This window comes from Dermacentor albipictus, chromosome 10 (assembly GCF_038994185.2).
Source record: "Dermacentor albipictus isolate Rhodes 1998 colony chromosome 10, USDA_Dalb.pri_finalv2, whole genome shotgun sequence".
Classification (NCBI taxonomy): domain Eukaryota; kingdom Metazoa; phylum Arthropoda; class Arachnida; order Ixodida; family Ixodidae; genus Dermacentor; species Dermacentor albipictus.
The window spans coordinates 33,613,512-33,685,600 of NC_091830.1; the positions used below are offsets into that span (position 1 = coordinate 33,613,512).

Genomic DNA, 72,089 nt, shown 5'->3' on the forward strand with positions numbered 1-72,089 from the left:
GCTATACTTCAATAATCCACGCGACAGTTCCAGACTGGGTTTTCCGTGTCCGTGTGCTCTCTTACGCCATCGTCGTCCTCGTCAAATTGCCGTTATCGCATAGTATAGTCGTCAGGTCGCATAATCATCCTACTCTTCGAGCTCGCCATGTCGCGAAGAAAAAGAACCTTGTGCACAGACGCCATTGGGATTCAGAATCACGTCCCTGCAGCAGTGCACAGTTGGACGCGCTCGGCACTGCACCTGTTGCCCAGCGTTGGGGCCCGGCGATTTGTGCGAAGTTCCCGCACGGACTCTGAGAGTGGCGTCGTCTGCGCGTGCATCTCGGAGGCCACAACCCGCGCCACTGTATCGTACCAGGAACGATGTCGTGCGCATTTCGAGGAAGTTATTTAAAAACAATGCCGGGCGTTCTGCTGTGTGAACTTGCTGCTGGCGCACTGTGAGTTCAGATCCGCAAGAATTGCTATAGTATGTTGACTTATTTATCTTCTGAGAAAGGGGGCACGTGGGGTTAGAGGAGTTTGCAGAGTTACCAAATAGACATGGCGGTTATAAGCATCGTGATAACGGTTGAGACAGACGGCACGATTTCATAGGCTGCGTGACCTCTAAACGGTTGTGTTTGCAAAGAAAAAGAAAAAAAGGAAGGATGGTGCTGCTGCACCGCACAAAACGGGAACACGCCACCCGATACTGTTTTTGCATTAGCCGTCAATTAGAGACAATGACAGTAGAGAACGAATGTTACCTATCGGCAGATAAAAGAAAATAACAACTTGAGGCTCATTGCGTGGACTCACTCGTTAACGATTAGGAGCTTGCACGCTCATCAACAACTGAGCAGGAAAAGCTACGCGCAACTGTAATCGTATCGACACATTCTAAATGAGCCATATAACCTCGTTGGCAACTGGTCATGAACCGCACCGAGGCATTAGAAGCGGCGTTGCCCCCGGGGACGTATAGCGAAGTAGGTTATCAGGTTGTCGGAGTTATCGAGATACATATGAAAGCGCGCCGGCCGGCCACGCCGCGTCACAATGGACTCGCGCATAGTTTATTTTTCTCCACGGTCGAACAGAGAGAGAGGCGACCGGCGAAGAAACGAGTCGCCGCCGCCCGCAAGTGTTGCAGCTCTGTAATAAAGGTCGCGGAGCGTGAAACAAAATGGATCCGATGATCGCCGCGCAAAATAACCCTTGGCCTCCGTGCGCCCTCCTCCTCCTTCCCTCCACCGTCGGCCGCGTAACAAAACAACGATAGCGCAACGGGATCGTGACTCATAAAAACCGCGATATAGGCTCGCGCTAGCGCGCGCATGCATGCAAGGCCCGCATCCACGAACAATGGGTCCAGCGCTGAGAGGACATCACAAAGGACTCCGAGAGAGAAAAAAAAAATGTTGCGGGCAGCTCCCTCTCTCGAGAGAGACGCACGTGGGAGCGAGGGGGAAAGGGTATAGGTATGGCGATGGCGCCTAGGAAATAAAGGAAATAGAGCCCTGTGCATGCTCTGCGGCCGACAAAAGATGTGTTCAGCCTGGCGCGAAGGGCAACAACAGAGGAAGCAACGGGTAGCCACAAATCACGGCCGCTCGAAATCACCGCCCCCCCTCCCCCCCCTCGAGCCAACCCACCCACTCCCCCCTCCGTATCTCCTACACGGCCCGCAGGCCAGCTTCTGGATGAGAAACTAGCCTTGTGTATCAAAGCAATGACAGCGCCGCGCTCGCGGCGGTGTGCGCCTAAACTGCATCGCGGCCGGAGCCCTGCAGCCTTTCGTTCCAGGCTCCCAATCTGAATAATAACAGTCATCAGGCGCATTACGGCATTACGTCTCAAAACAGAAGCGGGCGTAACGCGACTCCGTCGCTGGTTCGGGTCAGCAGCGCCGGAGGGTTTCACGAGCGCTCGCTGCTCGTGCAGCTTGTGCGTGGCGCTACCCCGTTCCTGGACTGGAAGTGCGCCTGCGCTGTATAGTTTCTGTTGCGGAGAAAAGAAATTTGCACAGTTTTTTCTCGATAATTCCGAGATGAGCAGTGCGGAAAGCGGTGACCGCAGAAAGTTGCTTAGTTGAGCTTTTACTAAAAAAAGGTAATGAAAAATGGCTATAGCGCAGAAACCGTCTGAGGTGAGTTGTCAAAGCTATGTCTTCATGGTTGACCTGCAAGGGGACAGTTATTGGTTAGCTTTTTTGGTGAAATATGTGAGGCGTGTGGGCCACGCACTTACGTTGTGCTGCCTCCAGTGCAGGCCCGCGTTACAAACCACATTAAAAGCCTTCGGAAGACACGTATCATGATCCGCGCACCAAGACCCCACCTGTGATTAGACTGCCTCAGGGATCGGGGCCAGTCTACTCGGCCAGACAACGGCTCGCGCAATGTTACCAAAACAGCCGAAGGAAGCTTGGCTTTCAAACCTGGCGTCACACTTGATCAGAGTGAAACCAACCGACGCTTTTTGTGAATCCCGGTGTGGGGCTGCACGTGCCACGCATGCATACAGAAGGCAAGAAGGAAGGACAGAACTATGCGGGGGCATTGCTCAACACGACTGAAGCCAAACGAGTCGGCCTGACACGTGACCGACACGTCGAAGCGCGCGGTAGGTTCCACCGTGGCTCTGCAGGTAGAGCCACAGTTGAACAGTCGAACAATGTTGATGTGATAACTTTGTTTGGAATCCGGCGATTGGGAGGCCCGGGCCTGGGGCCGCCTAGCTGGCCACTGGGAGCTGCTGCTCCCGTGCGGCTTCCTTGGCTCGCTGGACGGCCCAAAGTTGGTCTTGGAGTTCTGAGCTGAGCAGCACGGCCGACCACCACGCCCGTAGATTTTCTGGGGAGACTGCCATTTTATTCTGGTATATTTCACATCCCCACAAGTACGCATCGATTAAAAACTGCCCGGAACGAAACATTATCGGCCAGCACGCTGAGTCTCACGGGTGACGTGTTGGGCCAACGTTTCGAGGTTAAAAGCGAAGGGTACGGCTTAGCGGGTAGTTGGCTTGTCAAGGCTGGCTGCGTGACGTAATTCCCTCTCCTCGTTTATTTCCTCCCTCCATGGTAAAACGCCTGGTAACTCTCACTACTGACGCATCGGCCGAAAGCATCTTGACGAGGAACGCGAGCGTAGGTGCCAGTGCTGGGCCACAAGCTAAAAGCGACGTCTCTTCCAGTGCGATTCCTTTCCGCGCCTCGTCAATAGTCAGAGCGACGCTCCGCCCGCGCTATCTACTATGTCAGCCAGCTGTGAACGGTCGATGATAAGAGCGGCATGAGATAGAGCGGAAGGACATCGCTACGCAACCTCCCATTTACAGCGATAGCTATACGTGCCGAGTTGAACATCGTATAGCAAGTGCGGGGAGAGAGAGAAAGAAACAGAAGACAGGAAAGGCAGGGAGGTTAACCCGACGGACGTCCGGTTTGCTACCCTCACTGGGGGAAGGAGGTATGGGTATAAAGAGAGAGAGAGGGACGGAGAGAGAGAGAGAGAGAGAGAGAGAGAGAGAGAGAGAGAGAGAGAGAGCACAGTTTCGCGCTCAGTGGAAGGTTCTCACCGAGTCTACACACGGTTCCCAAGACCTGTCGACTTGAGGTATTTCAAGAGCGCTTTCGTGGCTTTCTGCGCGAAGAGCGGTTAATATCATCATTAAGGTAGCGAAATGCTGGAGGCCCCTTCGCGCAGTCACTTCATGTTGCCTCAAGTGCTCGCTGTGCCGTCACGTGGACGCAATCGTAATGACCACTGTGGTCGTTGTCATTATCTCCGCTCAACGGCGGTCCGCGCTTAGACAAGTTCTTCACCCGCTCTACTCGTACAACAAAAAACAAATATAAGAACAAGAAGCGCCACTCTCTAGGTCTCATTTCCTCCTCGGACAATAATCGTCGCGTACGCGCAGGTATTGTGGGCAGTTTCTTTCTTGTGCGCTCGATGCCTTCAGACCACGAACAGCGTGCGGGTATCAGCATGACGTAGCGTCCCTGACAGGAAAGTATGGGGTCGCGTAGCTCCATAGAATGGAAGCGCACAGAAAATAATGACTATTATTTCCTTGCGGATTTCAATTCATTTCATTTCATTTCATTTATTGAAGCCTTAAAGTCCCGGAGGCATTACATAAGGCGGGGGCAAATAAAGTGTGAGGAACTCTTCATCACGCTAAGGGGGGAAAGAGGAAGAAAAGATAGACGAAGAATAGAAAAGGAACCAACGCTCAGGAGGGAACCGAGCAAGCGGTACTATCATCAAAATCACTGTAAAGAAACCATAAGATACAACAAAATACATACTACATCAATACTATTAAAACATACTATGCGTGAGAAGGAATCACTATCAATTGATTACTTAAAAGGGGTCAAGTAGCAAATGCATTTCTGACAAACCATTCTAGGTGTAGTGAATGTTTAGTTTCTCACGGAAAGTCGTGAGAAACTGGGTTGGTCGGATAACTGGGATGGAACTAATAAATGGGATGGTCGGCGGATGGGATAACTAAGCCCCAAAACAGTGCAACAAAATTTCTGAAAACGTACAACTCTGAGCGATGTTAGGATGGATAGTTGGGCGTGTTGGTTAAGCATGATCTGAAGTGAAGGCGCTAAAATGACGGAGGACAAAGAAGAAACAAAAAAAAGGCGCCCTGTGTGTGTGTGTTTCTTCTTTGTCCTCCGTCATTTTAGCGCCTTCACTTCAGATCTGAGCGAGGTGCCCAGAGTTGTGATCCCCGTCCGAGAGCTCGAATGCGTCCTCTTCGCGAAACCCCCCCAAAAAACTGTTGGTGGTGGTGGGGGGGGGGAGGGGGAGGGAAACTCGCGCGACTCGGAAATCGAGACAGACAGCTGGAGAGATATACGGAACTGGCTATACCCACCCGATTCTCTCTCCCTCTCCACTCCCCCTCCACCCACCGACTGGGGACCGCCGAATACCCCCCCTCCTCTGCCCCTCCCCCTTACTCTGTACATGTACTACCGGGCAGGCCAGCATCTTTTCTGCACGCACCGCTGATTCCAACGTCGACGGACTGGTCGAGAAGAAAATAATTGCGCATAATACGGGAGCGACACACGCGCACACACGCCCGGGCCGTGTGCGCCACACATAGACATCTGCGCGCGTGCGCGTGCGCGCATAACGCGGCGGGCTAATGTCGTGCGCCGCACGTTGTTTCGCCCCGGCTCGGGGCGTACCGTTATTACTCGAACGTAATGCTGCGTCCTCGGGCGGTCGCTCCAGCGGCGGCCTATATGTACAGTTATTAAACAACTGGCCCATCAGAAAGGCACGTAGGCCTCGTAACCCCCGTGTTTATAAATGTGATATATATATATATATATATACATATATATATATATATATATATATATATATGTATATATATATATATATATATATATATATATATATATATATATATATATATATATATATATATATATATATATAACTCTTACAGGGGTCACTCATTCGCTCTTTTTTATATAAATTCTAGTAATACAATATTGTAATTTTGTTATACCAACCAATAGTATTGTATCATTGGTGATTTCTGCAGTAGTTAAGGAAGCCTTTTTCCTTTTTCTTTCTTTCTTTTAATGCACCATATAACATGACCTGTGTGTTTCTTTCTGTAAAATCATGCCCACCTGCTTTGGTCTCAACTGAGACTGGCAGTATTGCACATAAATAAATAAATAAATAAATAAATAAATATATATATATATATATATATATATATATATATATATATATATATATGTGTGTGTGTGAATATACACAATATGCAAATTTACTGTATCCCTTGAAAAACATCGTCCACCGACAGGAGCTGTTGGGTAAATAAACCAAAGATAACAGCGAAGTTGTGCTTCTCGTCTTTCTAGATATGTTTGGCCCATTGAAAAATACAGTTATATATATATATATATAACAACTAGCAGGGTTCAGGGGAGGCATTGAGTAAAGGGGGCACTATATACCATATTGGTTTTTCATGCATGCAAAATAAAAAAAAGTACAATTAACGTTATAAAGCTAGTACACGTATCAACTAATGAATAATAATCGCTATACTAAGTGCAATTTATAAAGCCCACGTATTCAAAGAACAAAAACAAGGATAGCATACAAATAATACCGACGCGTATTTGAAAAGGAAACAGAACGAAAATAAGAATATACAGAGCCCTTATAGATATACAGAGTCCTTATAGTGCGACGTCATAAAGATGCGGCTTCGCTGCAGTCACGTGTCGTGTGGCGAAAAAAAAATAAACAGAAGCCCGCAATTTCTCTGTAGACAAGATTACCACAAATCACCGAGATTTCAAAGGTTACTTGGCAAACATTAGCGAAGCAGTAGAGTAGCGTAAACTTAGTACGCTTGCTATGTCTGTAGTATATGCCTGCTTGTTTACTAGCCCGCAGTTCGTGAAGAGGAACTCATATGCCCGTATGAGTGTTTATACGTTTTTTTTGTGTAGACCACGCAGAAAACTTTAGACTCCCCTGCAGCAAATAGGCTAACTGTAGTGCTTAAGCTGGAATACACGAAACAGCAGCCATTACTCGCAGGGGAAACCAAAATGGCAACCACGTGATTAACAGAAGTTAACAAAAAAGCTCTTGAATTATTTATTTAAGGGCACGTGATGCAAAGTACGAATCGTAGCCGGTGCGTTTTGAATTACTTCTAAGGGTAGCATGGGCTTCTAGATGTGCGTCGTGAAACTTGCGGTAAAGGTGCTTTATTGTTCCACTTACTTTTGTAAGAAAACGTCGATTTAAGCACTGAACCGCAAAAAGTAACTAAAACGCCCGCGTCTTTCGTCGCATACTTTGGGAAAGAATATCTCGAAAATGGTGCCACCCTGAAAATTCTTTCCAATTCGATACACTTTGCGGTCTAACCGGCCAGAATTCGTAAACGCAATTGCAATACGTGCCGTAAGGCAATTAATTTTTAAAAAGTTGTGTAATAATTTTTTGGTAATTACTCAATTCTACATTTTCATTCTTCGTGCAAGTTATGTCTGGTTCTTTGAGTATTCAAGCTTAGTAACTAGAATTATGCTACAGGCTATTTTCAAAGTATGTATAGCCGAAAAATAAAAAAGCCGGTATATTGAGGTTAAGAGCCACACATTTTTTTATAAATCGGACACTTCTGCAGGGCCAGTGTGGGCAAGTTCACCTTTCGAATTTATATCAACGGCGCAATAAAGTTTTTGTGTTGTTAGAGCGGTGGTTACGTTTGTCTCTTTCCTTAATTCTCATTTTCAGCAGTTATTTCGTCTCGATATGCAAAGCTAACTAGGCCCATATCCCACCTTGCAGCAGCATTCAGGCTTTATTGTGGCAATACTCTTACAGATACTTATTTGGAGACCCTATATGGGAGTTTTACGGACACTTTACTGCACTGTCTATAGAAGGTCTACAGAAAGCATATGGCCTTCCATCCTTACGAACATTACCCTTATGATATTCAGCTGTGTATGTACAGAGGGTTTGCTGAAGGCAAGAACAGGTCAGCAGGAAGAAAAAGTATATTGTATGGGATCACTTTTGCAAGAGCCCCTTTGTCTGCAAACTTATGGTAAAAAGCTCATTTGGAGACATACGAAAAAATATAGATATATAAGATAAGTATGAACTCTTTATTGACTTACGGCTACGACAGCCTGCATACGCTTTCTGTAGGCAAAATAATACTGCAACAAGGCAAAGCAGTCTGCTTGAAGCCTCTAAGCAATCTGCAGACATTGTGAATGGCTCTTTATGAGGACAGGTTAGTTCTCGTAGCGAACAATCGCGCTTCATTATAACGAATACATATATGGTACATGGTAGCAATAACGTTCATTTGCCTTTCTTGACTACCGTTTCCTTAGTATACGCCTAGCTGATATACATGCCCCCTAATTTTATGTCCCCTTTTGCTAAACTCAAAACTAGAGAGGTTTAGAAACTAGAGAGATTTAGAGGACCGGACGCGGAACGGGGGGGGGGGGGGTAGGAAAGAACGCAAAATGTGTGCAAGAGAACGCAAAGAGTGTACAAAACAAGTTAAGTAGGGTTTGGCCTTTCGCTTACGGTAAGATGCTCGGGTATGCTATATTTTCGAACTCCCTCCTGCGTATCCAAAGTTATCGTACGCTGACCGTCATCCACTCCAAAGAGCCCAAAGCGAACTCAGACTATGCGCATGCGCAGCATAGCTGCACTTTATTGTTTCGTTTGGTTACGAATTAAGCCGATTGGGTGCACCGCTTGTGCAACCCTATTGGATGGTTTCAGATTAGGCTTGGATTGCGATTTGGATTAGACGAAAGAGGCTTGCGCACCGCTTGGGTGCGCAAGCCACTTTTGTTCCAGAAGAAATTTTTCAGTGAGACTTTGGGCTCTTGGGTACGAAAGCCACCTGCATCTAAGACTGTATGTTATATTTCGCTCGTTAGCATATTGCAAGAAGATTCCGTTGTAAATTTCATAACTGGACACGTGCGTCCAACGAGTGGAATCACCTTTCCTAAGTGTACCACTACTGAAAATCACGACGCGTATTTTTGTTATCATTATTATTATTCCTCTTATTATTACTATTTGTTTTGAAAACATATATACACTGAGACAGGAAAGAGAGAGCGAGGAGCAGGCTGACCACTGCCACCGGAAGGGGAACAACGCCTGTCCACTCTTCAGAAAGGAGGAGACAGAAAAGTAGAAATGGAAGATATGAAGAAAGGGAGGGAAGAAGAAAGAAAGAGCAAGATGACAACCCTCAAAGAATAAAGGAGAACCCACATGGTACAGGTCGCACATAGTAGGGCCGGACACCGCATATGCGCAAGTATTAGCTACATTGTACGGTAAGAAAACAACTTTTAAAAAAAAACTTATACTACTGTGTTTTGACATAGTCAAATATTGAGTGGTTATTAAATTTGCGCATGTCCTTATCGTTAAGTTGGTGTTCTTTTCTAGAAGAATTTTATTTTACCTGTAGGGCGACACCTTCTTCCATATTATAGTAAGTTTTCTTATAGCTATCTTGTGTAATTACTGCCCTTCTTAGTGTATATTGATCTTGAGTGTATCATAAATAAATACGTATATAAATAAGTGAACCCTTGAGAGATTATGCGTAAGTGGGTTTGGGGATCGGGGGGTATCGACGCACAAGGGTGCCCAGTTATGGCGGATGCTTAAGCACGAGAGAACGCGGCATTCCCTGCCCGGGCCGCCGTCCCATTTGGGAAGATTTACCCCTAGCCCGGCGCCGCGCTCCGCTTGGCTCTTGATGGAGCGCTCGTACGCGCCTTCGTGTTTATTGATTTAATCGGCCGACGCGCTTTGGTCCCGAGCGCCGTCGTGCAGCGCCGTCTGGCGGCGGGCTGGCGCACTTGTGTCGGGGCGACGCCGGAGCGGCTACCGTTGAGCCGGCGATGATTCCGCACCGCGATAGACGGCAATGACGATCCGTCCCGTGGAGACGGGAGACTCAAAACGTGACCTCCATCTGCAGCCTTTTGTTTCGACGACGATTGGTAACGTTTGGTTATATATAGTTTTGCGGACGGAAATAATGCAGGCATCGACGTGTCGTCCAGTCGTTCCTCCGGAGAGATTGCTGTTGATGATGTGTGTCAACGCTGCGTTCCTGTGGAAAGAAAGAAATGAGTGCGCGTTCATTAGCTTGGACAAGTCACGATAACAGTCGCTGATTAAGCGCTGTCGTTTTACCATTTCGCTTACCGCTGTGGAAAGCTGTGCGTTGTTGATAAGAAAGGCAGAGCTGGGTTTAACACGACCTTTACAGTGAAGCCGTTCGTTGCGAACCCTTCATCAGGCGTCACCAGAGGGCTTCCCGGATGCTCTAATTGTGCGAGCAAAGCGAATGCTTCCGTTAGATTTACGAAAACGGTTTTAGGTGAAAACATTAAAATACAAGAAGTTAACATGCAGGTCTAAGCGCACGACACTTATGTGGCTTTGCACACAATTCGTGACGCAGTGCACATCTGGAATATAGCTTGTGAACATACTGTGCCTATTCTGTGAAATTATCGAAAGCTGATGGTCATTTCCTTTGGCTTGAGTCGGCGAGCATTTTAAAGCACCATGTGAGGATGGACGGGGAAATTTCCCGGATGTTTGAATTAATGTGCTTTTGAGGTTTTTGTATACTAGGAAAACGTGTGCGAGGTTTAGGTGACCGCGAGGACTAGGTGCAATGGACAACGTCCTGCAAGGTTTAGGCGATTGGGCAGGCGGCAAACTGTTACACAAAAATTTCGGCGGTGGGCGTGCGCCTGATGTGATACGCCCCCTCCTCACGGTACGCCCATGACAACTACTAATACCCTCCTGTTGCTGCTGCTACTGCTACTACTACTACTACTCTACCATAACAGAAGAGAAATTACTAGTATTCTAACTACTACTGCTGCTGCTACTGCAGCTGCTACTACTACTTCTACTACAATGACGGCATGAACAATGGTTTGCTTTCACAACTTGCGGCCTGAATGTGCGCAATTCCAAACAGAGCGAGCAAAATGCAGATTTGCACCGCAGTAGCAACCGAAACAGGAGAGTCGGAACGTTTCTTTTCTTCTTCTTTTTTCTGTTGTTTCCCCGGGGCCGCTTTCCATCGGACGTCGAAAGGCTCGAGAACCACGAGTAAACAGCCGAGGTTTGGCTCGAGGGCGTAGAAACCGTATACACAAGTGCTCGGCGCAAACAATATCCCTTTGCCCTTTTATCTCTGCAACTCACGTTCGAGCCCGTACAGCTTCTGTCGAGTCGACAGCCACGCGCCCTTTGGAAAAGAACTCGCCCTCTTCGTCGAGTGCCCGGCACTGCCACGGTCGCCTGGTGGACCCGTGTCAAGGAACGATAATGGGCGAGCGGATAGTGTCGTAAGGTGCTCAAAGGCGGGACAATCGGCGATACGTGGACCTTTTGCGCGCTCGCTACTGCCTTGCCACGAAGTCTTGAACGTCACCTCTGCTGCGAAAGTCGGCTTTTAGCTTTATGACCGTAAGCTTTTCGGGGGTGTTCTAAGAGTGTAATCTTACAATGGGACGGAATAGGAATATTCGACAAAATGCAGGCTTCGAACATAGAATTCTGTGCCGAATATATTTATGCTTTTCGACATAGTTCAGATCAGTTCAATTGCACCTTCATCATATCTTTCACTTTCCTAAGAGAGAGAGAGGGAGAGAGAAAGAAACGTTTATTATTCGAAGCAGTGACCCGAGCGAGGCCCAGTATCACCCTAAGGTGGGAAGGCTCCTTAGTCCAGGAACCCTCTGGCTTCGACTGCCTTCTTGGCCCTGGCGAGGAATTGTCGTTGGTCTTCCAGGTCCCCTAACAATTTCTTTAGGGGGGGGGGGAGAGGAGGGCTCCTCCAGGCGGCAAAAGCTATCGAAGATGGCTTGAGGGGTACCTGGAGGTCCATACACACAACAACTTTCATTCCAGCTTAAAACCAACACTGTTCAAGAGTGCAAATAATTAAAAAATATGCAAGGATAAAATGGTGTCAGCCAGTGCAAGATAGGGGTTCTTAGAAATCGATGCGAAAAGCCTTGCACTACACATAAATGGTGCTGCTGCTGCGGCTACTGGTGATAATGATGATAATTAAATCGAAACTAACGTGGAGGTAGTTGGACCAATAGATTGATTGGCTAGTTCCTGGGTCATTGCTGACCACATGCTTAGTCAGCCTTGGAAATACAAAAGTTCGCACTTACACAACTTAGAGTACAATAGCACATCGCTGTAAACAAAATGTGGATCAGAAGCGGCAAGCATAAATCCTATGCCCTAACATTTTAACAATAAACATTGTAAAATATTTATGCATGATATAACATACTATTACAAATTCCACATGGAAAGGAATGATCATTGATGCTGATGATTATGATGATATTGATGGTGTCGTTACTGAAAGTAACATATAGATAGTTGGGCCAGTATCCTCACTGGTGAGTTCTTGGTGCAACACTCAACACGTGTTCGTGAGCCTTGGAAATGCGAACTATAGCACTCACACAATACAGCACAAGAGTAAATTACTGTAAACAAAAGACAGATCACAAGCGACATGTAATAATCGTCGCATGCTACATAATTTGGCAGAAACACACAGAACATCTTGTACAAGATATAACACAACAGTACAACATAGATACAGAGAACCTGTAGAATAATAGATAACACTTTCGACGACCAAGGGAGATTACGAGCCTGCTTACATTCCCGAGGTAATCTGTTCCAGATTTTTGCGCCAATATATTTTTTTAAGCCTTCAAGCGGCCGGCATGCACTATTCATGGGCCCGGTACACACTATTCAGGTCAGACTTCAAGAATCGTAGAGACCCCATATATTCGTCCAGCGAACGTTCGAAGAAATCGCGTATTAAATTACCTCATCGAACGCTTGGACTTGAAACGAAACTGTTGAAATTTTGAGAGATGGGTTTGCAATCGCAGCCATATTTCCTGCCTGCTGGAGAACCACAGCCGTCGATAAACGATGTACGTTTACGTGCCTCAGTGGCGGTTAACGTCACCGAAGTGATGAGGGGAAGGGCTTTGAGCTGCACTTGTTACTTGCACTATGTATACGTAATTTTCAGGGACTGTGAGAAGTAACCAATGTGTGGCCAAAACTCCAGGACGCCGAATTACGTCAGTTATCAAATTGTGCTGCAAAACTTGGTCAATTAATTACCTCAAAATCACCTGGGCGCCATACATGCTTAAGGATTGCGCGATGGAAAGCCATAGCACACATCAATTGTCAATGGCAAAGAAAGAGACAAAATTCGGACCATGTCAATGCCTACATTTCAAACACTATTGGATGCATCCTTAAAAGCTTGCCGAAATTGACGTTTCGTCACACACACACACACACACACACACACACACACACACACACACACACACACACACACACACACACACACACACACGCACGCACGCACGCACGCACGCACGCACGCACGCACGCGCACGCGCACGCACACACACACACACACACACACACGCGCACACACGCACGCACGCACGCACACACGCACACACGCACACACACACACACGCACACACGCACACACACACACACACACACACAAAGAGACGGATATGATGAAGAACCCGGAACAAGACGTCAAGAACCAGCGCGGCTTCTCGTCAAGACCTCCGAGAACGTGCGGTGCGCGCGGCGCGATGTAGATCTCTTAGATCTACATCGCGATGTAGCCTGCTTAGATGCTGCTTCAAGGCTTTCAATGAGAAAGTTCGATAATTACCGGCTTTGTAGCTTTGGCGAGGTCGCTACAATAATGTTACTAAGTTATTACCAATTTAGACAATGTCTAGTTTTGTTCTAGTTGGCCCTCAGGAAGCATTTGTAGCCTGGATTTTTTTTGCGCGTTAGCTGTTCACCGTCTATTAAACTCTAAGCACTAAGACGTGCAAGCTTTAAGACTAACAAATAAAGGTTCGATTTAATAATGTGTCCGTTACCGCCACTGGCTAATATTGGCTCTTGCAGCTCTTCCGAACAATTGTACAGTAAAAAAAGGCTTTTTATGCATTTGGCTCCTGGTACTTAACTACAGAAATGCTCACATTAAGTTTAATCGAATCGAGAGGTACTCAAGAGAAAGATAAGAGCGAATGATTTATTATGTGGCATTGTGTCTCAAGCATGATCAAATAGCCTGCACTCCAAATCCGCGTAACTGCCATTGTCTGAAAACCCATCTTTGGTTTAACGCTCCTACAGTGCTTTAAGAGAGAGAGAGACAGAAAGAGAGAAATGTTTTCTTGGAAATGGCAGCGAATTCCACCGCCGTACATGTAGGCGATTACAATCTACTCTGCAGAGGGAAGGGTATCAGGGACGGACAGGTACCAGGAGGAGGGAAAGGGTGGGAAAGGAAAAGTCAGCTAGAAAATATATGATCATGGCATGTTGTACAAGTGAGACAGGTGGGACGGTGTTGGCGTAATAAGTCTAGAGCTTATCAGTTAAGCCAATGTATGCAGGAATTACAAGAAATTTTAAAGCTAGACGGTTGCGTTTAAGAAGACTTACGACCTATGGTATGCTTCCTAGGACTGTTGGTCCTTCAGAAGCAGAGCCCGTTCTACTGAAATAACAAGTTATCTCGTTTCTGTAACCGGGACATTCCCCTACAAAATGGGTTTCACAATTTTCAAGGCACCGCTGTTATCACAATACAGGTTGGTGGTCAGTCCAAGTCGTCGCAGGCAGAATGGGGCGTTCAGACGAAATCGATGATGCATTACCGCAAGTTGTCAGCGAATATGATGTGGTAGTCTCTTTTTTTTTTCTATGGTGAGGTCAAATGAGTGGAGGAAGTGGTGTTGAAGCGACAGACTTCACAGGTGGTTCCTCTCCACGTCGGCGTATTTCTTTGCCATTGCTGATGTGTTCGATTTCGTAAAATATATTCGGTCTTCCTCTAACAAAAGTGATGACCCTCTAAAAAATCAAGAGCGTGCCAACAGGGAGACACGTGTCGACATGTCTTGTTTGAACAGTGTCGATGCCAGAATGGAAAGAAGAATGATAGGTGTAACGTTAAGGGATAAGAAAAGAGCAGATTGGGTGAGGGAACAAACGCGAGTTAATGACATCTTAGTTGAAATCAAGAAAAAGAAATGGGCATGGGCAGGACATGTAATGAGGAGGGAAGATAACCGATGGTCATTAAGGGTTACGGACTGGATCCCAAGGGAAGGGAAGCGTATCAGGGGGCGGCAGAAAGTTAGGTGGGCGGATGAGATTAAGAAGTTTGCAGGCACGGCATGGCCACAATTAGTACATGACCGGGGTTGTTGGAGAAGCATGGGAGAGGCCTTTGCCCTGCAGTGGGCGCAACCAGGCTGATGATGATGATGATGATGCCAGAATGGCTTGCCACTGTATGCGATGTCATTAGCTGGGGCATGTCGCACAAGAAATGTAGTTTTTCAACGGTAACTTTTGAAAGCTTTCGAAAATTTAAGCCTGCTCCAAAACTAGAAGCGGGGATGCACGGCTGCTGTGCCATTCGGAATAGTCATTGGTGGCCGACGAAAACGTAATTCTATATATAGGCTTCCGTATTTGCTTGATATTTGTGCATATTTATTTTTGCTTCACACTTGGTAGCTATACATATTCGGCCTATATAAACTTATTTTTCTATAGTCGTCTTTATAAGCATATTTAGATCTGATAGCGCTGTACTTCGAAGGACATCCAGTTAGTCTTCCTGCACTGCCTACGTTTGTAGTTTATTCGTTAGCACCCAATCATTGCAGTTGAATTTTAAGCTCGAGCTTTGCTGCGCTGCCTACACCCAATCGCGGCAGCTGACTTTTAAGCACTATGGACGTAAGCGATAACAAGCCCTGCCCGCCACAGGGGTTTTTTGGCTATGGCATTGCACCATCAAGCACGTGGCTACAGGTTCGATTACCGGCCGCGGGGTCCTCACTATGATGGAGATGAAATGTGAGAACGTTTGTGTCCGTCGAAGAACCTCAGGAAATTAAAATTAATCACGAGTATCGCACTACGGTGTGCCTCATTATCATGTCGTGGTTTCGTCACGTAGAACAACGCAGTAAGTTGACAGCATAAGCCGTTCCTGCAGTGGGTGCGTACATTTATTTATTGTGCATTTTGGGTCACCCTTAAATAGAATGATGCGCCTTTCACTTGCGTTAGCGTTTGGGTAAACATTGCATCGCCCTTTCGTTATTGTCACTTTTGTTTGTACGAAAGAACACTTCATTTATTTTATTTTCTGCAGGCATTTATGTCACTAGCGTTATGTTTGCATAACCTTTGCTTTACCATTTGCGCAAACATCCCCGAAATCTTCGCTTAACAGCGAAACCCACAGAAGCATTGGATACGCCGATTTTTTTCACAGCGAAGCTGTCAATGGCTAGGATCACGGGATTTCTTCGCGGCGTAACGTCGACAGAAAACTATCATCATCAATGGCTGAAACCCCTGAATGCAGTAGCTCATACCCCCGTAAGCCAGAGGGCTACGAACACTCAGCGAAGTGAAGCGAACAGTGCATCGATTCTTTGGAATCACGCATAGAACATACAGAACAGCATACATTTTATTACCGAAGAAGCTCAAAGCAAGCATTTCAATCACATAATTGATGATAACGCGCTCCTGCGCCTACGTGCAATGCGAAGCACGTAGTGCCCCCCGCATACGCTTCCCGGTAAAGATTACTAGAGCGCAAGCTGCCGCGGCGACGGCAGCTTGACTATAGCATACGAAGCAGGAAGTGACGTAACTACACTTTCGTGCGTATAAAAGAAGCCCCCTAGCAACTGGCTTGTGTTGCGACAGTGCTATGGGAAGGCCACGTATACTGAGCACTCCAGGGGACGTATTCTGAAACGTTCGCCGCGGCGAAGTTTCGCACTGGCCACACCTCCGCCGTTGCGGCGCGCTCTGAATGGCTGCTTTGACAAAACCGGAAATTCAGGTGTGCGAAGTAGAGGCGCAAGCCAAGCCGCAAGCCGCCGGAACGTCTTAGGCTAACTATTAGGTAAAGTGCATGTGAATGTCGCCCCGTGAATAATTTCCAACTACGTCGCAATGGGTAATCGTTCTAGTTGTCGTTTACATCTTCGCCATCCAACCACCTTAGCAGCGTGGATTGGAGACCATGTTTTAAAATAGTGCGCTATAACTGTGTTTCACGACCATATAAAGCCAGCAGGCAATGAAGCCAAGGCAAGCATAGGGGCAATTAGTTGCGGTAGAAATTGAAATGTTGAACATAGTGAAGCTTAATGCGATGGTTGTGGGTTCGGTCTCTACCGGCGACAAGTTAACTTTCTGTCCACTTCAATTTCTCCTTTTCTTCGTTATTTTCTACATTTCAATTACAACCACAGCTAATTACCCTTATGCTAGTCTTGGCTTCATTGCCCGCTGGATTTATGTGGTCCTGAATAACAAAACTCGAGCCCATCTGTTTCCTTTCTCCTCGTTCATTCATAACTTCGTGTGTGAAGCGTTAGCCTTATGAAGTGCGTGTGTGTGCACGCACTGACATGCGCACAGAATGGCGGAAATTTGGCCATGTGCGCACGTGATGTTTGCTGAGCATGAACAAAAAGACACAATATGTGCGACACGAGACACAAGGTACGAAGATCATGTAATATTCTGCGTTTTTTTTTCTTGTGTGTCTTTTTTTCTTCTGGCTCACCAGATCAACACAACTCCCGAATGTGCGACGCCCAATGAGTACCCAGTTTCGGTACCACAGCGTCCCCAGACGCGGGGGAAAACGAACTCAAATGAGTGCTTCGCAATCTGATCGCCCCTCACTGTAAAATAATTTACACCCTAAAAATGAAAAAGGGTGTAAATGTTTCTATAACTCACACCCTTAGGGTGTTGTCTATATAACGGACACCCTAAGGGTGTGAGGTATAGACACATTTACACCTTTTCTTAATTTTTAGGGTGTAAATTATTTTGCAGTGCTCGGGCATAGCTCCAAAGTTTATTTTGAGAACTGAGACCGCTCGTTCAGCTGTTCTAGCCCAAGCTAGAACTTATCACAAGCTTAATGGGAAAAATAATATCCGTTGGGGGATCCCCCCCCCCCCCAAAAAAAAGAAAGAAAGGTTGCGATAAACGAAGGAGCAAAGGAAATCAATAGCGAAGTACAACGTTTTGGAGAGCATGTTAGGAAGTGTGGCTTCACGGATTGGGGAAATGTACACCGCTTGAAAGCGTAATGAAAATGCAAAACGACAATAGGTGAACTCAGCACAGAAAAGCATGCGATCCTCGATTACCCTCGGCGAAGAAAGCGAAAATTCTCCTAAGAAAGTTTTCATCACGAGGGACCCACATTACTGCATTTGTTTTTATGCGAAGCATATTACGAGGGCTCAACCCAGCTCCTCAGGCGCGGCGGTGTCGCCTTGAAACCACGTGATACCGTGACGTCACGACAGAGGAGAAGTGGCTTTGGCTCAACTCTTGCAAGATGGGCTGGGTGGGAATCGAACCAGGGTCTCCGGAGTGTGAGACGGAGACGCTACCACTGAGCCACAAGTACGATGCTTCAAAGCGGTACAAAAGCGCCTCTAGTGAATGCGGTGTTGCCTTAGAAACGAGCTGTTTCTAAGGCTCAGGCGTGCGTCGCTTGCTCAGGCGCACATTTCGTTGCCGCGCCGAACGCTGAGTTGCTCGACGCTCACCGCGTCCAATGCGGGGCGTCCAAGGCTAAGCAGAGTAACGCATGAGTTGTTTCTTCGTCTAGCCGAACCAAATATAGCCAAGCAACAGCAGTTCACCAAGCTAAACAGTGGTTCAACAACTAAAATAAAGGCTAGTATGCTTCGCATCCTGGGCTTAACCTTACCTAAGCCACAGCCATTTTTTTTTATCGGTTTATAGTTATTTGGTTAAAGGAAAAAGCCATGTAATATCACCGTAGCTGTTAACATTATCATTCCAAGCGTTCAACTGCTGTGCTAGCTTGTAGAGTGAACCATTGCTCTGGATACGATCAGATTAGATCTGCCCTGATTTCTTCAAGAGATTCACGATACCGATATCGGCTCCTATACTTTAACAACGGAGAGGGTGACGGAAGATGAATTTGCGCGAGAAACTGTTTGTTTTCAATTAATATAACTTGGTGGCTGGTTCGGTTTAGGATATAGATAGAGCGCAGATGACATCTATATAAACATATACATGAACTTATCAGAAATGATAAAAAAATCAATAGGAAAAATATTTGAATGTTAACACACCGTCCGATTTTCTACATAAACACTACGAGTTAGATGAAACACAAATTATGGCTTTCAAAGTGATTCGCTTATAATACCTCGTACCTTAAATGGTCATTCAGAAATCGATTTTCCAATTGGGCAACATTGAAACCTTCCTTCTAATCGTTGAAACAATTTATCATTAGGAGACATTTAATACCAGCATCGTAACCTTTGTCTTGTTTTGTTCTTCAGTTACGTGATTATAATTTCTCTATCTACGAAATCAGTTGCTGTCACCGATCGAATTGATTTAAATATTATTTTTTTGCCTACTATATAATGGTTTGCATTGGTGAACAGTGCTTTAGCTTCGTACATGTTAATTCTTACTGGCTGTGTTTATTACCTGGGGATGTATCAATGGGCACGTTTTAATTCCACTTAGTGACTGTGTAAACACTATATGTAACACTTTGTAAATATTACGCTGCAATCGCATGTGCCTGAGTTACCGAGGGGAGGCTAGGCCTCTGCCAGGTGTTGCAAAGCACATTTAGCCCAATCTTCCTTGTTTTGCAGCGGGCACTGTGAACCGAAATAAAAAAAAAAGTTTTGCTGTTGTAATCGTTGCTTGCAATCCAGTGAACGCCCTCGCAGCATGGTGCAATCCTAGCTGCTTCCCGCACTGGTGCAGGACTGAACGGGCCACTCGAATACTCCTAAATATATCGCCATCGTGCGCGAATTATTATTATTTTTATTTACATATACTGCCATCTTGCATAGCAAGATATTGCAGGAGTGAGTGCATACATACGTCAATCAGTTGAAGAATACATTTGGGTGGCAAAAAGAAAGAAACAATAGAAAAAACAATATCAGGAATAGCTAGTTGATTAATGAACATGATTAGGTAATAGGTTGGCAAATACATCACTTGGTAACTCGCGCAAGGACCCCTCAAGGCCATTCCAAATCACAATTGTATGCGGAAAAAAGGAAAACCTAAAACAATCAATCGTTGCATTCAAAGGAACAATGTTAAATGGACGGTGTAAGAGCCGCGCTCACGCGAGCTCTTCGGAGCGACGGCTACTCTTGACCAGCTAAGCTAACCGTGAGGCCCGAAACGCATGGACGTATGAAAGACCTCGTGGTTGGATTGGACAAACTTTAATGAAAGTCCTGCAGGACGCATGTCAGCGCGCAGTGGTCGTCTCCCACGCAGGGACCGACAGGGAGTAGCTGGCGTGCCGAAGCGTTTTTACTACTACTACTACTACTACTACTACTACTACTACTACTACTACTACTACTACTACTACTACTACTACTACTACTGCTGCTACTACTACTACTACTACTACTACTACTACTGCTGCTACTACTACTTCATTTGCTATCATCATTGCCTCAAGTGCTTATACTGCTAACTACCAGACACAAGTTGCGAAGATCATGTAATATTCTGCTTCTTTTTCTTGTGTTTCGTTTTTTTCTTCTGGATCGCCAGATCAACACAACTCCCGAAGGTGTGCCACCCAACCAGTACTATAACGAGTACTTCTGCTACCCCCAACCACTAGTACTAGTACTGTTAGGTTTATATTAATAATATAATGTATTTTGCTGCTGCTGCTAGGTAGGTCGGTCTAATGACTCAGCATAAAGGTTTGGCGCATCGAAATTCGTGGCAAGGTGTTCCCGCGTCACTTGGTCTCTGTTGCGTGAACAGCATAGGCTTAGCATCGGGGGCTCCGTGTGATAGCGCATCCGGCCAAGCGTGAACAGACCATTCTCCGTGAAGGGTTCCCGTTTCGAACGGCGATATCTTTTTTAAATCTCTCTTCGTTAGCGGCGCCAGCTAACTTGAGGCAAGTGCGAGGGATGACTACGCCGATCCTGTGTACGCTCCCAGGACAAAAGGAGTACAATGGGGAATTTTTCACGTTGCTGGAGTAAATGTTTCTCGCATATTTAGCTCGGTCTTCAGGATGTCGGGCACACATTTTGTGCAATAAGCGCACCCCGACCACCAACAGAGTAAATGCACTCCATTTTAAAGAACCCGGAAACTCTCTAAAATGAACTTTGGAGCAGTTACTCCCGTGCACAGCAGGTGTCAAGAACTACTCCATTACTTTTAGGGTGTAGCTGCTTAAGGAGCTCACCGTTACTTAGGAGTGACGGCCATAGATAGAGTGTAGCGCCAATGAATTGATGGAGAGTTCTAAACAAGAAGAAGAACAGTGTAAGAAGAAAAACGCAGCAAACGGTGAGGGGTGAAGCGAAATGCGTCATAGTCAGATGCGCGTCCTCCCTAAAATAATAACTGGTTGGCTGCACTCTGTTGACTTCGCACTGACTTTGCCTGCCCGAGCGAACCATGCGAAACCTGAAAGAAAATATATACGTTAGTGGCAGCAAAGCAAGAGCAGCACCACAATTAACTTATTTATTTAATTAGCTGTGCACGAAGCAGTTCTTTTACTTTTTAAAGCCTGGACAGGAGTTGTATACACAGGGTTTTGAAAACAAGCATTCGGGAAAAATTAATTAATTAAAACTCCGACCAATGCCCCCTTCACTTCTATTTATTTATTTATTTATTTGTGTCTGTTTTATTTCACGTCTATAAACTCAATAATCATATTACTACCTACTGGTCGAGCTTTCACGTGATCATTTTAGTCCTTGAGCGATCTTGTAACCATACGAATGCAAACAGGGAGAGACGGGCACTATTGAAACGTAGGAGATGTCAGGTCGACCTGTCAAGCGTACTTTTTTTCGAACTTGTGACGTCTTATAGTTCACGAGAAAGCGCACTGAATCCGTTGCACGCGAGAAAAAACCACGCACGAAGACTGTGATATCATACGCTTACCTTTGACCGCACAGGCGCTGACCACACACTCCTTGTGCAAAGAGGACAATGACTGCAGTAACTGTGACCGTCGACGTGGCCACCTACGACGTCCACGTTCTGACAGTTACAATATTAAAATTAACTTTTTTGAACGCTTCATTCCCGTCTACTGAGTATTCAGCATTCGCTGCAGCTTAGTGTTTTTTTTTTCGAATATGCACTGATTCACCTTATTCGACAATTTTGGTCAAATGCCTTGCCGTGGAGGCTCGGTTTGTACGGCGTTCAACTGCATGAGGACGAGGTCTTGGGTTCGAATCCCCTCCGCTGCGGTATGCAAATGAAGGCAGAACGCAATATATTCGCGCGCTCAAAGTTAGGTGCAAAAAGAACGCACACACACGCACACACACACACAGACACGCACGCACGCACACACACACACGCACACACACACGCACGCACGCACGCACGCACGCACACAAAGGAAACTCTCAGCCCTCCCTAAGGCATCTGTCAAAGCCTGTAAGGTTGGGTTAGATGTTGATATAGAAAGGTAAAACTTGTCAAACAGGTAGGTTTACCTGTAGCATACATATATATATATATATATATATATATATATATATATATATATATATATATATATATATATATATATTATATATATATATAGTTCCTGCATTTTCAATCGACCAAGTGCATTTAGAAAGACGAGAAGCGCAACATCGCGGTTGTCTTTGTTTCACTTATACGCAACGGTTTCGGTCGCTGGACCGACCTTTTTCATATAACGGTATTTAGCGTTTCTTTAGTTCAAAGTGTGTGTGTGGTGTGTGGTAAGAACTTCACATGAACAATAGTTGTTGCTCGCAACAAATACACTGGTATTGCACTTAAACATCGCAATACCTTCCTTAAAATTACATGCTCTCCCGAGGATGGTCATGGAACTTTGGCGTTACATAGTCGATCCCACTAGAAACGCGAGTGAGTGAGTGAGTGAGTGAGTGAGTGAGTGAGTGAGTGAGTGAGTGAGTGAGTGAGTGAGTGAGTGAGTGAGTGAGTGAGTGAGTGAGTGAGTGAGTGAGTGAGTGAGTGAGTGAGTGAGTGAGTGAGTGAGTGAGTGAGTGAGTGAGTGAGTGAGTGAGCGAGCGCCCACTAAATAGCGGTGGAAGGTCGCCAATACGTACTGTTCCCCACATGCGAGACGGGTACCGTGCAGGAGCTTGCTTTGCTAATCACAACGATGGAAATTAAAGGCTTATTCCAATTTCCCAAAATCCACGGGATAAATTAGTGTAGCCAAGCCTCTGTGGGACATGTGTTAATGGCGACCTCTTTACTAGGGTAAATTTAGAGGCACAAAGAGGATTACTATTAAGTTAAGCCAACATGGTGAATCACGCTCTTTATATCCATCACAACCATAATTGAATTTTGCAGTCCATTGTGTGAAGAGGACACCGAACAGCAGGAAGGAAGTAAGGAAGGAAGGAAAGAGAAAAGCAGAAAACAGTGAGGTTAACCGGAATAATCTCCGGTTAGTTACACTACACCGGGGGCACTGGAAAGGGGAAAACAAGAATGACAGGGCGAGAGAGGAGGGAAGGAGAGAAGGAAATTAGGCATCGAACAGCCATCTCCGATGACACAATCACCTTAAGTCCGCCGACACTGTGCTATGCTTTCAAATGTTCCAATTTTGCCGTGATTATTAATTGTCTGCTATCCTGGACTTTGTTTCTATTCCTTTGGCGCTCAATATGTACAATCATAAACAGTCGGCTATAACCGATTGTAATAATCATCTACATGTTGCACTCTTTAACTCGCCTGCCTAACCTTAACTGCTTCCTTTCAATCTCAAATACAATATCGACAAAACCAGTTCCCTATCTGATCTTCTCTGCTGTCGTCCTGACTCTTAATGTGATGACTTTCTTTATTTCGTTGCATTGCTTCTTCAGTGATCTTTGGCTTCTTCTTGAGCTTGTGTGCGGAAGCGAAAGTTTCTGTGCCTTCGCTTTGCTTTGATCCAACATGTCTATAGGCCACTGGTTTTGTCCTCCGACGAAGCAGGCGCAGCAGGGTTCTACTCAAATTGAGGACGACGCAACGAGCTAATGGAAAGAAGAATGATAGGTGTAACGTTAAGGGATAAGAAAAGAGCAGATTGGGTGAAGGAACAAGCGCGAGTTAATGACATCTTAGTTGAAATCAAGAAAAAGAAATGGGCATGGGCAGGACATGTAATGAGGAGGGAAGATAACCGATGGTCATTAAGGGTTACGGACTGGATTCCAAGGGAAGGGAAGCGTAGCAGGGGGCGGCAGAAAGTTAGGTGGGTGGATGAGATTAAGAAGTTTGCAGGGGCGGCATGGCCACAATTAGTACATGACCGGGGTTGTTGCAGACGTATGGGAGAGGCCTTTGCCCTGCAGTGGGCGTAACCAGGCTGATGATGATGATGATGATGATGATGAAGCAGGTGCTTTCACTTGTGAGTGGAATGCTGTGACAGGACAGATCGCCTCCGAATTTCTCGACCTTTCAGCAGTAACTGTCCAGCGCAGTCTGCTGACACCTGAGCGTCCGTCAGCAGTGGAGGAGGGAGAGGGGGGGGGGGCGGAGTGAGAGAGAGGAACTCTGACATTCCAAGTGCTTCGGCAAGCTCGTTAAGAAACACTCTGCTCTTGCACGTATCACAACTCTTTCTCTTTCTCGTTGCTTCCATCATTATAATCATACCATTCATCAACGTAATAACTAACGTGACATATCAATACTATTCTTTTTTTAACGCTCGTTGCGAACACTGAGCGACACCGACGATAGCTTAGCCGCAACGTCGATCGTACCAGTCACTAGCTGACGAAGTCCAAAAACAAGAAAGGGGCTGGCAGATGGAATGGCACACTGTGGTATAAACTTTTTTAAACAGGGTTGAAGTACCTCAGACAGGCTGGCCAACGTTTCGATAGGTGAACCTATCTTCGCCAAAGGCGGCCTCGTCATCCTCGGCGTGTTAGTTTTAAAGGGTTAGTGCAGTGACGTCACGTGCGGGTGTTGTCGCTGGCGGCTGGTTTTAAAGAGAGAGATTACAAGAGGGAACAGGCGCTGTCGTCCGACGTCTGTGAGCCTCATTCTCAAGACGAAGGGACAAGAGCGTGAGAGTGGGCACGCGGGGAGGAAAGAAAAGAAATAGAAGCAGAAAAAAGGGAAAAAAAGGAAAAAAAGCAGGGGGGAGCCAGGGCCGTACCAAGACACAACAAAGGGGGGGGGGGGTGAAAGAAAAAGAAAGAGAAAAATGAAATCTTTAAGAAATACGGGGGCTTGGGAGCGTGTTGGGGATGCGAAAGGTTAGGAGGTATTCAGGGGAAGTCGTTGGCGGCATGTTTTTGAGGCATTAGAACGGCCGGTCAAGCAATAGGTCGAGTAATTTTGAAATAGTTAAGGTGGCGACGAGGAGTCTGCGGTGCAATGTGTGGGGTGACTGAAAGGCAGCGGCATGGTCTTTCAAGGGGCACTGCCCCACGCGCTTAACGTAGGTGTCGTTACGGCGGCATCCAGAAGGCGATACTCTGGCTTGAGGCGCCGAAAAAGGCATATTGACTTCGGAATGTGTTGTCGAGGGAGTTTCAAAAAAAAACAAAAAGACTAAAAAAGGGGGGCAGGGGGAAGGGGGGGGCGAAATCGGTATAGCAAACAGGAGGGTGACGCGTGCAGAAGCAGGCGCGGGCAAGTGTACATGGAAGAAGGGGATCGTACACTTGGTGTAGACGTAAAATCCTGAAAGAGTACATTAAATTGAGTAGTAGGCAGGAATTTTTTTTTTCTTTCTTTTTTTCCCTTTCTCCCTCCTTCCCCTTTTTTTCCTCCGAAATGAAAGAGTAGGTGAGGTTAAGAATTAAAGTTGGCTGGTGGCCTAATGTGTTTTGTGTATTGGTTGATGATATGAGAGTTTCAGATTTAAGTTACAGCTTTTAAAGATTCTAAGTTGCCGCGTGCCAAATTAATTCCTGTCGGGTGTAGGCAATTAAACTTGTGTATGAGGTATGATTCCGTGTACTTCCTTTCGCGAGGGGAACGGAAATTTGTTTGTAGTATATAGAGCCTTGCTTTGTCAAACATATGTCCATGTTCATTAAAGTGGCTGGCTACTGCTTTGGGTAAATTGTGTTTTGTGTCCGCGCGGTGACCATTGAGTCTTGTATTGATTTGTTGTCCGGTCTCACCTATGTATTGTTTGCTACAAGCGGCGCATTCTAGACAGTAGACTACATTGCTTGATGTGCAGGTGAAAGCCGAAGTTACCTTGTGTGTGTAATTCGACGCTGTACTTTTTACTGTAGTAGTGGATTGAATGTGTTTGCATGTAGAGCACCTGGGGCGACCACAGGGATTGGTTCCCAACTACTTCTTTTTCTGTAGTTTGGCGTGCACAAGAACATCTTTAAAATTAGTGTTGCGTCTGTAGGCTACTCTGGGAGGGTCGGGAAAAATCTTCTTAAGTTTCTGGTTGCTGGTGAGAATCGGGTAGTATTTACTTAGGATGTTATTCACGTTTGGGAGTGCGTTTGAGAATTTAGTAGTAAGAAGAGGCGTTGTTGTTCTTGTGATCTTCGGGCGGGGCTTGAGGACCTCGGCTTGATCAAGTTTGGTTGCAGCGATGTAAGCTGTTTGAAGGTCACTGTTTGGGTGGTTCCTGTTTGATAGCGTTTCTTTAAGGTGATCGAGTCTATCTATGTAGTCTTGGTTGTGCAACATAAGAATGCAATTCTGAAAGGGCTCGTTACAGAATACTGTCCTGATAGAGCACGTTTATTCCAACCTCCTTTTTTAAACATAGGTGGTGTCGCTGAGAGTGCAGAGTAAAAGCGCGTGAAAGGTGCTTGACAAGGCCTTTGCCTCGTTTTCAACATCACACAAACGTCGCACCATTGACGCGGTAGAAGTAACACGAAACGGCACAAACAGCATCCAAATGACGCTGCGATACGTACGTATGCCGAGCTCTTGCGCATGCAGCAATATAATTAAAACGAATGGAGAGATACTTTTGCAGTTTAAGTGGTTAATGCCTCGTTTCAAGCATTTCGCGGTGTAAATATTTACCTGTGTATCTCGTGGCACATGCGTGCTAACTTCGACGTGCACCGGTTACCGCTACGATGGTTAAACCGACACTAAGCAGCAAGACTATAGAGATAAGTTCAGTCCGGTGAAGTATAATAAGAAGACTCGTTTCGCAATTAGCCTGCGGAATGAGGTCGGTTTTTCGCAGTAAAAAATGAAAGGGAATGTCTCTTTTTTGTTTTAACTTCCCGAATCTAATAGCAGCACCTGTACGACGTCAGCATGACGTCACAGACTGAAAATCATAGTCGCGTGTTTACGTCAATTTTGTTCGTAAAAGTTTATCAATACTTACTATAGGTTCAGTCTCTAATACATTTAGAATGTAATGCAATCCTTGTTGAACGATCAACTGCTAACGATACTCCAGAGCAGGTGAGCTCCATCTCGTGACGTCATATGAAGCTAGCACGGGAACTTGAAACCCATCTTTCATATTTTCTCTTTTCGTGCTTGCCGAAACGCCGCCAACAGTAAGACTAACGCTTCTGACATTGCAGATGTATTCTAGTTCGCTAACCAGATTAACTGAATGCGGCCCTCATAGTTTCTTTTTGGGTAAGACAAGTTTATTTAAAAAGCATGGAACTGAGCTAAAAATATGCTGTTTTTTAGCAGTGGTCTTTTAGCGCATGACAAGATTTCAGAAAACGGGTAATATATCGCGTTGGTTGAAATTAGTGCGGAGCAATCCATCATCATCATCATCAGCATCATCATCATCATCATCAGCAGCAGCAGCAGCAGCAGCAGCAGCAGCAGCTTGGTTACGCCCACTGCAGGCCAAAGGCCCCTCCCATACTTCTCCAGCTACCCCGGTCATGTGCTAATTGTGGCTATGTTGTCCCTGCAAACTTCTTGATCTCATCCGCCCACCTAACTATCTGCCGCCCCCTGCTACGCTTCCCTTTATCCCTTGGAATCCAGTCCGTAACCTCATAACCTCATAGTCTCATAACCTAAATGTTGCTTTAGGATGTTAAACCACGTTAAAAAAGTAAAATGCACCAGTATTCTAGCCTTTCTATCCATATTCAGCCTTCGTCTTCGCCTGGAAAAGCCTGAAATGGTGTGGGATGAAATGCCCCAGTAATTTTTGCTCTCTCTTTCCGAGAAACATCACCCGCTCTATATGGAAATGAAAACAAAAGCTGCAGGGTCGCGTAATATAACATTTGCAGCGTGTATCAACATTAGGACAATGCGACCACATGTAGAAAGACTAAGTGGATAGCCCACTATGAAAAACAAGTGCATACAAGCCGACACAGTTTATGCGAGCGTAATTCTCCGCGATAGAAATGTCTAATCCAAACAATATATACTCCAAAATCCGTCTTTTTATTGATTCGAATGACATTCCTCGAATTATATATTTTTTTGTGGAGAAGGCCAAATTTGTTAAAAGTGTGAGCAAAAGTAGTCTGAAAGCCGGAAGCGAACTCTAATTAGAACGCTGCCTTGCTCTATATGCAATGGCGAAAACAGCCTTTTCGTTTGGCAAGTTTTCTTGCTTTCGATGAAACTTGCCCAGTGGCAACTAATGCTGTAGTCTATGTAGGCTGCCAGGAAATTGGACTGCGCGAGAAGGATCGAAAATAACGGCATATATGTCGAGCAGAAGTGGAAACTTGGTGAGTTTCTATGTTGTGCGTGGTAAAAAAACAACCCCGAGGTTTACTGACGGATCACCGAGGGTTACGCTTTAACGAAATGACCGATTCGTTAGCGAGGTCATACATGAATGGACCAGTAATTCATATTCTCCCAATATCGACTTACAGTACAGCGATTAGGTATCAGAAATTATCAGTACGTCCAGGTTTAACCGAATCAGCAACAACGTTCTCGAAATAATTTCAACATCAATCAATCAATCAATCAATCAATCAATCAATCAATCAATCAATCAATCAATCAATCAATCAATCAATCAATCAATCAATCAATCAATCAATCAATCAATCGATCAATCGATCAATCAATCAATCTATCAATCTATCAATTAGTCAATCAATCAATCAATCAAACAATCACATCGTTTATTTCAGTCTTTTACAGGCAAACAAGTGGGGTTGATGAGAGAAAGCAAGTCATTACGACCGCTTCAAAGGCCTCAGCAACCTACAGCAAGAGTGACGACGTTGCTCGACCCCATATCTCCTCTCGCAGAAAAACGCTGTCAGCTGTAACCGAAACATAATCGAGATAAGACGAAAATCATTATAAATATGTTCAACTCCACAAAGGCATATAAAGTGCACCGCGATACTGGCATGTCAATCACATAAGAAGAGACAAAAGCAAAAAAACCAAGAAGGAATTGTAATCCAGCTTGCGATAAGTTTGCGCAGCACAGGAAAGTAGCATAAAACATGAAAGCAGCCTAATAAATACGCTAAACACAAACGAGGCATGCAGTACAATGCCACGCAATACTAGAATAAACAGGAACAAAACAACACAAAAAAAGCTGATATAACTTACCAGAAGTTTGCAGAGGGCAGAAAAGAACCAAGTTTGCAAGCACTGGTACAATTCGATATTCACACATTTGTGCAGATTTAGGTGAGGTTCTAGCAGTCTCTAAGTTTCCCCAGAAAATATCAGCTGCGCCCATCAAGACAATCAGAGGGCGTCATTACTAGGCTACCTTGCCGTTTTCCCCTTATAAATCTGCATTTGCACGGACCTGGACTGCACAATTTCAGCATGGGACCAATAAGCCTCAAATCCAGCCACGGGTAACATTGCACCGGAAACATAAGTTCAGCTGCGTTTTCGGTCATGTAAGTCAGTCATTTTTTTAACTGCGGCGAATAAGACAACGCAGCTTTCATAACCGAAGTAGATGGAGAGTGAGTATCCCAGCATTAGAGGGAGGATGAACGTTAACAGCCCATCCCAATTTATTTATTTATTTATTTATTCAAAATACCCCCAAAGGCCCTCATTACGAGGGTATTACATGGGGGGGGGTCAATCACAAGCACTGGTTGTAGTTTGTACATACTAAAAACAAGAGAGGTTAACAGAAGTAATAATACAGTGAAACATAGTTAACATACAAGATAATTAGGTCACAATTATTACAGAGAAAACATTAGTACATATTAGGAGAACATAAGGCAACTGCACTAAAAACACCAACAAATATCGAAAAACACTAAAAGTCCCAAAAAAGAATAATAATACGATTAGTCGACAAGTCGTGAGCGAATTAAATGTTGAAACTTAGTCAAGTCTGGTTCCGTGGCAATGACTGATGGTAAGGCGTTCCATTCAGTTATTGTGCGTGGTAAGAACGAAGATGCATAATGGTATGACTGGCAGTTAATGCGTTTGACTTTGTATGGATGGTCACGGCGTGGAAAAATAACTGTTGGTGACTGAAAGAAATCATCGTGAACACAATTTATGTATGTATGTATGTATGTATGTATGTATGTATGTATGTATGTATGTATGTATGTATGTATGTATGTATGTATGTATGTATGTATGTATGTATGTATGTATGTATGTATGTATGTATGTATGTATGTATGCATGTATGCATGCATGTATGTATGTATGTATGTATGTATGTATGTATGTATGTATGTATGTATGTATGTATGTATGTATGTATGTATGTATGTATGTATGCATGCATGCATGTATGTATGCATGCATGTATGTATGTATGTATGCATGTATGTATGCATGTATGCATGCATGCATGCATGCATGCATGCATGTATGTATGTATGTATGTATGTATGTATGTATGTATGTATGTATGTATGTATGTATGTATGTATGTATGTATGCATGCATGCATGCATGCATGCATGTATGTATGTATGTATGTATGTATGTATGTATGTATGTATGTATGTATGTATGTATGTATGTATGTATGTATGTATGTATGTATGTATGTATGTATGTATGTATGTATGTATGTGTCAGAAGTGTAGTAGAAGATTATACTTATTAGACGTGTAACATCGCGAAATAAGAAATTTCTGCGCTGTAGTTCTCCTTCTGCCCTGATGAGTGCGTCTGATTTTACTTCAGACTGTGATCGGAGAAGAAAGCTGAAGAAACACTCTTCGTGTGCATGTGTGCTTGGTAGTGAACTCGTATTCCTATACTTATTCAAGTTTAATGCAATTTTCGAATAAATTATGCATCTGGTTAATCAAACAAATAAACAGATCAACGAACATATGAACGAACGAACGAAAAAGAAAGACGTGGTCCGAGAAGTTGGGGCGCCGGACACTTTGCGGCCGCGTAAAGCATGAGACTGTGCGAGCGCGTTTGAAAACGTGGGTGGTGGGACAGCCTTGATGAGAGGGCTTGAGGAAAAAAGCCTGTGGCTGGAAACGGAGGGAGAAAGGGGGGGGGGCGGAGGGGGGGGTGCTCTTAGTGAGGTCCGGTGCTACATAACGCGTAACAAAATTAAGGCACCACGCACGGTGACGGAGCGCGCTAATCTTAAAGTTCTTTCCCAATTTAGAGCTCATTTTCAGGATCGCTGTCGCGTGAAATTTAGCAGGGGCGATGGAGGAGTGCGGTACAGGGGAGGGGGAAGGGTGCGGGCGGGCGGGCACAAGAGGCGTGCAGAGTGCTCCGTGGTATCAACGTCATATTTAGTTAAAACGCATCGTCCGAGCCGGACGAAAAACGTCTCCCTACTCTTTCTCCACGTCGCTTCGTTTAGTCAAAGTTTAGTCTTGTTTGTATTTTTGTTGCTTTCTTTTATTTTTCATTTTCTAATTTTCTGATCAAAGGCCTTGCAAATTAAAGCAATGTGGCATGATTGCATTTCGAGGGTTACACACTTTCACTCGTCGTTGAGAAATACAAAAAAATAGAGAAGAAAATATAAAGATGAGTGTAATGAGGACATTGAGATTCTAGCGAGGTATAAAAGAAAGTACGGACCGCGCCGTCTGGTTTTATATGGCCGAACACGAAGGGGGCCGCGGTATCTTGGAGCTCTTGCTTCTTTACTCTCGGAGGTGCAATATAGCTGCGAACGATAATTACTGCTTCCTCTCAGATGCAATTAAGTTTCAGAAGTTCTTCCAGCAGCTCGGACGGAGTGCTCACTTTTCGGGAGCCCGTATAGGGTGTCTCGGAGCACGATTTTTTTCTTCTTTTTTTGCTTTCCTCCGATGACGTCGCTTGAGCCGCTGTTCATATATGCACGGCCCGCTTCGCATTCGATCAGGAGAAACTTCGTGAGTCGGGAGAGAGACACTTAATGCAAGCTGATGTGTCGCAGCGTCGAAGAGCTTGGAAATCTGACGGCGAAACGCACTTATCACGAAGGATGTCGCAAATTGTACAAAGAGAAAAAAAAAACTGTTTGAACGATGGAGATTCGTTTTTTTTCGACTCTATATATCGGTGTCCCTCTCGCACTAACCATACGCAAAACGAATAAAACACAAATATTAGCGAAAAAAACCTGCGGTTCTCCATTCTTCATTTGAGTGACTCTAATGCACTAATATAACGAGATTATGATTATATACGGAACCTGTATGACTTCTACCTTATAGTCACAAGAAAGATTGAAACATTTCATATCTACTGCTGTTGCCTACATGATCCTGACTACGAGTCTACAACGTCAGTTATGGTCAACCTACGCACACTCCTTGCTTTTGATTGTTTCTATAAACAAAGTGCCTATACGTACGAGCTTTCGCTACGCGTCATACCATGGAGCTTTCTCTGTCACGTGTCTTTCTACGTCACACCACTTTACCACTTACCCTATTACTGTTAGCTTTCTCCCACCCTGTCAGTTGCCCTAGACAGAGGGCATACCTATGTACATAGCGCAAGGCAAAGTTTTGATCGGGGGAATGCCATCGCATTAAAATCATTGTGAGCGCACAAGTCATACACTGGTATCGGGAGTAAAGCATCCGTGATCGTCCCGCGTTAAGAAGCCAGGTACAATGCCAACGGCTCAGTTTCGATGCGTATGGTGTTATCACATTATATGTGACAATTTGTACCCCTGCGTTCCGTATATATTTTCTGCTGTTGAGGCGAAAGAAGGTAAGAACATGTGAGTATACCCGAAAAGTCGAAGACTATCTACGGGAGTAAAATGTTGGCCCCGGTATAACTCTGCTTTAAGGATTTAAGGAGTACTTAAGCCTCCCCCAGCCGTGTCTTCGCTGTGATAGGGCAAATTCAGAGTAAACATGGTTTAACCTGAAACGCAGGGACGCTTAAAAAGGTGGAGGGCCATTTAAGTCAAGGAGTTGCTCCTGCCGAAGAGAGTACTTACTGCCAGCACACTATTTATTCGTCAAGTGCACTGCATGCAACCGCAATATTAGTCAACATAAGCTATCGTAAAGGGAAAACTAAACCAGCGCGAAGTGTAACGTAGGGCGTGTGGTCGCACTATTGCACTTCATCGGTACCACTACATGTATACGTACCTTTTATTTTTTTTTTCTATTTGAAGAGAGCGTGAACATCGCGAACGTGGTTTCTTGTGGATGACGACGGCAACACCAGCTCCCAAATTATCTGAGCAGAGTGCTCTGGTGTCAGCTCAGGGGTTTGAGAATCCTGACATCTTGACACATACCTCTGTTGTTTAAGGCGCCGAGTGAATCCAAGAATGGCATGATCGAAATTTTCGACTGTACTATTCTTAAAGGGACGCTAAATGCAGACACCAGTTCCGTTTAGACTTACAAAGTTTTTTTGTCGAAACTCTTTGTCCTTTGTCTCGAGGTGATACTTCATTGCGCACGGAGGAAAATGAAGGCCAAACTTCCGTTTTTATTTTTCGAATTTCGCGCCGATACGTCAGCGCCGGCACGTCATTGTGACGTCACTAAGATCGAATCATTTTTCTCATATTTGGGCCGTTGAAAGATTTCGAAACTTGCCACGTTCACTGTTTGGGTCTCTTAGAACACAATGTAATCCGTCTTTACCGAGTGGAACATATAGATAGGCTCAATTAGATGCTATCGAAACGCATGACGTAAGAGCCAGCTAGTGCCGAAACCTCATAGCAGTGTCGCCATCTGTATTTCATTTTAACACGAAAGCGTCAAGGGCCTCGTGCCGCAAAAGATATCCGGTGTAGGCGTCTAGCGTCGGACGTCGTTTCGCGAAAAACAATTCCGAACAACAACCACGCGTGGCTTAGAGGCGTCACTGAACTAATTCAATTTCCCAAAGGGAAAGGCGTCAGAAAAATCGTAAAGTAGGACCTAAACGCAACCTACAGACTTGATAGCGTCGGTCTGTAATTTGAAGTTACCAGAAAAGACAACTTTGTTATGCAGAAACTCAAACGCGAACCCCCTTTCCCGCATTTCTACCATTCACACAACGGCAAGGCCCGCTCGATTCCTTGCAACAACACCATCCAGGTGGCGCTCGCCTCCACGCATCCGCAAGAAAGCTGCGGTTGCCTGGGAAGCGTGACAAGCAGTCAGTGTTCTTTGAATGCTATGGCATTTCACTCTTAAATGCGAAGCTTAAGCGTCCTCCATTTTTTTCAGTCTTCTCTGGCTTATCGAGCTGCTCTCACGGTAGGAGTGGAATTTTCGGTATTATAGAAAGGATTGTAGCCATGAAGTTTGAAGTTGGTTCTTACCACACTGACAAACGCTAAATTTGTACGTGAGCGGTAAGGATGGGGAGAGAGGGGCGGGTAAGGATGGGGAGAGAGGGGCGGGTGAGAAAACTGCATTACGGCAGCTTTACGGGCCCCACAAAGCCTAGGAAACCCGAAGGCAGCTGTAAGCAACAGAGCTGAGGTTTAGATGTAACGTCTTTCACGAAGTACACAATACAAACATGTAAATATCTTACAAAGTTCGCCAAACATCTAGAAGTTAGCAAAAATCGCTTCACAAATAGCTGTTGTTTCTCAACATGATACCAGAGAGTTGCTATACAGTGCATTCGACGCAGCATCTTCAGTATATAATTTTCTGAAGGGGCACGCAAAGGCTCGTCAGTCAAACGAAAGTAGGCTGAGTAGGGAATATTACAGCAGTTGGGGGAAACCATTTAATTTCACAAATGCAGTATCAGAAGACGAATGAGGACAGTGAGGTTTTCAATCCCAATCAGTGTTGGAAACGATGCAGTCCATAGTCCATTTGCACTGGGCTCCCGAAAAAGTACGTGTTTCACATCTTGAGACATTTATCGGTGAGTAAAATCCTTGTATTTTGATATTACTTGGTGTTGCAGAAGCAAATACTTCTGCGAGGAGGAGACGAGGTACACTGGATTCGATTTCCTCTTGTTGTCTTTCTAGAAGTTCGTGCTTTCTTATCGGTTTTAAATCGAAGCTTTGTTCACCTATTCTCTCCAGATATCAAAGCAGCAGCGAGGTTCGAGGTATCGAGTTGTACACAATATCTAATGCTAAAGAGGTTTTTAGAAATATTTCTATGGAAAACTGGCGCGCTGGTTCTGTTGAATGCCGGAAACATGTGACCATGGTTTCTTTTTCACGAGCATGTAAAAGCTAGGAATAGGCGAAAAAAAAAGTATGGTGCTGTCGGTTAACGGTTTATACCAAAAAGCACCTCTAAACATAACACTTATGCTAGTTGCGAACATGCTTCGGAAAGCTTGTAATCACAGCGTAGATTTCTGTAGGGGAGGGCAAACTTGGGTACGTATGAAGGAGAAGCTTGGATACTTTCGCTATAGATATGGTTCTCAACAAACAGTCCGTTTTCATTTAACATGTAAAGATGCTTGGGAAAGCGCTAATCCACAGCGTAGCTTTCTGAAGCGTTCCGCGTTTGTGCTTTAACTATAATAAGTTGAAAGAATTAACTTCTTTTGGTTTAACATGCCACCCTCCCTCCCCTTGACGTTCGAGCAGTAGACATGACATATGGCTTTCTTTGCGAGTACACTCAAGTAATTTCATTTCAAATGTTTCCGTCGATCGCTGGAGACCAAATTTGCGAGACAAGCGTAAAGAAGGGAAACCGGTCGTTAAAAGCACCGAGCGCGGAAAGCAATAATGGCTCAACCGAGCAATAAACTCTCCCGGCAAAAATTATTCTTCTGCGGAAAAGAAGCGTTCAAGCGATGCACATTATACTCGGCGCATAAAAATGGATACCTGAGCACGCGTTTCAGATATAATACGACAAGCGGCGCATACCGAAACCAAGAGAACTGGGAAAGATTTTGAAAACAAACATCAGAAGAGGGAGAAGCTAATACACTTGCGCGTGTGCTTTCATCTTGCACGAAATTAGCAGACGGCCCGCAATTGTGTTTCTCGTCTGCCTTTTAACTGCCGGCTCTCGATATAACATCATTCCGGCCCGAAATATGCGTTTGACTTCTCTTTCTCCAACCACGTGTGCCATCTCCGCTGACTTCAAACACCGGAACAAGATCGGTTACGACGTTCGCAAGATGACGAATAAGAAAAAAAAAAACAATAAAATAAAGTGGATTCAAACAATAAGCCGTAACGGCTCGCACTCTAAGCGCAGAAGAGAGCAGACGAGAACGGTGGTCGCTTCCATTCCAGATGAGAACAAAAATAAAAGAAAAGAAGCAGACGACGGGTGGAGTGCGGAAACTTAAGTCTGGATATAAAACGTCGTACGTCGCGGCTCACTAATAACGGCCTGCACTTAATGAAAACTGGGCGAATGAAATTAGCAAGCGAGCGGGCGGGCGAGGAAAGGAGAACAAGAAGCCAGGGAAATCTACACGTTTAGAGGAAGGACAAGAAACTGAAACAAATAAAACGTGAAAGGAGAGGAGACGCAAGCCAAGAACGAAGCACCCGCCTCGTCACTACAGAGGGATTCGGAGTAAAAGTAAAAGCATCAGTGAAAACGGCGTATGAATGCTAACTTCAAAAGGAGCGAAGGAATCTCTCTCGCTACAGCGACGGATGCGCTCTCATCCGAACCCCTCGCTACCTCTGCCATGAAATCGACGTGGGGCGGCAAGGCTCAAAAGAAAAGTTATCGGCCGCACCGAAATTGCGATTCGGGCAGTAAGAACAAGATAGAAGTGATTGGAGAAGCGATTGAGGAAGGGAGTCCGAAAAAAAGAAAGCTAGAAAACTGTGAAAGGAGCAAATGAAAAGAAAAGAAAGATAAAGAGTAGACTGCGAAAGACCCGCTATACGCCGAGATGAACTGCGAAGCGGAGGGGGAAAAGAAGAAGAGCTGTTCTAGCGTCTCACGCGGTCCCTGCTCCCGAAAACTAATTAGAAGTCGTATTATTACGCAACCGCGAAGCGTCCCTTAGAGTCTTCGGCGGACTAAGCAGAAGGAAGGGGAGGGACGCGACGTCGTCTGCTTAAGGTCCGCGTACGAGCGGCTGACAGACGGGCAGAGCATGGTTCATGGCGATCTGTAAACTCCGATTCGTACATAAGCATGGCAACACACGGGTATAGCTATAGGGCTACTACTATACGCATAAAAACGTGACAGAAATCAGTAAAATTGACAAAACAGCGCGTGCTGCGTGACGAGCAAATGTGTGAAAGGAATGCGTTAAGGGTGTGACGAAACAATATTTTAGCCTATGCTGCAGAGCATCGTAAATTGCGGAATACTGGAACACCGGAAACAGGGGACGTCTGCAGCAGTCCCAGAGGCACCGTTTTGTGCCGCTGACGTCAAATAAACACACACACACACACCCATAACCGCAAATATTACGTTCTACTTGTCTACTCTGGCAAAGTATGGGTCGCAACGATATTAGCCCCGGCTTTGGATAGCTATATTATTTTTATTTCGATCCCATCTTCGAGATTCATGATGCTACACGAAAGAGTTTCCAAGGAGTGGTGGTTGAAGAAAACCTAACAAGATGGCGCTACCAGCGCTGCTACTGCCATCGACGTCACTTGCGTTTCAATTCCGTAAGATATCACAGGTTTCATAGGTGACGGGATAAATGCGTCATGACGGTAACTGACGCAGAAGTTGTCACATATAGGGCGTCGCAGATTTAAACCACTTCACAACGAACGCGTGGCGTACAGCGATAAGATCTAACGATAACACTACTCGAATAGATAGCTTCCACAGCGTGGCCTGCTATGCACGAAGCAGTGTAGAGGTGGCCATAATGGTCTCTATAGGTAGTTCTTTCAGGAGTTGAGTGTTGCGGTGACGGGGGCCAGGTATAAGTGGCTCTAAATGTTCAACCGCTGTCCTGTTAACGTGCAGCTGTCGTGTAGGGCTGGCGTTTCGCGGTGCCTTCTGTTCTGCATCCCATTTGCGTGTTTCATTTCCCCTTGACACGCCCAGCATTAATCGAAAAAGTACGAGGGTCATTTGTGGAGATGCCGGTACGAAAAAATAATTTCGTTCCTTAGCGAAAGTAACACTGGTGCTCTCACTGTACGAACTATAGGCTAAACGCCTGCTGCGCACACGACAGATTGCACAGCAGCTTCTCCGTCTTAGCCACAGATGGCACGGCCGTTCCCGCAGTATGATAATTACATTTCTTTTGGCATCGCTACAAACAACGCCTATGTATAATTTATTCCGAACGAAAGAGGCCAAGCACTTCGAACGAACATGCTACAGTAGTTACACTATCAATAACTTCGCCGAACTGCAAATTCCGCAGCATGTGGTCATTTCTGACGTTGATTGGAGTGTCAACTTACCGCGAATATGCGCTGTGTGGAGGTAGTCTCACTTAAGGAAGGAGTTTTAATGCGCATCATAGCAGGAAAATGCTTCTGTGGTAAAGCATACAGATTCGCGAAGTTGACGTACAGTTGATGAAAAGGCACCCTCCGCATACTCCTTTGGGCGGGCTACAAAGACAGGGTTGAACCCACCTTTCCGATGTCATGTAGACAAGGTCAGATGCGTATGTGGATTTGATCATTTGACAATGCTGAAGCTGAAGGAGATGCCGTTGGCATGTTTCGCATCGATATCAGTGCTGAGTGTCCCGCCTGATTGCTTTTGGTACTCGTGATTTTTTTCCGCGCTGTTTGCTGTCGGCATGAATAACCAAACTAGCTCAGCTAACCACATTGATGAGATAGGGCCTGTGCAGAATTTAGCCAAGGTGCACTTGAGGGTTCTCTATTTAGTAAATGACGTCATAGTCGCAGCCTTTGTACATATCGTCCTCGCAGACAACGCTAAATGCGCCTTCACCCCAGGGAATGCTAGAGGCATTGCCCATATGCGCATCGTCTGCGTCTGTTGCTGAGTGACGTGCTGAGAACGGGCGCAGCAAGGGTATAACACGAGAAAACGGACTTTTCTTTCACATTCACGACGCACTGCTAGCAGCATGAAGTAATTGGGTTTGTACATCATGGGAGCTTAGTGCATCGTCCACGAATTGCATCTAGACTGGCATGCAGCACTGCAGCAGCAGGGCCCCCTGTGAATTCTCACGTTGGACGAATGTTTTTAAATGCAGCCGGAGAAGTTTCTGATTCGATTTAGCACTGGCAATGTCTTGGCTAAACGCACCGCGAACAGTGTGTCGGCGCTTATAGTTTAATACAAGCTTCCCACCACCACCGACAAAAACAAACAAAAAACGCACATACAACAACAGCGCTTAGTATTTGAAGAACGAGCAGGCGAGAGTTGAGCTTTATTGAGCTCTGTCAACGACGTCGAAAGTCAAGTATGCGCACTGGAGGCTCAGATAGATGAATAGATGACGTTTCGAAGCAAGCCGCAGTATATAGGGCATCCTCGCGGCACTCCTTCGGGGCTTTTGACTAAGTGGCACCCCTCCGAGATTTAATGTTGCGTGCGCTGCACTAAATCGCAACACACACCGTTCCGAAGAGAGCTAGCTTCGGGGCACGAATGCTCCATGTTGGAAGGTCTCGTACTGTAACATGATCTTGGATTGTAGTGCGAAGGGACACGGACAGAGACTATAGAAGCAGACAGGACGAGCGCTCGTCCTGTCAGCTTCTATAGTCTATGTCCGTGTCCCTTCGCACTACAATCCAAGATCATGTTACCGTACCAACTCGCCCAACTTTCTGTCCTTTTGCGTTACATTTCTCGTACGGTGTCACTTAACGTACCAGTGCAAAAGCCTACACCTGACAGACTTGAGTCCGGTATTATTGCCTATGGCGCTGCGATGCTAAGATCGAGGGCATGGATTCGATCCCGGCCATGGTGTCCACATTTCGACGGGAGCAATGCAACAACGCCAGTGCACTTAAGTTTAAGTTCACAGCACAAGGTGATCGAAATTAGTCCAGAGTCCCGGCCCCCTACGGCGTGCCAATTAGAACGTGATTTTGACGCGTAAATTCACAGATTATAACTTACTTTCAATGTTGGATTTCCTGGATGGATGTGCGGTTTCCCTGTGCCAAACGATCGTTGCGGCAGCCACCTCTCCGGAAATGTAAGATGTGCCATCCACACGCATTGTCATTATTGGGATGAATGAGCTTGGGGAAGACGCCCGTAGCTTAAATGACTCCTAGTCTCAGACGCTCGAGTCACATGTCGTGGACGGCGACAAATGTGTCATCGAAAACCCGGCTGAAAACTTCCCCATGTAAAGAGGCGTTGATTCGGATGTTTCTCATAATCCACAGATTTCCGTCCGTTTCTTTAGACATCTGGCAGGTTCGTGCTGGAGGCACCAATTGTCGTGAAAGTTCGTGCTAAGTTGACACAAAGACAAACGTGACGATGGACAACGTGCTTGTGGTAAAGACAGCGGGGATGACTGTGTACCCGGCAGTGAGAAGGGGACGGGGGCGGGCATTCCGGCACAAAACTCTCAGTATTGTGCGATGTGAAGGGATTCATGGTTGCGCAAAGGCGTACGCAACAGCCACGTTGTTTATATGCCATCCTAGTTCATGGATCTTGCTCAGACTTTCCGAGATGGGCAGCTTCTTGCAAAGCTATGATCGAGTGAAAAGAACACTCACCCTTACTTTCCAATGCGGCCACAATATCATTTTTTTTCATCTTGAATATCCTGAGGAGTGAGAAGGGGCCATTTCAGTCTCTGGAGCTTTGTTGGGTTATAACATCCGCAGAGGCCACATTATGTCCCTCGGTGACAGGTTCAGTATAGTGCATGTGGTGGCTTTTCGAAACATTTGGCAAATACTTCGCAGCCAACGCGCCTATGGTTTCGCTGTACACATCGATTGTGGACAGATAACCGAGATTGAGGCAGCGTAGTCACTTCATCAGTGCTTGAGACGAAGACCACCTGAGAGCGATGAACACTGATAGCGTCTTCTGAGGCATAAGGGAGCCTCCGTCTGGAGCAATTGCGTTGCGGTATCAGGGGCAGGTATCCCCTCCATCCTAAAACAAACAAGAACATGGGGCCGCAGCGAAGTGCCTCACCGGTAACGTATTCATCGTAGGTGGCGACGATGTCCTCTCACGTCGAAAACGCCTCGGCTACATTGGCGACGAAGAGATGCAGCTATTTCTGTATCAGGTCGTCTTCTGCTGTTCCAGTGCACTTTAGGACGTCTAGGCGGTCTTGTGGGTGCTGCTGGCGCAGACCGATTGACAAGAATTGCACTGAGGGCTTTTTAAGGTGTCAACCCCGTGACAACAGGCCCGACAGGTGCCCGTCCTGTCAGCCCGCGTAACGGATGACGGAGTGCTCGGGCGACCAAGTTGATTCGAGGACTGCGACCTCCATGTCACGTGCATGTGCTACATGTGCGTGTGTGTTGTCACAATGTCACAATATGTCCAGCTCCTACGTGACAGGTCCTCAGACACCGGAGAGCATCGTTTGGCCAAGACGATTGTCTCCGTTTTCGTAATATTCGAGCCACCTTGACCACTGTGAATCCTCTCCTTTTCCCTTTGTAACATGCACTAACAGAACTACCTCCCCCCCTCCTACACCCCTTCCCCATATCCTCTTTACATTCTCAGGGTCAAGGACTTGTGCCAGGACTGCTGCGACCGTATTTAGCACGTCCGATATCTTACACTGCGCTGCCCTACGACCAATGTGAATCGCTATTTTTGCCGATGTCGACTCATGTTTAGCATCGTTATAATTGACAAAAACATCCATCGTAAGACCTGCATGGTATCGACACATCTTCCCAGTGGCTCTGATAGTATATACGTGTATAAAATGTAGTAAAACACACACACACACACACACACACACACACACACACACACACACACACACACACACACACACACACACACACACACACACACACACACGCACGCAGGCACGCACGCACACACACACACACACACACAACCGCACGCGCGCACACACACACACACGCACACACATACACACACACACACACACACACACTCACACACACAGACGCGCGGGCGTGCTTCTGACACTGGCACCTCACTGACCCTATAAGATGGCCAATTTTTGTTGCTCAACACATTCGAAGAAAACTGAGAGGTTAAATTGTTTAACAGGACCGAATGAATGAAAAGCGCATATATAGTAGCGTTACTGTAGATAATTCACGATAGGGTCGAGCATTCGTTGCGTGTGTTTTGGCTGCCCACTTCTTTCCGCTGCCGGACTCTCCAGATGTGGTAGGGTTTGCACAACAGCGCCACAAACAATGCGTAACCATGACGTCCTAAGAGTGGCGAAATAGAAGAAAAAAAGAAGGGAGGGGGCGGGGAGCAGGCACGTCACATAACTAGTCCCTAGCTACTTCGCCATCAGTCAAGTTGTGGAGAGGCCGTGGAACAGCGATGTAAAAAGAAAGCAGAGGAGGCGTCGATGGGGCCGACGTGCGAAAAACGATGACGGAACGGCGGCCAGTCTGCAGGGTAGTACGAACCCACAGCGGGGAAAGAAGAAAGGCTGTGACCGTAACGAACACACACACACACACGCGCGCGCACACATGCACGAATGATGCGGGCGGTTTGAAGACGGAAGGGTATACGCTTGGAACTCTTCCAAAAGGGCTTCCGGTTCTCGAAACACTTCTTGGCGCGGTCTGGGCAGAACGCGGCGAAGGGCCCCCCTCCTTTTCTGCCGGCCGGTTTAACTTTGGAAGCTGGCAGAGGAGACATGCTGCAAAGCCCGTGGCACCCGTTTCTGGGATATGAAACGGGGTTCACGTATACAGACTGAACAGCGCTGTCAGGTTCCCGACGGTGTCTGGCTGACGCATCCTTCGCTCGCCCCTGCTCGATGTGATCAATTTCTATGGTGCAGTGTAGACACTATTACATTTGAGTTGGAGAGAGGACGCCCGCATGTTACAGCGACTCTTGCCCAGAAGGTTCCGAAATTCGTCGATGCGAAGGACTGCGCTATAGCGGAGGAATGTCTCGGTTTAGTCGCGTGGCTGTAAAAGGAGCGCAACGTTGTCTCCAAGTGTCCGCTGCACTCGGCTGTCCGGGTTGGACCGAGGATCGCCTGAATTCGCTGTCGACCCGCTATCGTGGTGTTGGCGGTTCTTTTGGGTGCAAGAGAAAATGTCGCCACACGCAAGTTTACCCCATTTCGGACCGCGTCTAACATAAGCTCACGGGACTAAAAATCGTTCAGCAAGAGCTCACCAAGTGAAAGGCCTCCGAAAGAGAGCTCGGTGTTTACTGGGGTGCCGGAACATAATCTCGTCGCTTCCGAACCAGACAGGTTTCGAGACAGACGACCAACTTTCGTCCGGGTGTTTCAAAATAAACTGCGTCTTTCCAGCCAGTGTTTGTTCGTGTATCGATTAAATGATAAGCTCCTGGTCGACGAGAATTTCTACGGTTAGCACCTACCCGTGTCTGCTTAACAGACGGTTATCTTTTATTCACTGAGCGCTTCTCCTGGTAGCTTTCGTCCGTGTCTGCCGAACAAGTATTGAGCACGTGGGCAGTGCTTTATCACTATACCGTGAGCTCCAGTCAGGGAAGCACAGAGAAGAAGCCAACGATACCACGTCCCCAGTGTAGGGTATAGCAAACCAGGTTTTCAATTTAATTTATTCTATTAAGCTTAAAACTGCCTCAAATGGGGGTATTAAACAAAAGGTGATATAGACAAAGAAGGCAAAAGAATATTGTTGCAAGTCTTCTACACAAAAGTTAAAATTTACAGCATTTAAAATTACGATAGGCAAGGGCTTCTTGTCTGTTCTGTACTGGTTCTGCTCTGGATTCGTTTCTGGTTGACCTCGCAGCATTACTCATTTTCGTCTCTATCGCTCTCCGCACTATTACAAACCGGTATCACGTGCCAACACCGCGGAGTGAACTCGAAATCTTGATAGCCGACGTCAGCTACAGCGTTCGCAAGGCTATGCCCTGTGTTTTAATGAGACACGAGTAAGCAGTTCGTATGCTGCTCACACAATCTCTCCGGACTTCAGACTCCTGCGTGGAAAGCGCATGAAGGGGAACGGACGAACCAATACTGCGAATTCGACCGTAAAATCGAGACGGTACGACGCGCCACCAAGAAGCCGAGGGCCGCGTAATACGCGAGCAGCATGCTAATATTGTTTCCCGCACCCAACACTATACTGAGGAGGCACATTCTAAAAAAAAAAAGAAAGACATTTGTGTGACGCAAGAACTGGCCTCCATTGCTCGAACTGCGACACTGCTACATTTCGACGTTTTTATGATGTTTCAGAAAGAGAGAGAGAGAGAGAGAGAGAGAGAGAGAGAAAGAAGAATCGAAGATAAGGGGTCTGAGTGAAAGCTAGCATTTTTCTTTCTTTGCCTACCCTGCCGGGTCTGGGGTGGTTGCTGCAGCTGTTGGGTCGGTCGGTAGCTCGGTGGGTACATTTGTGTATAGCTGCACGAGCTCTACACGTGCGCCAAATACTCGTGTCAGTAAACAGGCTGACATAATACGTACATGCTCACCGCCACAGTAGTGTCAGTAAGCGTACTTCTCTTCTGCGGAATGAAAAAAATGATTTCCTATAAAAATGCATGAACATATAACCTCAGCTCATAGGTGCGGGCTTTTGAAAAGCCCGCCAACCTCTTAGTGCAATGGCGAATTAGAATGAACGGATTGTTCCATTTATTAGATGGTTTTATTAAGCCGTTCGGTATGTACCACTGGGTACAGTATGTCCTCCAGAATGTGCCACTGTATACCATAAGAGGTACATAATCCTTAAATGTAGCAAGATATGTGCCGTATTGCTGTTACCATTCTTCTCTCGACAAGCGTCATGCATCACTTTCGTTATCGTGGCATCGGGCCATGCTTTCTAATGATTTGGAGTTTGCATTTCGGCACATCATGTGCGAGGCGTAGTGCATGAGCATAAAATATGCCGCGAGGTTAACGGTGTGACCTTTGTCGTAGATCAACAGTGCACGAGGTTGCATGCCGCATATGATCAGCTAAACACAATCGCAGGCATCGCCGATAGTTGTATATGATTTATTACAAACCACTTGACTGAAACTTCGCTTCACGTACTACTCTAAGAAAAGTATGCAGAAAACAGAAGAACATATACTTTACATCTTGTTTTATGTATGCAAAAAAAGAAGGCTGCATCGCGAAGTGTTTTACAGATATCACTGTTAAATCATCGTGATATGAAAATGACGGAAACATGAGCCCTTCTACACCCTACTGCACGTAAAAAAGAACAGACACATGTGTGGGGAAGGTTAAAGAAAAGGCCTGTAAAATGTGTTGAAATGTGTTGAGGCCTGTAAAATGCGTTTGAACATGGGCGGTTTCGCCTAGCTTTCCCCTATTTGCAAATTGCAAATCACAACGCAAGACATTTTGTGCTAGATTGCTATGTAGAGGTTCGTCAAAATTCATGAAATTCATGAAAGTTCATGAAATTTACAGTAATTTTATACTGTTGAGGCAAATTATAAAGTTGCAGGCGAAATGCGAAAACACCCGTGTACTTAGATTTAGTTGCACGGTGAAAGAATAGCCAGATTATTTCGTCGAACAAGAAAAAAAAAACATGCAACCTGGGCAATTTTTTTCCAATACTCATCCGTGAATTTTCGCACGTGCGCTATATCTGTATAATTTTACTTTCGGTCTCGTATCTTTCATCAGGAAGGGCATTGATGCAGTCTGCTCGGTCAGCTGCGATTTCAGCCGGGTGCTTTAAAGCTCCAGTAAGAAACACGGTTGGATCGATTGGTGGGCGTATTAAAAAAACGAAGAATAACAGAGCGCTTTGCCAGAACACGGCCACAATAGCGTTACCTCTTACGTTGCCACCTCCTTCCGGCTTCGCGCGTGCTGGCACGTGAAAAACTCACCAGAGCAGCGTAGCGTCTCAGTGATCGGCTTCTGCGAAGGCCTGTGCTGTGCGCCAGAAGCAGCTCGCGACAGTACCATTCAAGAGGAAGTAAGGAATGTGAAAGACGCGAAAGCGTCAATGAAGCGACTGCAAAGGGGTTGAGCCCACATGCAGACGTATCCTGGGGCCTACTTCAGCAAGGACGGGTTACTCCGCCGTTGCCCGTCAAATTTTGCAGCGCGGTCAAGCTAACCTGCAGGCTCTGCAATTTTTCTACTGGAACTACGGAGCAAAAGCAGAAAGGAGCCCATTTTAAAGGAGCAGCTCTTTACTTCTGATCCTTACCGTTCCGTATGTTTCACTCTTGCCTTTCGTTAGTCCGTATGCACATGACCGCAAGGATCGCTTAATCATTCCAGCGACGATTGTGATGCGTCTGAGTTGCAGCGAATCACGCTATATAGATAATCCGCCTTTGTTTCATGGCGCGACGGCGCATGCGTCATACCCTGGCGGATTAGTCGCAAAACATTTTGGAAGGATCGCGCGCGTCGCCGCGCGCCCTGAAAGTGCCCGAAAAAAAAATAACACAGAATTTTAGATTAGGGGAGGCAAGCCGCTTGCGTCCCCTAATCTTAAACTCTGTAATAAGCGCTCGGACGTACGCCGCTGCAAATATTCATGAGATCTGCCGCTTTGAAATGGTTGAAACCCCTGTGGTAGCTCGACGTCGGTGCGGTGCTGAAAACGTCCGTAGCGTAAGACTGCAACCACACTTTAAAACATAAAGCGACCAGGGCTTCACCCGAGTTGTCCGGACTGCCCCGTGAGGCAGGCAGTTGCCGCCTTTGGTTGGTGGCTAGTAAATTTAACGAAAAACCCGTGCGTTACACTTGGGCGACACTTAAAAATATCACGTTGCTGACGAAGTCGTCTTGCAGCGTGGGCCCTCACTTGCTGGTGGTGGCAGCGCATGCCTGACTTCACGCTTAAGGCGCGGTATCACTGGGTCGATACGATACCGGCAAGACGCTCACGTCAACAATCGACCGACTACTCTGTACAGTGCGTCATTGAAAGCATTTTATCATACCAGGCTGACAACGACGCAGCCGAAGAGTGCGAGTTGTCGCACTGCAACGGGCTTTCTTGTCAAAGGCACCGACAAAATCAGTGTGCCAACCATCGTTCGACCGGACCCTGCACGGTTTTCCATCGAACTGACAATGCAATATAGCGACAGTGTCTTCGCTTGTATATATATTTCGCGCTCAAAGTGAGTCAAAACATGCCTACGAAGTTGAAGTGCACAAGCTTCAACCCTGTCAAGCCGTGCGCATGAAGTTTGAGCCAATGTTGATCCTGTTCAACGAAGGTTAAGCCTGGTGCCGTCATGTTCGGGCACCCAATACCGGTGGACTCGAACTGACATGTAAGTGGTTAGAACGAATGAAACCTGTTTTTATAGTTCAGTTCTGTCCTTAGCGATTTGAAATCAGCTACATTTCACTTCGCATGGCGCGAACACAATAAGAGGCAAGCGGTGACACAAAGCTGTGCCAACATCTGTACGTCACCGCACCCGTAGGCTGCCGTTCCCATTCGCTATGTAGGTGGGTGGGTCTTTACTTGTTGCTGTGCTGACACATTTCTCAATTACAGAGATGTACTGTTTATCTCTGCGTCAAACAGGGAAGAAGAGACGGTGCATTCGGTATGCAGCAGGATAAGCAACTGTCTCGCTGAGTTATACCAACGGTGTCAGTGACGGTATCCGCGTTCTCGAGAAAGAACACAGCCTATAGATGAGCACTTAATTCATGCGAGCATAGTTTTCACTAATAATGTTTTATGGCACGCGCAAACTGTAAGTATGATGGAGTTGAAGAAAAATGAGACCCAGAAATAAGTTAACAGGAGGTAATATGCTATCTGGAACATAGTTGCCGTTGTTTAAGTCGTTCGGCTGCTCATCTTATTTCATGTCAGCGATGCACCTTTTCCCCAATATTTGACGCTAACAACGATCTGCGTCTGTAGATGTCGTCGTAAACAAGTGCACCACTGTGATCAATCCGGCGTGGAAGGCTGCGCTCGAAGACTTCTTGAATATGGGAAATGTCAAAATAATGTTTACACAGAATGCAGAACGCGAGCTCCAATTGCAGAAATCAGCGACAACAAACTCCAAGGCAGCCGCGGGAACTCAGCGTGCCTTTACCGGCCGCACTGTTTGCACAACAGCGCACTCCGGCCTGTTCACCCAGCAGTCACTGAGTGCTTCATGGCTTCCGGGAACGACATCCTGCCGCGGAGAAGCCATCAATAACGATTCGCGATCCACGAAACGCGCAACTGTCGCGCACTCAGCGTGGGCGCATGGTACACAAATCAACCGGCGTAAGCCCCGGGACCCTTCCAAAACGTTTGCAACGGCGTGCGACAGAGGGCAGCACAGGAAAATGGAAAAAAAAAGGCGGATTTGGTGGCGATCTCGTTGTGTGCTACGTGATTTATCGAGGCTGAGCTACACCATGCTCTATCACAGACAGAACTGGCGATCCTTCCCGTTGCGTCAATCCAGCTTTACGAAGTGTGCTCCAAACGTGCTCCCAGTCAGCACGTGTCATACGGACAGGGAAATATGTCTCTTGGGCAGAGTTAAAAGCCTATGACAAAAGTTGTTGTTGGTGTTATTGTTGAAGCCTTTATTCGAATTAAGAGGTGGACACTCTTTACGACATGCTAGCTGCATGTAGAACAACTAGGTGAGCACACAGGATACCAACGAACACCTAGAAGCGGCTAAAATTTACGAGGCACTCACTAATCCGTGAAGAACACGCGCGGAAACATTTGCATGGCCTTGAGCGAAACACCACGGGTGATGGAATTTCTGTGGAAAGTAGATGTTCTGTGAAACGCCTTTCCAAATTTACACGTTGAAAAGCCGGCGTCATATTGAGAAGGTGATGCTTTCGTACGGTAAAATTTGCAGTGATCAGACTGCCTTTTGCGTCGACGTACGCCTGAAGCAGCGTTACACCACATGGAAAGGCTCTCGCATGGTTGATCACCGAATTTTGTAAAACCATCCTTCGTTATATTTAATAAACGCGTCTATTCTTGTGCGGGTCCAATTTACACACATATCATTAACAAATATTGAGTGGACCAATCTGTAATGTGCTTATCCGCGCGTATTTCAGTGCATGTGCGCCTTCGTAACATTTTTTTATATCTCTTCTTTGTTTTTCTCCACTTTTTATGTTTGGCTTCATGTTTTTCTAAAAGCTCCTGTTTAAAAACAGCCGCTTGTGTGTTTCCCTCCTTTACCGTCAGTGTCAGTTTCTTGAGGGGGCTGCCGTATTCTAATCACAGTAACAGCCCTGTTCATGTATCGCCTCTAGAAGCTGTTAGACGCGTAGTCAGTGCGAAATGTGTTTGCGCAAAAACTTTTTGTGGCAAGATTACTTTTTGTATGGACAAGATTACTCTTAGTGTATTGCGTCTCCAGTGCGCATCCGCATATTGGACAACGTGTATATAGTATCTCATTGTACCATATCATAATCATCCGCCACCTACCTTTCCCTGTATTTCCCATTTCCCCTTTCCCCAGTGAGCAGTAGCAGGCTAGAGACACGCTCTCCAGGCCGACCTCTCCTCCTTTCTCTTCATTAAAATCTACTCCTCCTCCTGTTCATGTCTTCCGTTGAGCTTTCTCCTCGATGTACCAAGCATCAAGAGAAATATAGTGTTCTCTCTCCCTCTCCATGCCTTGACCTGACGCCAGTGACCACGCATATCGCAGGAACGGGAGTGAACTGCGAAAGAGGCGCTTGCCACTGTATCGAAAAAAAAAGAAAGAGGAAGTGTCTTATTGACAAACTAGAATGGAGGGACGCGGTCCCTCGTCCGACACTCGGACGTTTCTCTCACACAGGTGAAAGTCAAAGCCTCCGTGTCAACTCTCGGAACACGAACGAAGCAAACATGAAAAAAAGGAGGTTTTTGCTACTCTCCCAACAGCACTGCCCGAAAAGCCACGTGAAGAATGAAGAGGGCAAGTGACAACTGACGACCCTTCGGCGTGGTGTGAACTATAGTTAAGCTAGTGGACAATGAGCAGGACGGCGCCAGAATATGTTGTCTTGTCGTTGTTTTTTTTTATGCACCTTTGGCAAGTGGCACTGCAAGCTCTAGCAGTTTTCTGAACACCCCCTTGTCCGTGCCAAGTTCTTGGCAGGGAAACTGCGAGATACTCTAGAATGAGGAGCTAAGTGGAATTCTGTTAGCTCCTGCCATTCTGCCACTTTTTTCGGTCATTGCCTTCTCCGCTGTCACCTTTCCAGGTCTGCCTTCTTGAGGTCAAACTGCGTCTACGTTCCTCACTCGTTCTTTTCGAGCAGCCAGCCTGTTGCACCACAGTGCTGTGACTAAGCTTCCAAGTGGCCAAGTGAACAAGCGTGCACTACTGGCTCAACGCGAGTCAGGACTTGAAGCAGGGAGACTTAGTTGTGCCTTCTGAAGGTTCAATGGATTCACCTGAACTTTCTGCACTATAATTCAGGGGAAGCTGCATTTCCCCAATGGTTTCGCTAGCTCAACATGACGGCGTCAACACATTTCATTTCACACAATACAGGCTTCATGAAGGACGAGTCCATTGCACTCGTCGTGCCGGTGGTGCTGCGCCGGTTCTGTACGAGCAATAACTGGCACTGAACTGGTGTAATCTAGTTCACAAAGTGCAGCTTTTGCGAATGGACCTCGCAAACGAATGAACCTCGGACAATTGAAAACATCGAGCAACAAGAGAAGCGACAGCCTGAGCATGTGTTGGATTGTTTCCTGTCATCCTTCGAAGCGTCTCTCGTGCTTCTTTCTGTCATTTGGTTGCGAGCTCTTGAACACCTAACCAGCAAAAGTGTGGAATGATACATATCGACATCTCAGCTGCCAACGTACAACATTTAGTTGTAGAACGCCTGTTGCGTTGGTCTGTAGGAAGACAACATTTGAAGTTGTAGAAGCGGGCCTTGAAAATATTTACAGCAAAAAGCGTTTCATCGTTCAGGTCCTCTTCTGATTACAGTATTACGCTCACTGGAGATCTGACCATCATAGATTTCGGAAATATACTCATTTACATCTCAGAAACAAGGATACCACACGCCATGAGCCCTTGAAGGTCTTTTGTAATGGTTACAGGGAAATAAAAGGTCGAATTCATAAACGTTTTTTGTTCGTATGTACTGCATGCATTTGCCGGCCACCTTCGATAATATTTAATATTATGTCCATCATCACTATTGGCTGACATCTGCACTCACGAAGGGTTGGGGCCTAAGAACTTTATTTTGTGAATATAGGCGAAAGTTCGCAGTTATGCAAACGCCCCATACGCATATTGACGTGCGAAGACAAAAAGCATTTTAATGTTAAGTTGCTGTTACAATAACAGTATTACGACCATATCGTAGCCGAAAGGAATATGCCACGACGGCAAGAGGTTCGTTGAGTGACAGTTCAGTAAGAGTTTCTGGAGGTGAAAGTAACGACGTTGAGTTGCCTAGGCCGAAGAAGGTCACGAACCTGTAACCCATCATGATTTGCAGCGAAATATCGCACAAAATATCACCGTAGAGCTAGCTAGCAGTGAAGGTGATAAAGGGCGGCAGTACCACACGGTCAAATCGCGTTCGTGATCTACACAGTGCGCCTGGTACAAGATATCGCCATAAGGTCCACAGTGAAAGTGATGAAGGGTTACAATGCTGTAAGGTCAAGCAACTTTCCCCACCTTCAAAGGTTTCGCCTGCGAACTTTCTCTGCAGTTGAAAGACAGCACAACCAAACCACGCAAGATTTCTGGCATTATAAAATGAAACAAGTCGTCCACGTCCTGACTAGCCACACACCTGTTGGGGAAAGACAGACAGCCAAGCTGTTCTTTATTTTTCAGAGCGAAATCCATCAGCACTTGCTGCGTTATACGACACCGATCTTCTGAACGCGGCTATCCGCAGAGCTATACATGACAGATGGGGACGTCTCGGTTGCAAAATGTCATCCAGACCAAAGCTTCGGCGACATTCCCTCGCGTCAGCGGCTCCTGAATTTCCTGCAGATGCGTGGCTATACGCACACTTGTCCGTTGTACTTGACCTTTGTATGCGCCGGCACACAACCCCGTTGTCCATCAACCTGCCAGCTTCCCCTTCGAGCCCGTAACTGCCGGTGCTCGCCTGATTCGTCTCCCAGTTCCATTGTTGTGTAAGTCGTTTGCATCGGGTGCGTCGTTTCGTTGTTTGGTCTTTGCAAACTTGATACTGATTTTGACGTGTGACGTGTGACTGATTCTCCGCGGCATACGTCACTTGTGACCCATAAGAAAGCCGTCGAGAATAATCTTCACGCCTCTTGCGCTGCCCGCTTCAAGTTCATTACACTTTGTCCGAAGAAACTGCTCCACGATAAGACGCCGGGTTCATGTCCACTCCGGTGTTGACGTCGTCTTGCTCCTAACAGAATGACCTTTTGGCACTCGGATTGTTTGAATCTTGTCACAAGCTGTCGCTCCTGTTGCAATGCCGCTGACCGCAGTTTCAGGTCAACCTTAAATGTCGGTCGCCTGTCCAAACGTTCTTTTTCGTGCTTTTTTTAATAGGAAAAGTTAAACTTTACGGTTCGCATGTACAGCCATACTATCGCGCATTTTCCTCTGCATAAAACATGGGAAATAAGCTGAATTAATTGCGAGCCACAACACCTTATTACAGCCGATAGCTACTTAGGCTACTTCAATCATTTTCATCGCTTCTATCGCACATATAATAGTCACCATATTATCACGCTCTTTTTTCGGCAGAAGAAATCGCCTGCAAAAAAAAGCTTCATTTGTAGTCGCAAAAAATTTCCCCCCCCGTATTCATGATTAGTGAAGTATGCTGTTTTCAGAGTTTACAGTTGTAGCTTTTAAGGCAGCTTCTGCCTACTTCAGCCAACTTTCGTAGCTTCAGGCGCAGCCATAATAATTATCATTATCGTGCGTCCCTGCAATAAATTAGACAAAGAAATACTCAAGATTTGATAATGGATTCGACTACGTGTGAGCTGTCACGCCGTTTTCAGGGTTATTTTATCGCAGCGATAGTTCTGTCATCACTCCTGGCTCCTGCCGCTGGTATTTTCGTCACGTTCGTGACCACGCTTCTTTGGCAGAAGTGGCCAGAGAAGAAGTATTTGCTACCAAGGTTTGATCCAGTGTCCGCGAAGTGTCAGCTGTCGCGCAGTTTCAGGGGTTTTCGTGACGCTATCACCCTCTATGATCATGCCGTCGTCTTCTTCCTTGTCTTCTACAACTTCGCTGTCGCCATTGTCGATCGCCATAGTCCTCATGATTGTCGACGTCGTTCTGTCATCCTTCAAGCTCGAGGGATCAGGAAAGCATACGCCACCATAGTCAGAAAGAGTACACATCACATGCAGCTGTTTAACGAGGTGCTAGTGAGCACAAAAAGGCAACAACCGTAGATAACGAAGGCTGCTGGTCACCCGGTATATACAGAAGTCACCTACAGCCATCACAATCTATATACAGATGTTGAACGCACTTGCAGAATACTGGAAGCAGGATCCCTGTCAATGAAGTTAAAAGAATCATTTTGCAAATACCTCAGAACACCAACGGATAATTTTGGGTACCTAGACATGCAGGTCTCTCAGGGAATTAATGGGCTGACGAGCTCGCCCAAACAATGCTGCTCCGGGTGACATAGATCAGCGATCCTACCCCGATGCCTGTTACAACCCGTGCTCCGCACATGAAGGCAGTATCAAGAAGCCAGACGATTGTTTCCGAAAATATGCGCAACACTACAACGCAGACATGGCGCACTTATAAGCAAGCACAAACTAACACTACCCGTACCTGCTGGATTCCACCATTTCAGGAGCCCAGCAGACTCACCACTTCCAAAATGCAAATATTGCGGACAACGACCCAACACAGAAAACATACTTTGGTACTTCTATCCCGCCCTACCCCACTTCCCCTCAGAAACCCAACTCTCCGTGGCCCGTAACGCTGATTCGAGCCTCAAAAATTCCTTGCTGTGTTCATCGAATTGACACTGTAGAACGCAGCAAGCAAGAATCTGGACTGAGGGTTCCTGATTAATCTCAGAAAATCTGCGATCAAGTTTTCTCTCCCTTTCCTTGTCGGTGTTGTCCACGAGTTAGCTATCATTGCTTTTAGTGGCACCTAAAGATTTCTATTGAGAGGAAGCTACAGCTCAAGACTGACTCCGATTTCCTTATTAAGATGCCTGTAAAACAGACGAATGCTTTTATAAGGCAAGCACTTCACCAACTTGAATGAAATTTGATGCATTGGAGCAAAAGGTTTAAATTCTTGCTACATTTTGAAGCATATTTTTGATCTAGGACCTTAAAGTTTATTTTCCGTTCACTTTCATTTCGATTGGCCTTATAATTTCCACATTTTCATTAACAAAATCAATTTACCCAATGTTTTCCTTAGCTTCATTGTGTGCTAGCTTCACATGATTGTAAAATCCAGCCGGATTAAATCTCTCTTGTGCGTGCGTATGTGAGTTTGTGCGTGCGTCTGCGTGAGTTTGTGTTTGTGTGTGCTTGCTTGCGTGCGTGCTGAATTTGAGTTTGCTTCAAAATTGACTGAAACCTTATGCGGGTTTAGTTGGTCGAGAGCAACGCGCTTGTGCATGCCTCAATATTCCGGTACACGTGAGAAAAGTGATGGCTGCCTCCTCAAGAGCAGGTGTGCATGGCCACGGTGGATAGGAAATCGAGCACTTTGTTGGTAGCCCGTTCAGTGTCCAAGGGCAATTCAAGAATACTCAGCGCGACGAAATCGAATGGGATCGGATGTTGGGGCAGGCACATTTTTAGTAAATAAGGTCTTTAGATATCCCAAAACACTGCCCTTCTCTTTGGAACTATGTTTTTTAAAGATTATTTATTTCGCCCATAGCTTCAATCACGAAACGTGACGCAAATGGCAAAACAAAACGAGAACAGTTGCTTATTAAAGCGAAGCTTAATTCTATGCGAACACTTCCGTACTTTGTTGACCATGGCAGCTGTTGCTGCTCTCTTGCCGAATATAGCTCACGCGAAGGAAGGTTCTCAATAGTCTTGATGTCTGCACGGCTATGCTTCAAAACACGGCAAACAGTTTAATAGGATCGAAATCAAAAGCTTCGCTTCACATAGGTGCCGTGCAGTATGTGCGCGATGGATCTGCATAATCTTTACATATGTTTCTTTCACCTTACGTTAAGTTTGCTTGAGGAGTGGGCGACGCATGAGCTCAGGCGTATAACCCACATAATTCACAGCACTTTTACGTCGCAACATCTGCTCATGACAGAAAATTCTTTTCATACGAGAGTGAGCCCAAATAACTTTTTTTTTTGAATAAGCGAAGCGCGAAGGGAGCTAAAGAAACAAAGCGCACAAGTGGCCACGATGTGTACAGACTTGCAGGCAGAATCATATTACAAGCATACATGATAAAAGAAATTTGAGAAAACACTGCACAATACACGATGATATCCTGTACTGTGAGTAGTGTGACAGATGCACATACCAGGCCAAGACAAATATAACGTTGCAACCCTAAGGAGCGCCGATCGCTGCATTGTGTAAGCCGATCTGACAATGGAGATGACAAAAAAAAAATGCAGCATCTCTGATTTCTGTTCCTCGAGCAATAGCATAGCAACACGTTAGGAAATAGAGAATATGTTATTTCTTTTGTAGTCTTTTAAGTCCGTCAGTTCGCTTCTTCATTCGAATGAACAAGCTCATACGCGTCAACGATTGTGCTCGTTTGTTAGCCTTAAACCAAGCGACTTGAGTGTGAGCTTGTTGCCACCTCGAACAGCGCAGATTAAACCAACGCAGCATGACCGACCGATAAAAACTTTCGTTCGGCTGTGTGGAGAAGCGAAATACGTCAACAACAACAACTTTATAAAATAAAATACCTAAGCTTTGCAAAGGCAAGGGGTTAAGAGACGTTGAAAAGCCGGATGTGAAGCCGAGATTGCAGTCAACTTCTCAACAAAAGGAAACTGAAAATAGAATTCGTGGTTGCGCCTCCAAGTGAACCTTTCGTTTTTCTAACTTGAAACGTAGCGGACAAGAAGGAAACTTGTGGCCAGCCTTCTCGCCATATACCGTCAAGTCCGTGTGGAGACCACATTACAGGTAACCAACCATTACGAAAACCTGTCACTAGCTCGGCGATGCGATGTGGGTCTTCTGAAGAGCACTTGGTCCCACGAGTGGGCGAGCGCATACAGTGAAGTTCAGCGACCCACGATGTCAGAGCCAGAATATAAGTCTGCTGATGAAACCTGTGTTTAATAAACTTGGGTGCACAATAGACGACTTACAATGACTTCCAAGTGACTTCCAATGACTTCGTTCGCAACGTCAACGTGTCAGCCAGCAGTGATAAAATTTTGATGCTGCTCAAGTGTACCACGATCTGCTGCACGTTCTTCTTCTCCTTGTCACTATGCGGCGCGATTTTGTAATAAAATATATGTGCTAGCTGTCAACCTCTGTGTTTGCAAGCGCACATGTTGTTTAAATGATGACACCGTGGAAACCTTAGTCACCGAAAGGGCCTACAGTACCCATTATCAAAATAAACTCCAATGAATAAACAATGTGGAAAAAATAAACAGAAGAAAAAGGAAAGAGAGGGCAGAAAGAAAAAATAGCATAGGAATGCAGCATCACTTAACTACACAATAGCCTACAATATGCACAGCCAGAGCGCACTGCATGCATGGGTACATGCGGACGTCCACTGAGTACGTGCGTTATAGGACAGTATGTATCAGTACAGTCACTGTATGAATTACGAACACTATTTCGATGAACTCGTATTACCGTGAGAAGGCAGCTACTTCCTCGTTGAGGCACGAGGAAAGGCGAGCAAAACAAACCTTTCAAGCTTACTGCTTGATTATTATAGATACAGGAGACAGAAATGTTAACTTACGCAGCATTATACATAGTAGATAGTGCTTTTCCAATATCACGTAGGTGAGTGCTACGCCGTCAACGGATGCCTGACAAACGTAAAATGAAGCAGCAGCTAAGATGCGGGGCGATGCCGCGTTGAAGTTCTCGCACCAGAATCACGCGACGTCATGGAACTTTTGCAGCTTCTACACGGTGCTATAGCGCCAAGTGCTTATAGCTAGGCAATGAATTATGTAATCTGTAAAAGCGCATTGTGCCTTTATTGTTTTCTTCCGATTATACTCAACAGCTTGCAGGCGAATAAATACATGCATGCATGAGTTTTGAAAGAGAAGGTAACCCCGTCTAAACTGGTCTAACATTTTCTCTTCAGAGTCCCTTTAATATCGTTTCAAGGCTGACTACCGGAGTGCATCCACGCAATCGCGACGCAATCTCACGATTACATGCATTATGCTGTCCGACCACGTTGGAAGCAACCAACCACAGCGCTGTCATAGTGCGATTGCGACGGCCCTGAAGCGAAATCCAGGAAGAAACGCAGGACATCATTCCCGGTAACATATAAAGAAAGAAACGACATCAAGAAACCCTTCGTCGCCCTGTCGTGGAGTCCGCAGCACGGAGATGGTAGCGTGCGAGGCCCAGCCATATAGCTGCCTAGGCATGCCCAGATGTCCAATGTCCACTTAGCAGGTAGCCAACCGTTGCGGTTCTCTAGCCCCCACGTCGGCGATGCGAGCCTTTTGAAGAACAAGAGACGTTGTCAGACAGGTCGGCGTCTAGTACGAGGCAGCGAGAAACAACGGCGGAAAAGAACAACAACATCAACGACGAGATTGTGCACCCCAAAGTCACGGATCCCGTGGTCTTCGTTCACAATGTCAACGCACCAGACAAGGCGCATCCTTCTATGTTTAGGCAGGCTTCCGATGAACACCAGACCACCGAGATAGAGCACGGAGCTGGCTTACGACAACGTTGGCTTACTTCAGAAGAAGAAGAAAAAAAGAGACGAAAGAAGCGAGGAACAGCCTGCATTTCACTCTGAAAGTGGTTTCTTCCCCGTCATTACCTTCAATTACGCTTCTCGTGAGCGGTCTACAAGAAACGGATACGGCGGGGAGAAACCGGCGGAATTTCATTATACACGCACTGGCGACTGCCTCGTGTTGTACAGACTGAGGTGCCCCCCCCCCCACCCCCCGCCCTTCTCCAACTCCCGATTGCCTCGAGGCTCGTCCGTCCGTCCGTGTTGTCAGTCATGGTTCCTTGGCTCCACTGAGTCTCGGAGCTCGCTTTTTTCGAGACAGCCCCCGTTGACAACAGCGGTCGGCATGCGATGAAGATGGTTGATCATGGCGTGAGCAGCGTACGCATTTCAGAGTAGTAACCTGAAGAGGGATGTAAATGGGATGTCCATGCAGTGGATTCGCTTCGACACAGGCGTGCAAGGCGGACACTGCCGAGACTGCAGAACGGCGTGAGGCTCCTACAGAACGATACCTGTTTAATATACAGAAAATTTGCTTCCTTGTCTTGGTGTAAGGCGGTACAACTGGTTTGAGGGATGCTACCGCGCATTTATATAGAACGGAAACAACGCGAAAAGATGGTCAAGAAACAGAGATAGACGCAGCGCTTACTTGCGACTTGCAGCTAAAAGAAAATAGATGGAGGTCAAAGTTCCAATTTCTGAAATTCGCGCCAAAACCCCAGAGTCGGCACGTCAGAGTGAGGTCAAACATTCCGAAGCACTTTTCAAGCGAAGCTTGTATTGGCGCACAAGTGGCGTTGTAGTGGTCACGCAGAATAACCCAGTTGCTCCCAGAGCAGAGCAGCTGCGGGAAAGGGCGGTTTGATGAATTGACAGCTGCGCCGGCGCCCGAGCGTGAGTCATTAGATTCCGCAGCCAATCAAAACCGTTTAAGCTTCCGCCGGGGAGGGTAATGGCAAAGGGTATCGCGCGCTTCGCCGGCTTCATTTCCGTTCAATACACTTTCAGAAAACGGATGGGACCACCACGCATTGTGTGTTCCCCCGAGGAACTGGCAGCGTTCGACGAGCGGCTGCGAGAACTCGCCCGTGAAAGGGCTCGCCGTCGGCGCGCTAATCCAGCTGCTTTAAGGCCTAAATATAGCCTGACGTAGCGTGAACGCGCGCATACGTTACGCCATCTTGGCGAGAACAACAGCGTCTATAGTTCGACGCACTGTCGCCGCCAACGTAACCTGACGCTGCCAATGCGTTCCGATGCGCTCGCCGTCTGATGACGCTCGCCCGCGCGCCGATAACATCGGAATATAGAGCCGCCCGAGCCCAGGCAATCCGACAGCAACTAGAAGACCCCAGCTGAGAGAGCGCGAGGCCGAAGCAACCCGGCACCGTTACCTGTGGGTTACTTAACCGTGACGAAGGTCAGGTGAACTCCGGACAAGCTTCGCTTACCCCCATTTTCCGCTGTAGGGGAAGGATTCGTAATTTTTTTTTTGGGGGGGGGGGGAGGCGGCTCGTATTTGGCTCATTGTGGTTCAGTAAAAAATTCTAGAAACTTGGTAAGTTCTGCGATTGACTTAAACAAACACAATGTAGTCCACCTTTAGCGATAAAACCTTAACGGGCCCGATTAGACGACGTCAAAATGTACGAAGTTGCGGCGAGGTGATGCGGCAACTTCAAGACGGCGTCACCACCCGTCTCGCTTCTGCGTCTTTTCTCACTTGCCAAGCCTATCATCATGGTTAGCGTGGCTTTTCTGATGATGTGGAACTGTAATTTGCTACTATGGCTTAAGTAATTTATTCTCCTTAGTGTCCCTGCACACACAAACGCACACACACGAACACGCACACACAGACACACACACAAGTACGCACACAAAGAGCCTGCAGAAATTTCTTAGCTGAAGATATTTACACTGTAATAAAATGAAATGAATCAGAGTAGACTGGTAGTCTGCCATCTTGAAATGTCATCCGTGTCTTCTTTAGGGTAATGTGTGGCTAAACTTAGCGGGGAAAGTGAGGCAGAAGCTTGCGATGATCGCTGTAACATCTGACGCAATGGGCGACATTTTCGTACACTTGAGTCACTTGTAGGAAAAGTGGATAAAGTTTTGCAAGGCAGTGTTTCCGTTGCTTCTCTATTACATTAGGATTTTCAATGACTTGAGTCACTTGTAGGAAAAGTGTATGAAGTCTTGCAAGGCAGTGTTTTCGTTAATTCTCTATTATATTACGATTTTCTATGACAAGTAAATAACTAGCTTTGGCATAATGTTCTAAGAAAAACGGAGCTGGCGCGGCAAATCGAAGACGGGTTAGCCCTTCACATTTCCCCGAACAGGTCCTTGTTTTCCCGACGAAGAAACGGAGAAAGAGTTTGGAAAGACCAACCATCTATCTAGTTCAGCTTGACCTAGTGTTTGCCTTTGACGTCCCCTTCACTTTTCCGAGAAGACAGCGCCCATCAACTGTATAGGTCACAGAGTGGCGGTAATGCGGCAACAAGTTAACGCGTATATAGGTCAAGCTCGACACTGAAAAAAAGAAAGCCTCCATATATCATTCGATGCTCGCATAGATGTTGAATACGGGAGGCGGGGGTGGGGGTGTTCGAGCCTCCCCCCCCATCTTGTCCATGAGGGGAGAGAAATCCTACCCGTATGCAACAAAGCTAACTCGGCTCCAATTACCAGCTGGATTTTCATTTTATTTATTTATTTATTTATGCTGAAAACCTACAGCACCCATATAACATTATACTAGGGGGAGAGGTGAATAAATAATACAAACGAAATGACAAAAAAAAGACGGAAGCAAACGCCCAACAAAAGGAAAACAATAGGCTAAAAGTGCAATCGGAATGCAAAGTGCTAGACAAGAGCAAAAACAGGATTGGTACAACAGTGTAACATTAAACTGGGTACATCTTACTAGGTTCACGCCATACCGTCAAAGTCGTCTAAAAATTTAGCCACACGTACTGACTCATCAGATTTAGCTGTGCTTCTGGTGATATTTCCCTGCGTTGAAATGCGTTACGGCAGGTCACACCACCTTCCTATCTTATATAAATATCTGTATACAGAATTAGACAATGCGCGTGATATGACGATGCACAATATAGTCGTCCGCGTACAGCCTGACGGAACATCGTTGGTCAAGGGCTAGGTCATTTATGAATACCAGAAACAATAAGGGCCTGAGTACTGAGCCCCAAACCACGCCAGACAATACATCAGCAGCATGTTATCAGCAGCATCAGCAGCATGTTATCTATACACCATTCAGAACGACGCGTTGGGGACGCGCCGCTAAGATAATCCCCAATCTATCTAACAAGGTAACCAGGTGTTCTTAGGAAATACATTTTGTACGGGAGAAGGTCATGCGATTCGATATCAAAGGCTGCTATAAAGTCTAATAAAACTGCGTCAAGCTGCAAACCCTTGACAAAACTCAACGCAAAACTCATGAACAAACTTGGCAAGTTGCGCCGCGCACAATAACCCTTAATAGAAGCCATGCTGGGAAGGCGTCAAAAGGTTGTGTTCTTGTAAACGTTTCACCAGATTCGAATATATTGCATGTTCCATTGTTTTACAGGAGACGGAAGTTAAGCACCTATATACCGTATTTACTCGATTCTAAGCACCCCCTTTATTTCACGATCCCGATGCCCAAAGTGAGGCGGGGGGGTGCTTAGATTCGAAAAATCTAGAATGACCCCCCCCCCTCCCTCTTGTCGCTGCAACATCACGACGAGATAGGTGCCAGAAATAAAATTTTAATTTGCAAACATTCAAACGAAAAATCAGTGCAGACAGTGAACCCACCGCTTGTGCAGGATGCTCAGTCACCATCACTGCCACTCGAGTTCGTCGCACCGCTTGAATCGCTGCTCTCGGTATCCCACAGCAGGTCGTCTTCCGTTCAGTCGAAGTTGTTTGTGATCGAGCACTTCTTAAATGATTTGACCACAACGTCCACTTGGACCCTTTTCCACGGGTCCGAAATCCACTTTGCGATGGTTGATGGGGACGCTTTCTGCAGCTTTCCCGTCGGCGTCTTCTTCCGGTCAGGGTTTCGCACCCACTCTTCGTACTCCTGTCGGAGATTGGCTTTGAAGGGCTTGTTGACTGAAACGTCGAGGGGTTGCAACACTGGCGTCATGCGACCCGGAATCACAACCACGTCGCTATTGATGTTCCGAAGCTTTATCTTAATCTCCGGGGTCAGATGGCCGCGAAACGCGTCCAACAGAATCATCAACCGCGCGTGCCTGCAGGTCCGCCGAGAAAAGATTCCAGAGTGAGCAAGTGCGTTTGGCGACCTTGGCTACGCGCTCCTCCTAACAAATAAGGGGGCGCTTAGATTCGCATGCAAACTTCTTTCCTAACCTTTTCGCGAAAATAGAGGGGGGGGGAGGTGCTTAGAATCGCGCCAATACGGTAGTTGCATACTTTATCAGGGTGTCCACATTTATGTGCGGGTGCACCATTGGCGATTTCCCAATCTTAAGATATTCTCTGATTGTTCAATGATTTATCAAATAACGCAACTAAGAAGAAAGAGAGATACGGCATTTCGTTCTGGACGTGTAGGATACTGCTGTAATCTTATCACGTAGTATGATTCAGGGCGGCTGCCGGGTATGCAATTGTCAAATAAGCTACATGCAGCTATCAGCAAGTGGACTTTGTAATGGACCGTTCTTACTAATTTGATATTCTTGTGGATGAAGTACTTTAGAAACTAAGCAACAAACTCCGGTGCATAACTGAGGGCGAACCAAGGATCGAATGTATCTTAGCTCTTTTGTTTAATGGCTATGGGTTGTTACTGAATTTACAAGGAGATCCTTTTTCTACAAGAATGAACACGTCTTTTTGTACACTTATTTTGACAGGACGCAAGGAAGACGACACTTTGCCGAGAGTCTACTGATAATGTAATTCGCAAGGGTGGCTGAGCGGGCGTGTTGGTAACGTCGCATCTTTGATTAGCAGCCCGACGATCTACACGGGGGATGAAGTGATGCCTGGTTTATGTACGCAATAACAATTGTTGTAAGTAAGCCGCTCTTTCCTGTCGCTTATCTTGCTCCCCATGTGGCGCTGCTAACCAAAGATGCTACTGATAAGAGTCGGCTGACGTCGCAGAATGTATGAGACAACTAGTTCAGCATTAGAACTATGGTTCAAATACGCAAAAGTACTTCCTTTCTTGACGCTAAAGGTATGCTTGCACGACCTCAGGCAAAGGTGCATGCCATCAACCTCTTATTAGGTACGGCATAAAGTAACATGGGAAGAGCTCTATCATAACATTTTTCCGCTAATACGTAACTTTTTCGTATGAAAAAAAAAACACTTGTGTAGTCAGCTTTAAAATACGTTAAAGAAACACGTCTGGTAAAAGATAATCCGTAGTCCCACTCTAAGGCGTTTCACATAATGAGATTGTGGTTTTGGCGCGTAGAGCTCCCGAATTTAATTTAGGTAACCCGTTCCCAACAGCGCACGGAGAATTGGAGAAGGGACAAGGCAATCAATCTGTCTCGACCTCGTACTCGACCCAAGCGCTCCGTTTCGGATTTCCGAGAAAGCGGGCACCCGTAATCGGTACATCCGAAACGCTTTCTAGTTCAATGAGCAACGGTGTACAGTGGGTCAACAACTGCAACGCGTGCAGAATAGGTCAAACTCGGGGACTTTCCGACGACACCCCCCGCCGGGGTGTCATTAGGGACGTTTAGCGTGTCCGGTATTCGGGCAAGCGCGGGCGGTTTTCCGGTTTAGCGGGGGCGTCAAGGTGAGCGGCCCGATCGGTGGCGCCAGCTGGTGGCGCAAAGCTCAACCACACAAACACAGATCTAATTACTGTATTCTGCTTAGCTGCTGGGGTAAATTTTCGACAGCGGCGTAATCGTGTTCACAATTACGCCGCTGCCAAAAATTTGCACGAGTGGCGAAGCAGGATATGGTGAGTTACGGCAGTTTCAGCTATGCGTTTGTCTGGTTGAGCTCTACAACACCAGGCGGCTTCACCGCTCACGTTTACGCCCCGATCATCCGGTAATCCGCCCAAACCGCTCCCGTTTACCGGAATAGCGTACAAGCTAAAGGTCTCTATTGGGAGCCCGTCTCTTCATTGTCCCCGTGTCCACTTCGGTTGTGTCGTGACGACGAGCCATGGTATACGGCGCAGAAGGGGCCGAACAATGCGAGTCTCGAGATGCGCGATGCTCCCCCCGGAGAGATGGATCTTCTTGTCCGATGACGGGGCGGCGGATCGCGTTCGGGCTGTAGCGTCGCGCTTCCCGAAAAAAAAAACAAGTGGCGCGCGTGAGCAACGCGATCTCGCGGTTTGTGTGTGCGCGCGGGCCACTGTGTACGGGCGCGAGAGGCGTCGTCTTGCGAATGTGACGAGCCCCGACGGCAAGAAGACGTTCGGTTTGTCGGCGGACGAATTCCAGCGCCGTTGCTATATGCGGGGTATGGTCATCATCATCAGTTAGGCCCACTGCAGGGCAAAGGCCTCTCCCATACTTGTCCAACTACCCCGGTCATGTACTAATTCGGGCCATGTTGTCCCTGCAAACGTCTTAATGTCATCCGCCCACCTAACTTTCTGCCGCCCCCTGCTACGCTTCCCTTCCCTTGGAATCCAGTCCGTAACCCTTAATGACCATCGGTTATCTTCCGTCCTCATTACATGTCAGGCCCATGCCCATTTCTTTTTCTTGGTTTCAACTAAGATGTCATTTACCCGCGTTTGTTGCCTCACCCAATCTGCTCTTTTCTTATCCCGTATCGCATGGTAAAACTTTAATGAAGTCCTGCAGATCGTGAGTCTTCACGAAGCGGGCCGCTCCCACGTGGAAACCGGAAGGCCGAGCCTCTCGGCCGCATCGTGGGCCTGCTGGACAGCCCAGAGTTGGTCAGCCAGAAGAGGGCTGCGGAGAACCGCCTCCCATATGGCCATATGCGGCGTGCCCCTCCGCTTTCGAAGGAAACGCGAGAAATATAGACTGCCCCGACAGTGTTCAGCGCGCACCATTGATCACGTTCCACGCAAGTTGCGCTATAACGAGTAGAAACACATTTTTTTTTCAGATCCAACATTCAGCATCTACTACACGGAGACATTAGAACACTAGGAATTGCAATACAAACTAACCCTGAAACACAGAAAGCCATGGCGACATATGGCAGACAAAGTGGCCCGTTTCGAGTCGTGTAGAAGGGGTCGATCAGCCCATGTGAGAGCGGCGGAACTGAACATGCACCTGAGCCTGCATAAAGCGGAAGATCCCCGACTGAGATGAAGAAGTGTTTCAGCCAACAGTCTGGGTACCCACATTCCCTTCCCTCCTAATCCCCATCAGCGGCCTAGAGCCGTCCCCTTCCTTAAAATAAAGGCTTTATTCATTCATTCATTTCGTAAATACGTGCCACTCGTTTGGTGGTACGCGTGTGGAACGAAATCGACGTGTTCCACTCGGTGGAACGTTGTGCGGAACGAGATGAAGAGCGTGCGCGATCGAAGAGCGGGATCTGCGACACTGCGCATGCGTAGACGACGAAACACCCGGCTTTTGTGTGAAGGGCGGTTAGCATATGATAGCATTAGGTGCACGGTTTCTAAAGCTCCCCATTAGGGAGTTTTAGAAATAGCTTTTCCCAAACAAGTTAGCGTGCACAAAGAGTCCCTTTATTACTATCGGTGACACCGCGCATGCGCAGAAACTAAGGCCTCGGGCTCTTTTGTGTAAAGAGTGATTAACGCATATGGAACTTCTAGGTGCCCCGTTTCTAAAGCTCCCAGATGGAGAGTGTTCTTCATAACGCGCCTAAGCGGCTTAGCGTGCCTCGGGAGCATGAAACCAATGTCTAGTGTTCTTTTGTATGGAGGGTGGTTAGGCGTATGCTAAATATCAATGCGCTTGCTGGTTTCTGCAACTCGCCCATAGAGAGATTAACAGAGAGAACAGAAAGTGGCCTGGAAATTTTATTGTTGCCTAAAATGCCTGCCACGCACGGAAAGAATTTGAGTAGAGAAATAGATGAAAGCAGCAAAATCAATTATACTAAATCTAGATAAAACAGCTAAATGACAATCAATCAGTCAGCCGGCATGCATACCACTCATCGCCAGCACCATTCGCCCACGTGATCTCCATCGTGTACACTCTGAGCTCATAGCCCTGTGACCTTCTTCCGAAACCCCCGTCGGCAGACAGCCAGAGGGGCGACGGCCCGTTCCAGACCAGGACTGTTGGTTTTTCTTGGCCCTTGCAGAAACAAACTGTCGCTTCGTTTTCTTTCTCTTTTCTTTCGCGCGAACCTGAGCCAGCACGCAGCCTGAAATAATACCGGTCACTTTTACCGTTAGCCGAGCAACGTCATGAAAGGGCTGCTTTGTTTGCTTCAATGTTCCGTAAATATGGCACTTCGTGTGGGTCACGCGCAGACTTCAAAGGATGTTTCCGGTTGTATAGCAGAAACATTACAAGGCTTTAACCGTACAACGTGCTCTCCCAAGTCTATTATATATAGTTAGAGATTAATTGATGTGCGAGAACAAGCGTAAAAAGGCTACCAAGGCCATCTCATTATACGCTTTGCTGATTTCGAAGAGTAAGAGAATATTCGAAACTTTCGAATGACGAATCGAATATTGCCTTATTCGATTCAAATCGAACAGTCACCATATTTTTGTAAATACGAATATTTTTCTAAACGTTTGTGAGCATCTTAAGTGCGCGCAGAGAAGCGTGAAATCGGAGCAAAAGTTCGATAAATTTGGTCCCAGAAACCACAGTGGACGTAAAACACGATAAGTTACATAGTTGAGCACAGGAAGTTTGGTTCACCACAGTCGCACTGCTGTCTGGATTCCTAGTTGTTTTGCGTCTCAGGGACTGCGATATCGGCCCGAGTGCCCAACTCCTACCTGCAAAATACTTGTATTATTAGAGGAGTGTGGAAGTGCTACACTGACGAGGAACTGTTGGACTACCTAAAACCACAAGGGGTTTATCATACAAAGAGAGTCCCACGATGCGTCCAAATTTCTGAGTCCGAATGGGAGTCCAGGCGAACCAACTACATGGTTTTCACATTCACTCCAAACACGGACCGTTTAAAGAAGATCAACTTGCGCTTCACAATACATGAGACCATTGACTACGTTGAGACACCACCTCTATGCATCAGGTGTCACCGCTATGGACATGTGGACAGCATGGACATCAGCGATGCAAAAGATGCGAAGGACCGCATGATTTCAAAACATACACGCGCAGCGAGAACTTTCTTTGTGCAACTTATAGTGGTGCCTACCCAACTGCTTATAACAGGTGTCCTACGCAGGTAGCGACAATAAAGCGAAAGAGAACATTTATCTTGGGACCCAAGGCCAAGGATGAGAAGAATAAAACGAAGGAAAAGACAGAAAGTCGCAGAGAGTCAGACGACATCACTGGAAGCTCAAAAGGAGATACTAAATTCCAAAGCCTGATGCCTACACCAGAAACCGAGGACACAGTGGTGACATCCCACAGCGAACCGGCTAAAGCAGTCAAACCATTGAACAGAAGCCCGGTATACGAGAAGACTGCTGAACAACCAGGACAGCGACGATATGTGTTTGCACTGCAGTGAGGCCATTCGCATTGCGGTGAAACAGTACCACGGCAGGACTGTCATCAGGTGCTACGTGCTCTCTTCAAAGCCTTGCGATCACACATAGAGAAGATGCCGGCGGGCTCCATGAAGGACATGCTAGGAGGAGTCCTGGCTCTTGAGTCAGTGATTCTAAGTTCTGCCTCCTCTTAAAGCACCTAGCAGCATGGACGCGGTCAGGACACAATGTTCACTGTCTTGTCCAAATGTGCCGCTTCTTGTACGAGTCTTGCGCGTCATTTACCTGAACTCTCGCTTTTTTTACGTAACATGCCTGCGCCAATACTAGCCCTGTGCGAGGCTGGCCTTCCAAGTTCCAGATCAATTGCTGGTTATGTCGGACATGGAAACCGAAGTATTTCGACATTTCCGAACGGAAGCGCCATTCTGTATGTCAGACGTGAAATACCACATTTCGTCCTACTAGTTCAAGAACTTTACAGCAGTGCTTTGGAGGTCACTGCTGTGCAAGTGTGGTTGGGAAGCCGAAGCCTCAGCGCGGCGCTCGTATATGTGAGCTCTCGTCAGAAGGTCTCGACGGGAGAAGTAAGAGATCTCTGCAGCCGCTGCCCTGCCCCGAGGATTATATGGGGGGACTTTAACGCGCAACCATACTCTCTGGGGTGACAAGATGGTTGATATTCGTGGGAAACAAATTGTCAGTGCTTTAGATACTGAGGGACTCTGTGTGTCGAATGACAGACACCCAACGTTTTTCCGACCACTGGCCTCTTACAGTGTCATTGATTTGACATTACACTTAGTGGACATTCTTGCATCACCAATGGCGAGTAAAGATAGAATAAGCAGCGACCATTTTCCTGTCTTCGTCAACATTGCTGGATTTCAAACCAGCGGCCGAATATCCCGCCTTGTGACGCATGGGGATACCTACAGGGACGGTCTAAGACAATCTTCTGGAGACCTGTTCACGGATATGCTACGTAGCAAGATATTAGCTAACGTGCAAGCTTAAGCTACTAGACTACTTCCCCGCTCCAGGCTTAAAGCTAAAAACTCTGAGCTGCCCGTAGAGGAACTGAATGAAGGCTGACGAGGACGAAAAGCGACCCACCAATGAAGACAATATATAACAGAATTGACGCAGTGATTCGTTTTTACACAAGGAAACTAAGAAGAGATCAATGAGCAGAATTTCTTGGAAGCCACTCGGTCTTCAAGCCAGTACCAATGATATGCTGGCTCATTAATAACTTTGCTAGAAAGGTTCGACCAATCAAGCTATATGAAGGCCTATAGCACTGAAGTTAGGCAAGTCGCTCGCTTTCCTTGTGAATGCCTTTGCTCGAGTATACTCTTCCGGCAGGTCGGCAGGCACAGCCAACCCGCCTCCGCCGCTATCATCGTCTTTTATGGATGCTCCTTCCACACTGAGTTGGAACTAGCTATGAGCAGTCCCCGACGTCGCTGTGCGGTGGGGCCTGACCCTTACCACCACTCAGATGTTGAATAACCTACCGGTGGAGAGACGGCGTGATCTGCTGAAATTATTTAACGAAGTGTGGGCCAGAGGGGATATAACACATTTATGGAAGGTAGCCTGGGTGGTACGGGTGTGAAGACTGGAAAAAATCCGGTTGCTCTGGACTCGTACAGACCGGTATCGCTGACCTCATGTGCAGCGAATCTAATGGAGAAGATGGCCCACACAAGATTCACTTGGTACGTCGAGCAGGGTCGGAAACTACCGTCATACATGACTGGGTTTCGGCAGCGTCTAATTGCTCAAGGCAATGTGCTGGACCTGCTAAGTCACATAGAACATTACAATGCAGACGGCCTGTCGACACTTGCTGTTTTTATGGGTGTCTCCAAGGCTTACGACTACGTGTCTCAAACAGCCATCACGAGTCAGTTACAAGCTGTAGGCGTTACGAGTCATCTCGTGCACTTTATGTACATGTTTTTAATGATCGCCGCATCACAGTTCGTCGTTGGGAGACTGAGCGATGAAATTGGTATATTTCGTGGCGTGCCACAAGGGAATGTGTTAACCCCTTTATTATTTAACATCGCCATGGCGGCTCACCCATGAATGCTAAACCATAGAAGACCCATGAAGATGTTTATATATGTCGATTATATCTGCGTGTGGGTCTCCGGCTACCAGCATCGTCACCTCGCACCAATACCTCAGGGAGCAGTATATGCCATTAAGGGCTGTGTGGCAACGCTTGGGTTATCACAATCAGCAGATAAATCATCATTCATACTATTTCTTGGAAGTAAAAGAAAATCTACACGCTTGAAGCTGAATTTGAATGTGTACCACATTCGATTTCTTGACATTACCTTGGATCCCAAGCTACTCTAGCGCCGCGCTGTTGACCACGTAGTGGCGTCATCGTCAAAGAGGCTTAATGTGCACAAGCGAGTAGCTGGCATACGCTGGGACGACTAGCCGACGTCGATGCTACGGATACATACAGCGTTGGTTACAAGTCGGATCCTATACCAGCTAGCTCTGGTGTCACACTCAGATGGCCAATACAAACACTTGGAAACCATACACAGAAAAGATCGTCGATTGTGTTTGGGAGTCCCTCAGCTGGAATTGAACAAAAAAGTTCTGTACAATGTTGAGTTACGCCCTCTGCGATTTCAGGCGCTTCCCAGACTCTCATGGTCCAACTACTACGTCTGAGTGAGTCTTCGCCCGGCAAAGCCCCCTTAGGACGTGTAAGTAGCAGGCCATGCTCACATTTTTTATGCAGCACTGAACACGCTTCGAGTCTTAGGATTACGCTGTTCGAGACAAGAAAGGTAGACCCTCCACGGACATTCACGGATATAACATGCAACTTAAGTGTACCACAATTGCAATCAAAGAGCTGCATTCCAGACGCAGAAGCCAAGTCACTAGTCCTTGAAAATTTGAGCACGACCACCTCCAAGTATACGAATATGGCTATGCCAAAGTAGATGAAGATCGCTGCGCAGCTGCATTCTATATTCCATCTCTGAGGTATGCGTGATTTGGCGTGATATGGCGCAGGACAGGGAGGGGTACTTGGAAATCGCAGGGAGTGGCCTTCGTCATACAGTGGACATAAAATACGCTGATGATGATAGGATGAAGAAGGCTCATGCGGGACAGGACTAATTAAAGGCCAGAATCTTGAGAGGCCTTTATTCTGCAGTGAGCATTCCTATAAATATGCCAATGGTGATGCAAGCATCGAAGTCCCTGTTTTACTCTCACTCATTCTAACAGAACTGAGACGACAGTTTGCGCGCCATCATTTCATCGCAGAGGTGCCACGGTGAAGTCCTAGTTGGAAGGATGCAGTCTAAAATAGACTGCACGAGCGCATTAAGATGCCCACAGTCCAAACGTTCTTCACAAAGCGGCTGCGACTCGCAGGCGTGCACGTCAGTGCTTGCACGCTGCTCCAAACAAAAGCACCTCGGCGTTTTGTGGCTGAGGCTCCCGCACGGCACACGGGCCTCGTGCCGCCATAACAGCGAGGTGCACTTCACTCCTAACCACGGGGCAAGCCCAAGCAACGGTCTTGTATAAATCGGGACCCGGCGCAAGCAAGCAAGCGACCGCGCGTGCGTGCATGCCAGGCGTCCGAAGGCCTAGGCGCACGCAGATGGGCCATCTGTGTTTACGCTGCCGGGTTTCGACCCCAAAGCGGACCGACCCCGAAGCACGCGCCTCATCTTTCTTTTTCACCGGGGCAAGCTGCCTCTTCCCCCGCACCCCTCCCATCACGGCTTGGAGCCGACACGCTCCGGTTTAGGTTTTCATTGCAGGACAGGCTTGGCACGATATGTCTCATTGCTGGCGACGTTGTTGGCACCCATACAAAACTACATTTCAAACCTGCTGTCTTTAGACGTCTTATAGAAGTTCTTCTGCACATTCCTGCTGTCGTCTGCGCGTAGACAATAGCCGATAGAATTACTACCGTTGTGAAAATAGACTTCGATAGTGTAGGCTTTATCGCAACTTGGGACTGACACGCTCCTGTTTAGGTTTTCATTGTAGGACCAGCTTGCACGATATGTCTCATTGCAGGCGACGTCGTTGCTACCCATACAAAACTACATTTAAACCGTACTGTATTTAGACGTCTTATAGACGTTCTTCCGCACATTCCTGCTGTCGTCTGCGCGTAGACAATAGCCGATAGAATTACTACCGTTGTGAAAATAGACCTCGACAGTGCAGGCTTTATCGCAACTTGGGACTGACACGCTCCGGTTTAGGTTTTCATTGCAGGACTGGCTTGCACGACATATCTCAT

The 72,089-nt window shown here is 46.5% G+C and overlaps 2 long non-coding RNA genes across 2 annotated transcripts; both read right to left on the reverse strand.

Annotated features, from left to right (window-relative positions):
- Nucleotides 1-8,907: 8,907 nt before the first annotated feature.
- LOC139050922 (uncharacterized) lies at nt 8,908-9,867 on the reverse strand. Its single transcript, XR_011509151.1, has 2 exons — nt 9,773-9,867; nt 8,908-9,677 (listed from the first exon to the last, which is right to left on the reverse strand). It is a non-coding gene; the product is annotated as an uncharacterized lncRNA (long non-coding RNA).
- Nucleotides 9,868-28,873: 19,006 nt separating this feature from the next.
- LOC139050712 (uncharacterized) lies at nt 28,874-41,376 on the reverse strand. The gene is made up of 2 exons (XR_011509044.1): nt 40,177-41,376; nt 28,874-29,034 (listed from the first exon to the last, which is right to left on the reverse strand). It is a non-coding gene; the product is annotated as an uncharacterized lncRNA (long non-coding RNA).
- Between the last annotated feature and the right edge of the window lie 30,713 nt (nt 41,377-72,089).